The sequence below is a fragment of the Mus musculus genome, chromosome 10 (assembly GCF_000001635.26).
Source record: "Mus musculus strain C57BL/6J chromosome 10, GRCm38.p6 C57BL/6J".
Lineage (NCBI taxonomy): Eukaryota > Metazoa > Chordata > Mammalia > Rodentia > Muridae > Mus > Mus musculus.
This window is the reverse complement of record NC_000076.6, coordinates 113,819,229-113,891,317: the sequence shown is the minus strand read 5'-3', so window position 1 is coordinate 113,891,317 and position 72,089 is coordinate 113,819,229.

The window sequence follows — 72,089 nt, the reverse complement described above, 5'->3', positions numbered from 1 at the left end:
AGCAAAACTACTCTGTACAAATACGTGTTTAAAATTTTCATGACTTCTGCACTAAATTGTCCTTTGAGAAGACAGTATCAATTTACATCAACTATTAATGAACTATCTGTTTCTGACATTTTAAAATTATTGGCTTATTTTCTATCTCTTGCATGAAAATTTTATCTCCTGTCTAGTTAATTTTTCTTGTTACCCTATAAAGCGGAACTCTTTTATAGTAAAATATAACTAATAATTATAAAATTATTTGTTTTAGTGTTTGGTTTTAAAATGATGAACTTCGTGGATGTTGATGATGCCTATCTGAAAGCAGAATTAGTTATTTGAACCTCTATATGAATGTTCATGCTTGCTTGGAATATTTTCTTTCAGTATCTAAATCCTGGAGATAATCTTATAATTGTAAGAAAATAATCCTGTGTCAAAAAATATTTTTTGTTGTTAGCCCAACAATCTCTCCTACAAACAGGTCCCGAGCTGATACAGACCCTGCTAATACAGACCCTGCCTTTTATTATGGTAAGAGGACACTTTCCAACTTGACAGTTACATGATTGGTTGACATTTGCTTGGCACACTCGTATTGACTAGTAATGGTTCCAGCTTGGTATGTGCAATGGTTGCATAATCAATCTACTTTAGACATTAGGTACTTTCTCTTTAAAGATTGATAGTTGTTACTAGGACGGAAGTGGCTATTTGCCCTGGGAATTGTGATTGTTACCAGGATAACATGGCTTCTGGAACAAGTTGTTGGTTTTTTGTTTGTTTGTTTGTTTGTTTGTTTTTCCAGTAGCTGAATTCATGCATAGGGCAAGTTAATTGTAAAATGTCACCTAAAAGCAAAATGGAGTTTGTAATGCTAAGCTGGGCCCTACAAGGGGTAAGAATAAAAGTATGATATCAGGGGTTGAAAATGGTAAAGGGCATGAAAACAAACCAAAAACTTGATAGTCTTGAAAGAAATCATCACTGTGAAACAAACAAAAAAATATCAGAAAATTTATAAATTATTATTTAGATGATAGCACCAAATCAAAATACTCACTTTGAAAGTCGTAAAATATTAACAGGTTGGAAGACTGTAAACATTTGAGGATCAGGGATTTTGCTGTGAGATTATGTCTCCTAGTAACATCAGAAGTTACACTTGTAAAGTCTCACCAACATGTTAACACAAGCATGAACTCAGTACAGATAACACCCATGAATACACATCAAATTTAAAAAATCACATCAGATCTCAACCCTAGGCAAACAAACATACCAAAAAACCAAACCAAACCAACAACGACAAACAGTAGGCGCCAAGACTTGGGAGTTGGATCAGTGACCAGCTTCAGGTAAAACCACAGCCATTTGTTGTATGGTGCTAGATGGTCAGCCCTGAAAATATGTATACAAGTTAAAAATATGGTTCAGCAAGTTACATTTAGGACTATATATATAAATATAAATATGTATCTGCATTCAATGACAATAAAGGAAGAGATCATGAATTTGGAGGACAGCTGGAGGGATATATGGGAGCTATAGATATAGATATAAAGAGGTAGAAAGACAGACAGATAGACAGACAGACAGGGTCCCTGTGCTTAATATATTAGTGTCTGCAAGCTTATAATTCTCTTGCTTAGCTTATTTAGAATACCTCTTTCTTATGGTGTCCTCTATCCCCTCTGGCTTTTACAGTCTATCTGTGTCCTCTTCTTCCTTGACATCTGAGGCAGAGAGATATGATTGAGAAAGCCACTTAGAATCTCTCCTTCTACTTAATGGCTGGAAGTAGGTCTACTTCTTCCCATCCACTGTTAGAGCAAGCCTCTGTGGGGGTGATTGGCTAAGGCTATATCTATGAGTATAGGAGAAAGTGTTAGGAATCATTATATTGACATTTCTTTCCATAAACACTCGTGGGTCACACTTTCCTTCAGTTGTCTTTGGCTACCAGTCACCTCCCTTCCGTGCCTTGTTCTGGTAAGAAAGTGGCATATCTTTTATCTGACTCATTTTGTGAAATCTTTCTCTGATTCATCAGTTTGTCTGCTTCTCAATTACACTTCACTTTCAAACATGGCTTCATCCTTTTATAAACTAACCTAACCTCCATTGTTAGGTCATATCTGAATTCCAGCCAGAGGAATTAAAGGTGGGCCATTCCATTTGAATCACACAGGCTTAGACGTTGTTTGGATGTGATCCCTTGCCAGGACCACAATATTGCTGGATTAAAATTTCTCTATTCAAATTCCTTAGCATATTTTTCCAGGCAGAGCCAATTGTAAGTCAAAGGTTCTGTGGCTGGCTTGGTGTCCACATTTCTCTTTTGGTATTCTGCAGAGTACCTTCTGACATGAAAGAGACTAGAATGTTCGAGTGAAGCCTTCATGTAGGCACCAGACCAACTTTTGTGTATTCAGTGAGTTCTATGAACATTGTCTGACCACTATTGGTACAAGGTAAGCAACTGTCTTAGCAGTGTCCTGGGGGGTTTGGGAACTTCCAAGGAACCCACTTGGCTAACAACTCAACTGAATGCATCCTATGCCCACCTCCTTCATCTCATTTCACCAATCAAATCTACTCTATTTCCCTTTCCCAGGGAAACCCATGTCTTCTTCCTAGAGGAGCTAGAATACTTCTCTTTACCTAACCATTCTGGGTTTTTGATTGTAGCTTAAGTACCATTTACTTAATGGCTAATATACACTTATAAGTGAGTAAATATCATATTTATCTTTCTGGGTCTGTGCTACCTTACTCAGGATGATGTTTTTCTAGTTCCATCCATTTGCTTGCAAATTTCATGATGACATTCTTTTTAATAGCTCTGTAATACTCCATTGTGTACCATATTTTCTTTATTTATTCTTTAGTTGAAGAAATCAAGGTTTATCTAGTTTCTGGTTATTATGAATAAATTCACAATGAACATGGTTGAGCAAGGATCCTTGTTGTAAAGTATAACATCCTTTATATATATGCCCAAGAGTAGTATAGCTAGGACTTGAGGTAAATTGATTTCAAAATTTCCGAGGAACTACCATATTTATTTCCATAACCACTGAACAACTATGCATCCCATCAGAAGTGCAGGGGTGTTTCCCTTGCTCCACACCCCTTCAAGCATGTCATTTCACTGCTATTATTGATCTTAGCCACTATGAAAAGTATAAGATGGAATTTTAAAGTTGTTTTGATTTGCATTTTCCAAATGGCTAAGAGTGTCAAGCATCTCTTTAAGTGTTTCTAAGCCATTTGAGTTTCATCTATTGAGAATTCTGTTTAGGCCTGTACCCCGTATTTTAAATGGATTATTTTCTTTTTGATACCTAGTTATATATATATATATATGTATATATATATATATATATACATACATACATACATACATGTATCAGTTTAGATACATGTAATTGGTAAAAAATATTTTCCCATTTGACAGGCTGCTGTTTTGTCCAAATGACAGTATTCATTAATTACAAAAGCTTTGAGATTTCATGAGGTCCTATTTATTAATTGCTGATTTTAGTGCCTATGCTATTGATGTTCTGGTCTAGAAGTTTTCTTCTCTTCTAAGGCAGTCAAGGCTCTTCTTCAATTTCTCTTTTATTATGTTCCGCATATCTGAGTTAATATTGAGGTAGCACAATTTATTGAAGATGTTGTCTTTTTTCCAAGTATTTATGTCTTCTTTATTAGTTGTCAATAGGTGTGTGGATTTGTGTCTGAATAGTGAACTCAAGTCCATTGATCAAAATCTGTTGTTGTGCCAATACCATGTCGTTTCGATTACTGTAACACTATATTACAACTTGAAATCAGGAATGATGACATCGCCAGCAGGTCTTTTATTGGTCAGAATTGTTTTCAGCTATCCTGTTTTGTTTTTGTTTGTTTGTTTGTTTTTCCTTATGAAGTTGAGAATGTTTGAAGGAGATTGCATTGAATCTGTCGATTGTTTTTGGTAAATGATTATTTTTAATATGTTAATCCTTGAGCATGGGGGAAACTTTCCATCTTTTGATATGTTATTCAAAAACTTGAAATTTATGCCATATAAAACTTTCACTTGCTTGATTAGAGTTACTCTAAGATATTTCATATTATATAAGGGTACGGTAAAGGATGTCATTTCCTACATTCTTTACTTAGTCCTTGTGTATTTGTTTCTAGGGAATCTACAGAATTTTAATAATTAATCTTGTATCCAGAATTTTTTATGAAAGTGTTGGTCATCTGTAGGAGTTTCCTGGTTCAAGTTTTAGGGTTACTTAGGTATACTATCATATCACCTGCAAATAATTATACTTTGACTTCTTCCTTTCCAAATGGTATCCCCTTCATTTCCTTTGATTATTATTTCTTTTGCTACTTCAACTACTATACTGAAAGGATATGGAAAGAGTGGGCAGCCCTGTCTTGTTCCTGATATTAGTGGCTTTGCTTTGCATTCTTCTTCATTTAATAAGGTGTTGGCTAGAGCTCTTCTGTCTTTTGTATCCCTAATAACTCCCCAAATTCTATCATGTCAAAGTTCTTTACAACACCTAATCAGAAAATTTCATGGTTTTTGTTTTTGTTTATTTTTTTGGGGGGGTGGTTTTGGTAGATTACATTTACTGATTTTCATATATTGATCAATTCCTGGTGATATAAAATGAAGCCTAGTTGATTATGGTGAATAGTCTTTTTTATATGTTCTTGGATTTTATTTGCAAGTATTCTATTGAGTATTTTTACATCCACATTTATAAGGGAAATCGGTCAGTTTGTGTATCAGAGCAACTGTTCTTCATATAATATTTGGATAACATTCCTTCTGTTTCTCTTTAGTAGAACAATTTAGGGGTAATGGTGTTAACACTTCTTTGATAGTCTAGCAAAATTCTATGCTAAAATCATTTGGATATGGACACTTTTTGTGGGGAGACTTTTACTTATTGTTTCTATTCACTAGGTTTTATAAGTCTATGCTAGTTTTTTATCTGAACTTGGTTTAGGTTTGTTAAGAGGAACTTATTTGGAAAATTATCCAGTTCTATTAGATTTTCCAATTTGCTGGAGTACAAGTTTTTACAACTATGACTTTATAATTTTTGGGAATTTCTCAGTGTCTTTTGTTATTTGCTGTTTTTCATTTCTGATTTTGTTCACTTGAATAGTCTTTCTACAGCTAAGGTGCTCTCTCTCTCTCTCTCTCTCTCTCTCTCTCTCTCTCTCCCTTGAAAGATCCAAGTGCATATTCATCTATTCTTTGTGTATTTCTGTTTGTATTTTATTTATTTCACTATCTCTTTCATCATTTCTTTCTCTTTGCTCTTCTCACGTGAGGTTACCTCTTTTGGTTCTAGAGCTTTTAGGTATTAGCTATTAGCTATTAAGTTGCCAGTGCAAAATCGCTCCAATTATTTTAAGTAGGCATTCAGTGCAGTAAAGTTACCTCTTTGCACTGCTTTCATTATGTCCCATAAGTTTGGGTAGGCTTTGTACTTATTCTCATTGAATTCTGGAATGTAAACTTACAAAGTCATGGAAAGTGAACAGCTCTCTACTTAAAAAGTATGGGTCAAAGGACCAGCAGTCTCAATTAACCTGGACTCCTGAGATTACTCAGACACTGGACCACCATCCAGGGAGATGATATGAGGCCCCCAATACATATACAGCAGAGGACTGCCAGGTTTGAGTTCAGTCAGAAGAGATGTACCTAACTCTCAAAAAACTGGAAGCCTAATAATGGAGAACTTATGAAGACTGATAGTTACAGAGACACAAGTTACCATGGTGTCTCTATTGCTTACCTGGTGAGGTGGGGGTAGGGGATGGGGACATCTTTGTGGAGACATGGGGTGAGGAGGAGGTATGGGATAGGGAGCAGTCAGAGGGTGAACCAGGAGGGGGATAAATTCCGGAGTGAAAAAAAAAACAGTTTTCAAAACAATGTATCTTATTATACAAGTGTAGTTTTAAAAACAGACTTGGGAAACCTACAGTGTTATTAGAACTGCATCTAAACTTAGGTAACAGTGCAATTATTGAGGCATACACTTTCCTTCACACTACCCTATGAATATCCTTTACCTAAGATATTTCAGTGTACCCGTATGAATTTGCAAACGATTCAACCATTATGTGAAGATCTCAGGACACGATTGGTTTCAATGTCTGGAAAATTGGGCTGAAGTTGAATTCTCAAAGTAAAGAGCCAATCACCTACTATTAAGACCTCGTTCTTGAATTCAGTGCTGTAAACAGTTTTCTCAGGTCAGTGGAGAGGATAACTGCTTTCTGAATGACCATTTCTCAACGGGTAAGCAATAGAGACACCATGGTAACTTGTGTCTCTGTAACTATCAGTCCTCATAAGTTCCAAGAAACTTATCATAGTGTCTAAAAGTGTGTGTTGCAAACATGCTAAATAACTTTAAAGATCTAGAAGAAAGCAAAACCTACAAAATTACCTCTCACTTTAAACATTACTGAGCTATTGGAAACCAAAGTGTAAGTGTGGTGTGGGGTAAGTGTGCGTGCATGTTTGCTTTTGTGTTTGTTCATGTGTATGTGTGTATAAATTTTATGTTTGTAATCAGAATTTCTCCATACAATTGTCATAAGATAAAAGACAAATTTTTATGATTGCAAGTACCAAATACCACGTTTTAAGAAGTTTTGTCATAACTTCCCACTGCATTTGTTGCTTACTTAAAGAACAAATAAGAGAGTGTAAGTTATATTTAGAAAAAGATGAATTCAATATAGTGTCTTATATTTGCTCTAAAAGACTGCTAATCTGTCTCAAAATTGTTAATCTTCTTTGATGTGTAATATAGGAAGTTTTCCTCAAATATCTCAAGAGTATTTTGGGGGGGGGGTGGCAAAATGAAATGGAATGTCTATCATTAATGAAACTGCATAAAATATTATTATTGTTGTTGTTGCTGTTATTGCTGTTATTATCATCCTCATCACATTCTTCATTGTGTGAAAGAGGCAAGGCTTCCATTGCCTCTGCCATGCTGCATACTCCAAGTGCCCTGGCCTGGGGATTTCACGGTGATTCTTCAGTTCCTTCCTCTCATCATACTGTTGGACTGCTGGGTGCTAGGATTACACACACAAACCATTGCATCTGCATTTTGTTGTTTTTAATTTGTCCCCTAGCCCCTGGACAAACTTCGGTCTTATGGTTTCTCTGTAAGCACATTTAGATACTGAGCTACCTCCCAGGTGTGGGAAAAACATTGGAAGAGCTGAGCTTATGTGCAGTTTTGTCATTGGATTGCTAATTCTATTTCTTAAGTTAATCAAAACACCAATCTCTTCCCTCCTCCTAAGGATACCCTTACTCCATTGCAGAATTTTGTAATATGTAACAATTAGCTATGTTTCAGTCCAAGGAAAACCAGACTTTCTAGAGAAGTTCTATGCTCACATGTCAGAACCAATATATTTTGTAAATCTCATTGCTTGTTGCATTGGATACTTATAGACAGAAAATTCCAGGGCAGTGGTACAACTGCTCACTTATAGAAAGAAAATTTCAGGGTATGACTGCAGCTCCATATACCTAGAAAGAAAGAACCACTGACTGCATCCAGTTCCCCCTGCGCTACACATAAAAACAAGATAAATGGAAAGAAAGAGACAGTTTATTTCCAAGATGACTTACAAAAGAAATCCTTTGAGGACGTTATTGAAAATACTGAAATGTGGAGTGACACAGTAATAAGTATTGGTTTCCTGATATGTGTACATAGTGAAAATCAAAGTGTGCTTTGATTCTGTGAATCAGCAGGATGATATATTACTTAAATCTTATATCTCTAAGACATGATCTTTAGTAGATCTAGTCCATGTACCACTAAATGGAGGCAGGGTTAAGTAAAGAAGAGTTAATATCTTATGTCTGTGTTTGGCAGCGTCTGTGTTTTATGCTTCCTAAATGAACATAAAACCAATAATTTGATAATTTATATTTTTTATGCAGCCTGAAGAGAGCAGGTTTTTTTTCATATCCAATTGAAAAGAAAAAAAAGATATCTTACACATTTTTTTTCTTTTTCAACAAAACAACAGTTAAAATTTGAATGTTAAGTTTTCATACCTTTAATGGCATGTATTCTTGCTATTTCAGATACATGTCCAGAAGGAGTAATCAAATGATGAACTACAGAGAATGTAAGCAGGGACTGCCTGGCATTCATGAAATACTGAATTCCAATTATAATTACATAATTCAATTACTTTAATCCCAGAACTGGGGGTAGAGGACAGAGCAAGCCAATCTCAGTGTATCTGATTGCAAAGCAGCCAGAGCTACACAGTCTGTTTTGGATAACAATATCATATAATAATGCACAAGGAAAAGCATATTCCTATGAAGTTCATAAAAATACATAATCATTCAAACCATTAAACAAAGAAAATAAATCAATCCTAACGAACAGTATTAAACCTAACCTAGGAATAATTTTCAGTGAACCAGAATGATTTTCATTCTCTTTATATTGATTGCATTGCTGTAGTGTATCTAATATAAAAAGAACTATTGGAGTCTAACCCATGTGTGTTTCTTAAACAGTTTTTGTTTGTTCGTTTTGTTTTGCTTTTATTATTTTTTTCTTTGAGAACATGTTCACTATATAGACCTTTTTGTCTAGAAACTGGAGAAATGGACAAGCTAACCCCTGAACTTGCTAAGATCCTCCTTTCTCTGCCTCCAGAGCACTGCAGTTACAGGGATCTGCTGTGGTCTGTCTAATAGTTTTAAATATGTGTTTATTGTTTTGTATATAGTGAACAAACTCCCAACTCCCTTATACATAACTGATCAAGATTCTGTTGCTTTTAGATGTTGCTCTTCAGTACTAGAAAATGAGCCCAAATGACAAAGATATATTTTATTATTATAGCTTTCAGTCCAGTTAAAATAAATCTTTCAGCAACTGAAGGGCTACCTACATGTTATAAGTGATGGCTAGTGATTCTCGTTAGTGATTGGCTCTCTTGTGGAACAATGAATTTGATCACTATGTAAGCAGTAGTGGCCCACATCAGGAAAATAAGAGGAGATACTTCATCCTCGGCAAACTTGTTCCCTCCCTTCTGTGGCAAAGGTTAGGTTTAGAATAATTGACCAACAGAAGCCAGACTGAACTGCAGAACAAGGATAAAAGAGGAAACAGACCATGTGAACACTCAAATAGCCAATGAATATGGTATTTGTACATTGTTTGTTTTTAACTCTGATAGGTTCATAATGGCATCTGTCAACACAAAAATATTCTACTTGCCTGTGTGTTTATGTGTGTAATTATGCAGATATATAAATATGAGTGTGTATACATGTGTGTGTTTGGGGGGCAGTGTTGTTTCCAGCACAAACTTCATGAAAACAGGTGTCTTGCTATGGCAATCCGGGTCAATTATAAATGATAGAGATAGAGACAGTGAACATCTTGAGCCAAACATGGAGGGTCAAGGGAAACATCTTTGTTGTTGAAGTTGTGATTCTTTCTTTCTCAATTCTATCCTATTTCCTTTGGCTTAAGTTAAAGTCATCTAATGGGATATTGCCATTAATGTAAAGCCTAATGGCTGTGGGTCTCCATGCTCTGATTGGCAAAATGGTTAATATGTTAATTTATTTGACACATTTTTGAGATAAAGTAAGATCAAAATATGATAGCATAAAATATCACCAACAAATAGATTTTTTTAAGCTATTGATGGCTCTGCTGATATAATTGTTTTTCTACTCTCCTAATTTGAAGAAAGGTTTTTTTGGGACACTGCCTCTATTCCAAAGCTTAGTATAAGCTTTCAAATGTATTTCAAACTGTAAAGGAAGTACCCTTGAACTTGCTTCTGTGAGAGGAATTGAGGAAGCCAGGCTGCAGAGACGGAGAAGTACAGTGGAGATGTGGTTTACAAAACCTGAGTTCAGCACTTGAGGAAATCTGAAGGTCTCAGCTTTTCACAATTTCTTTTCATGGCAGATAAATAGCTTTTTGTTGTTCTTGTTGTTGACATTTTCAAGTCTTCTGAATATTACATTCCCTCACAAGAGAAGAAAGAGGGAACACTTTTCAGCTGAAGTGATTCTTGAAGGCAATGACAGCTGAGGCAAAGGATCCTTGGGAGAAGGAGGGTGCACATCACTGAACCCTACATGGCTGTTTTATACAATTTTGACTCTTCTTGGATATTAAGAACAAAACAAGATGTTTGACAGTAGCTGAAAGACAAATAATTCTAACGCTAAGTTTTCTACCCATAGGCCTTTTGCCAAGTGTTCTGTCCTACTCTCATTAATATTTTTTTTCAAGAAACAAGCTTTTTTTTTTCTGAAATAAGATTTCTCTGTGTCACTCTGGCAGCCGTGGAATTAGCTCTTTAGACCAGGCTGGCCTCAAACTCAGAGATCTACCTGCCTTTGCCTCCTAGTTTCTGAGAGTAGTGGTGTGTGCCACCACCACCCAGAAACGTTTTCTCAATATAAAGTCTAGTATGAAAATCCTTCTAATTACATATCATTTCAGAAAATTTTATGAGTACATATAAATAAAACGGTAATTCAAAGAAGTAAAATGGTGCCTTTTTATCCAAGGGTCCAGACTCAAAGACATAAAAGCAATTCACATTTTTTTTGTACCAGTTAATCTGTAAGGGTGATTTCATTTCAATAACTCCAAGTCAACTCATGCACAGAAAAATAAACTAATATAATAATAATTATACTTTATTTTTAAATGAATTTCTTATAAAGTCAGTTGGTTAGTGATACATTGATTAAGCACAGGCCCATACACTGATATGCTATGCAGTATCGAAGTAGTCAGCAAATCTATTGGAAGTTCATAGCTCTCTTAAGCAATATTGTTGAAAATATAAAACACAAATTACTAATGAGGTTGTATCATATGTAAACTTTCATAGAAGAAAAAAGACCAGTACAGAATCCAATATTTCTACTCTTTAATTTCCATTTGGCTCATGTCGTGTCTAAAACAAACTTCAATTTAGTTCAAGAATTGTGGTGAATTTTTATATTTTATACTCTGAAACATCCATAACATTTTAACATAAAAGAAGGTCTAAAAATAATTTCAAGACTGAGTTAGCATGGAGAATGCTCAGTCCTGCCTCTCCTGACGTACTCCAGGCCTCTGAAGCACAATCCTCACCTCACCAGAGCATGATTCAGTCTCCAGTATTACCATCACTTATGAGCTTGGAACTACAGATTCCTAGGCATGAACTCAAACAAATTGAATTGGAAAGTTTGAGTGAGAAGTTAAATTGCCCTCAGACAAACTGCCATACTAATACATCTTAAAATATAACATCTGAGAATCACCTTATCTAGAGAATGTAGATTGGTCGATTCAAATATAAATACATGGAGTCAATACCATCCAAATTATAAGGCACTGAGGAATTTTATGAGATGCACTTATATAGAGTTTGTCAGTATCTTCCACTCAAATTCACTTTTAAAGGGTTCAGTTATCTTTGTAAACCTCCCAGGTAGACAGGTTCTAAGTTGAACCCAGCAATAAATATGCATGTCCACAAGATGGCAAAAGTGGAGCAACAGCTCCAAGTGTCAGTGTGGCAGGACAGTACATTTGTTTTAGTGGGTGTGGGTGTAACTTAGGCATCTATTCTGGCTGAGGGATTGCTGTTTATTCCAAGATTTTTGTCATATATTGATTTAGTTGATAAAAATGAGGAATTTTGGCAGTCTTCTTGTTTATTTGTAATCTGTGTTGTTATTGATACAGCTCTGATTATGTAACTAAAATAAATCATAACTGAAAATTAGTAAAATTACACAAACCATACAAATGCCAACACAATTCATCTTTGTTTTCCCCCAGAAAATATTTAATAGCCCTTTCCCTATTTTAAATGCTACAATCTAAATTTTATGGTTTAAGTATGCAAGTTAAATAATCTCCAAATTTCTATATTTTGACTTAAATAGATTAGACACTCTTTTATTTGAAAAGTAAGATATAAATTTCTGAAGTTTCTACCATCTCCTTCAGGTTGAATACATTTTTGGTGTAAGCACATGGAAGTGTACTAAATATTAATTGAGGCATAAATGTTTTCAGTAGAAAAAGTCACATGACCTTTGGAGACTGAAAGTAAGAGGCATCATTTTTTGGGGGTGTATTTATTTAATCAATTGCATCATTAGTGATTACATGTAAACATTATTTCTCAGTCACTATAGTCATACAGAGGAGAAAACAGTAGAGGAAAATCTAAATATATAAATATATATATATATGTATATATATATATATATATCAATATTTATCTATCTCTATCTATCTATCTATCTATCTATCTATCTATCTATCTATCTATCTATCTATCTGTCTGTCTGTCTGTCTGTCGAGAACTTCTCATGGTCGTTAGCTGGCCCTAAAACATCTCACTGTTTTGTAAAATACCTTGTCACTAAAACAAGACATTCACACTAATCTGATCCCTATGTGTTCCAGAGAAAATGTAGATCAATGTTTTACAATGTGTCATTATCAGGTAACACATTCTTCACAGTAGGTAATTAGCAGGTGATAATGAGAATCAAGTCCAATATTTCACATATGCCCTGAAAGCTACACTTCCAGCAGGTGGAAAGAGCTGAGAAAAGGAGTTACAAAATAGTTTCCCAAATATAACTTCACTAAATGCAAAGCCAAGATCTTTTTAAAAAGATATCACAAAGGTGGAAAAACATTCAAAAATACAAATCTACCCACAGATAGGTAGGAATAAGATTATTAATATTACATAATCTATACCATGAAATATGTTTTAGACAGAGTCACTCTAACAGTAACAAAAACTATTTTCATGTTAACTGATCACAAACAAATTACATGGCTCATTCATCATTCCTTTCTTATGCTTCTAATTTTTCTTCCCTTTTTACATGGCAAATGTTCACAAATTGTAACTGTTGAACATGGGGCCCAAATGATGCTATTATATATGAATGTTACATATAAGGATTGAACAATACTAACATATCCTTCATCCCCAATAAGACCTTGAAAGGTAATTGAAACTAGAAATTGATTAAGAGTCAAACCTCCTGAGACATACTGGCTAGAATCTATTCCTTGATGCTGCTAACAATAAGTTTGCCTCTGAGTCTCCATCATTAGATTACCAAAGCCTTCTAAAGACTTATTGAAACTTGGGGACTTATAGAAGAGACCAGGAGCAAAAGACTTCCTTTCAATCAGAATGACTTGAGATTTTAAGTTTCAGACTTTCATGCTGAGTCAGATATTTCATGCTGTGCAATCAGAGTAGGTAATCCCCTCCCCCCCCCCTTTTTTTAGATTTTACACTTTTCTTATTTTGAAGTTTATTTTTATTAGGTATTTATTTCATTTACATTTCCAATGCTATCTCAAAAGTCTCCCACCTGCTCCCCCACCCGCTCCCACTTCTTGGCCCTGGTGTTCCCCTGTACTGAGGCAGATAAAGTTTGCACGACCAATGGGCCCCTCTTTCCACTGATGGCCGACTAGGCCATCGTCTGATGAATATGCAGCTAGAGACACTAGCTCTGAGGAGTACTGGGTAGTTCATATTGTTGTTCCACCTATAGGGTTGCAGATCCCTTTAGCTCCTTAGTTACTTTCTCTAGCTCCTCCATTGGGGGCCCTGTGAACCATCCAATAGCTGACTGTGAGCATCCACTTCTGTGTTTGCTAGACCCCAGCATAGTCTCACAAGAGACAGCTATATCTGGGTCCTTTCAGAAAATCTTGCTAGTGTATGCAATGGTGTCAGCTAGCGTTTGGAGGCTGATTATGGGATGGATCCCTGGTCAAATCTAAGTGGATTAAGGAACTCCACATAAAACCAGAGACACTGAAACTTATAGAAGAGAAAGTAGGGAAAAGCCTCGGAGATATGGGTACAGGGGAAAAATTCCTGAATAAAAGAGCAATGGCTTGTGCTGTAAGATCAGAATCAACAAATGGGACCTCATAAAATTGCAAAGCTTCTGTAAGGCAAAAGACACCATCAATAAAACAAAAAGGCCACCAACAGATTGGGAAAGTATCTTTACCTATCCTAAATCAGATAGGGGACTAATATCCAATATATATAAAGAACTCAAGAAGGTGGACTCCAGAAAATTAAATAACCCCATTAAATATGGGGCTCAGAGCTAAACAAAGAATTCTCACCTGAGGAATACTGAATGGCTGAGAAGCACCTGAAAAAATGTTCAACATCCTCAATCATCAGGGAAATGCAAATCAAAACAACCCTGAGATTCCACCTCACAACAGTCAGAATGGCTAAGATCAAAAATTCAGGTGACAGCAGATGCTGTTGAGGATATAGAGAAAGAGGAACACATTCCTCCATTGTTGGTGGGATTTCAAGCTTGTACAACCACTCTGGAAATCAGTCTGGTGGTTCCTCAGAAAATTGGACATAGTACTACCACAGGATCCCACAATACCTCTCCTGGGCATATATCCAGAAGATGTTCCAACTGCTAAGAAGGACACATGCTCCACTATGTTCATAGCAGCCTTATTTATAATAGCCAGAAGCTGGAAAGAACCCAGATGCCCATCAACAGAGGAATGGATACAGAAAATGTGGTACATTTACACAATGGAGTACTACTTAGCTATTAAAAAGAATGAATTTATGAAATTCCTAGGCAAATGGTTGGACCTGGAGGGCATCATCCTGAGTGAGGTAACCCAATCACAAAAGAACTCACACAATATGTACTCACTGATAAGTGGATATTAGCCCAGAAACTTAGAATACCCAAGATATAAGATACAATATGCTCAACACATGAAACTCAAGAATGAAGACCAAAGTGTGGACACTTTGCCCCTTCTTAGAATTGGGAACAAAACACCTATGGAAGGAGTTACAGATACACAGTTTGGAGCTGAGACCAAAGGATGGACCATCTAGAGACTGCCCCTTTTTAAAAAAATATATATATTTTACAGTACAGACTTTATCCCCCTCCCGGTCCACTTTCCAGCTGTTCTACATCCCATACCTCCTCACCCCCTTCTCCCGTCTCCAAGAGGATTCTCCTCACCTCAATTCCACTAGACTTTTCTACTCCCTGGGTCCCCAAGTCTCTCAAGGGTAACTTGTATCTTCTCTGACTGAGATCAGACCCAGAAGTCCTAGGCTGGATATGTGTTTGGGGCCTCATATCAGCTGGTACATGCTTTTGCCTGTTTGGTGGTCTAGTGACAATGAGATACTGGGGACCAGGTTAATTGAAAACCATTGTCTTTCATTTGAGACTGTTGAAGTGAACAAGAGTGAATGTCTTATGAGGAGAGACAAAAACACACTAGGAGCATGGGTGAACTTATTACAGTTCGGGATAATGAGGACACAAACATTTGTTATTACTGTTATGTCTATCATTATGCTTTCCTGAGAGCCTGGTGTGATTTACATATGTATCACCCTGAAATGGCAGAATATTAACCTACTGTAATCCCAAAATGAATGTAGAAGAGAATATTGAATTACATAGAGGTTACCTCACATATAGGAAGGTATTAAACTATGAAACATGGAACAAGTGCAAGAGTGAAGAAAATCTCACTGTACATATAAACTCTCCCAGGGCAGGGAGTTCTAGGCTAGGTATTAAGCACCTCCTGTCTCATAAATGTTTTGCACTATCAATGGAAGACTGTATGAATACAAGATTGTATTATGTTCAACAAAGAGTGAAAAATCTAGAGAACAAACATGAAATTATCTATAGAAAAATATTGATCATTGACTAATATTTCTTGCATGAACAGAAAGTGCCATATATATGGCTCTCTCTCTGTCTCTGTCTCTCTCTCTCTCTCTCTCTGTCTCTCTCTCTCTGTCTCTCTCTCTGTCTCTCTCTCTCTACACACACACACACATATATATACATATACATATATATATATATATATATATATATATACATATGTATATATATATATATTTACTTTTGTTCATGATTTTAAGCATTCACTAGAGGTTTGGGCATACACCTTTGGATAAAGGAGGCACCCCCTTTCTTCCTCCATATATATGTTGGTTAAAAAGCTCTGAGTTATGTATGTTACAATAGTCATAGGTCATATTTATTCTGTTTTTAGAGAGTTAGGCAGATTATTTTTACCACATAACAATGAACCATATATTTTTTTAGCATTTTAAAAGTCCACAAATGAAACTATTTCCTTCTGACAGCTCTTATTACTTTTACTGTAATAGAGTATGACATGCCCAATGAAGTGCAGATAAGACACGGCAATGTGACCTTCTATTGGTTTCTATACTATACCTGTGAAAGCTACAGTTCTACATCTCCCTTAATTGACCCACTATAATAATAATAAAAGGAAATAATTACCTTTTTTAGCCACTCAGATTGTTCAGTATGAATGTGCAATTGTTATAGAAGCTGCCTATATTGAGAAAATGCCAAAGGCATTAACAGAAATCTGGAGTTCATGAAAAGGTTGTGCTTTATTAGTCTTTGCTGTTGAGTAAAATTATGCTTAATGAGAGGGGAAACAAAGGTGGAGAGACAGTACAGTTTTTTTTTTTTTTTTGCATAACTATGGAAACAGTTGCTAGGAGGCACACACAGCTACAAATTCATTGCTGGGACTCACTTCTGCAACCCCCAACCATGGCCCCATTTGGACGGTTTATATGGATATTCATTGCTGCAGCTGGTCGGTGAGAATTTTCAATGATGGCTATTCCCTCTCTTATCATGTGCGAGTTTGGAAGCACATATCATTGTGTCAAGACAGGCTGCTAATGAGAGAAGAGGTAGATGTTAATATCCAGTGAGATTGCTTTCTTGTGTTCAATTAAATATTCTTATTTCTTAGTGCATTCCTCGCACCTTTGACAGGACATGAAATGAAAGATTTCAAAAATAACGCAGCATATCTTCACCTATCATTCCAAGTTTATCTTTTTTAAAGGAGATTATAAGAAAAAAATTAATTTTTAGGACTAGTGAGAATCTTCTTTCCACAAATCATTAGACTATATGATGCTGGATGACACACTTTGTAATAGATTGTTTCATGCTTATTCTTTTAGAAGATGCCTTTGAAATAGGACACAAACAGGCTGATAATTTATCAAGCCAGCAAACAAATCTGTATTATTAATTACCACTGCCAGAAAATGGCATTGTACCTGATTACTAGCAATGGCTTCTGCAGAATGAATTCATGGTAATAAGATCCTCGAATCTCTGGAAACATTGCCTGACAGGTTAACCAATTTGTGATTTATCCAATCAAGAGTACTCACAGGAAGATGTGTGTGTGTGTGTGTGTGTGTGTGTGTGTGTGTGTGTGTGTGTGTGTCCTTCCATTTCAATTGTAATAAAAAAAAGCTTGCTGCCTGCAAACATATATATAAACTACTACTGGAAGAAACAAGTTCTGCTCACTAGGACTTACCACACCAAGCCACTCTCTTCAACAACAATTTGTGAAACCAACCAACCAACCAACCAACCAACCAACCAACCAACTAACCAACAAACTAAGATAGCAGATGTCTACTGTTCTTTCTGTTTTTTTCTCTTACTTAAAAAGACACTTGCTGCTATATTATGCTAACTCATAATATTCTTGACCATCTCCTTATCTCATGCTTAGCTAGTTAGTAACCATATTTTATCAGCAAACCCAATTCCATCTTATTACACATGACAACACAGTCAGAGGTCCTTTGGATCTGGTGGAGGCCATATCTTGAGAACATCATGCCACATAACTCACAATACAAATTAAAATTTCAGATTCAATAATGAAATTGGCATAATCATTTCACTAAGGTAGCCAAATGTTTTTGAAGTAAGGCATCAAAATCTGATTTTACTATCTCACTCTAGTAAAGGTTGTAAGTACAAAATACTTGCTGATGTAAACAGTCTCTACTAAATTACAACTATCTGATCTCTGAAAATAGATATGAGAAGCCACATGAAAGAATAAATGTAGTGGAGCAAATAGGCAATTTACATATACTCTGCATAAATTTATTTATACGTTATATCATGATATATATTCATGTTAGAGGATAATGCATAGAAAACCCTCACATACACAAGCATACATACCTATATGTACAAACTTTAAGTTGAAAAGTTTTAGGCTAGAGATTGACTATAAAATTTTCAATGGGATTTTAACAGCTATAGCTCGCATATGCTTTTTAAGCAAACAATATCTATAAAATCTCTCCCAATGCACACTCTCCAAAGTGCAAGTATAAGCAGGAAGTGGAAATAACTTTCAGTAGTATCATCTCTTCTCCCTTAGTGCTACCAATATAATGGTTCTTCATATTTACAATATATTAGCCCCAGTGAAATAGCTATGGCCTTTTGCCAATTTAGCAATCTTTCCACTCTTACAATACCCAGGAACATTACTAGTACATGGTAATTTTTATTCACCATAATGCTGACTTGTGACCTAAACAATAAGAATAGCTATAAGAATAATACCAGCTTCTCATCTTAGAGAATATGCTTATGACATAAATATTTATTTTGATGTACAAAGATAAACAGTGTCACAAATAATTTACTTAGATTATCCAATCCCACTACAAATATGTTATAATAGTCATCAAAATTCTAATGTCAAACAGTATTATATTTTAATAATATCTACAAATTCACAAGTTCATTAAGAACCAAGAAGACCACAAATAGTCAAATCATTCCAGAGAAGAAAGAACACCCCCAAAGATATGCTAACATCTGACCTTATTACGTTATAGAGCTATAGGGATGAAGACAACCATGAACAGCACAAGCACACACAGTTACTAGTGGGGCAAGTTAAAGAACTTGGAAGTAAATGGAAAAAGCAATAGACAACTACACTTTAACAAAGATGACAGAAATACATGGAGGGAAAAGATAGCCTTTTCTATAAATGGTACTTGTGTAGCTGCATATCTATGCAGAGGAATAAAAGAGATACCACCTTTCCTTTTCACTGTTTATAAAAAAAAATCAAATTGAAGACAGTAAAAAATTTTTGTAACATGAAATGTCAATGCCTTAGAGGAAAACATAGGCGATGTCTGAAAGATACTGAAATATGCAGGGATTTCTAAGCCAAACTTCATTAGCCCAGGAACCAGCCCCAAGAATCAACAGATGAGACTCCATGAAATTGAAATATTTCTGCACAGAAAAAGAAACTGTCAGCAGAACTCATGGGATTGAAGGAAATCTTTATGAGTTGAACTTCAGACAGGGGACTAAGATCTAGAATTTACAATTTTACATACACACACACAGACACACACATACACACACACACACACACACACACACACACACACACACACACACACAACACACACAGCCAATATGTAGGTAATGAAATGGGCAGTTTGAAAGAAGAAACACCACAATTGGTAAATAACTATTTTTAAAAGTTTTGACATCACTGGACTTCAGAAAAATGAATATTAAAACTTTGAAGAGGTTCCATTTAATCCAATCAGAATGACTACCATCAAGAATTCTGATAACAACTGTTAGAATGATATCAGAGTAGAGAACTTCCTATTCCCTGCTGATGGGAGTGTGGACAGCCATTGAAATTGTTCTGCAGACTACTCACAAAAGGCATTGATTGTGAAAGCCAGGCTTGCTTTTTCTTTGCACTGGTCACTAGCACATTAAACAAGTCACTGAATGTATTTGCCACTTTGTACAATTTAGAAAATGCAAGCTTTTTTTTCAAATATGGGATTTGTTAACCTAATATTCTCTCTTTTTTTTGAATTAAAATATGTCAAGCAATCCTACTATAGTTTTAATTAGCATGTAAATTATCTTGCTCTCCATGAATTATATCTTTAAAAGCAAAAATAAACCCACTAGCATGATTTATTTATGGAAGGAATAGGAATTTTTTGGGATCAACAGCATCTTTCTTGAGACACAATACATTGATCTTAAAATAGTTTATGTTACTAAAACCAAGAGCAATTTAATGATTTTTTTCTTGATATAATTGAGTTCATCTTCTTTGAATATGTGAATCCTAATAATGAGACAATTTAGATGTCTATATGTCTACAAAAACAGCAACAAGATATGGAAAAATGTAATAGACCAAAAGATGTGAGATCCAGTTTTGTTTTGTTTTTTTTAATCTAGGGAAGCTACTGAAGACATGATATTGAATTTTGTATTTCTTCAAAAAGACAATGACTATTTTTCTTCACTATACAAAGCAGAGAAACATAACAACTATGCTAACTCACAACAAATGATTATTTAACTCATTTCAGCACAGTGTCCAAAATAATGAAGACAAACAGTTAAAGCAAAGCCAAAAGTGCCTAAAGAAAATAACAAGACAACTGAAAGAGTAAAAACATGACTAAACCTTAATTTCCTTCATATTTACAAATCTACAGGCTCAATAATATTTCTAGATTAAATCAAAATTTTCAGTCGAGTACTTATAGCTATAGCATTCTCATATCTTCAACTTATATATTATGACCTACCTTAAAGGCCTTGATGCAAGAGAAAATGAAGTTAATTCCTCAGATGAAAGCCTTTGGTTGCTGAGGTAGATGCGGACTCTCACCTTACAAGACATGTTTGCTGAATGAGTATTTTGTAAATTAAGTATAAACAGCAATAAGAAGCCCTCCAGCAGTATTAAAGAGCAGGTGAGTATATTTGTATGTATGCTTTTAGGATTTTAAATTTAAGCATATTTGAGGAAAATATTAGAAGTCATGGTGGATGACATAATTTGTTCCTCTTTGTAGTGATAAAATATGCCAACAACTGCAAGCAAAAAAAAAAAAAAAGAAAGAATAATTTGTATCATAATTCCTGGGTGCAATCTATCATTGCTGAAGAAGTAAATATGACAAGAACTTAAAGCTGCTAGTCATTTTACATCCACCAAAAAGAGCACACAACAGTGAATCAATGCATGCATGATAATAGTCCTAGAATGCTGTCTTCTTTCAGTCTAGAACTAAGCCCATGAAATGTTGAATGTAAAAACAAACAAAACCTCAACGTCCCACAGTGTTCATGAATGATTGTGGTGGTCTTGCTTCTCAGTTCTCACGACAAGATGATTGAAGGACTGCATGAGATTATGCTGGAATCAAAGAAGGGTTGCCTATTTATTAATATACAAATGCAATTGGTGCCTATGTTTTTGGCAGTTGTTACTGTTTTTGCTTCTTAATACAACAAAAGCAGTTGCAATGGAAAAGTGGTATTCAGTTTTGTCATGGTGATAAATGAAATCTGGAAAAATAATGGATTATTTTTTCAGTTAATGTAATAAAAGCTCAGATACTTAATTGATTAGAAAAATGTCTCAGTTTAAGAAAAGATAATAATAAATCATGCTTTTGATAAGACTCTACAAAAATGAAATTATTTACCAATCCATCACTGTTCATAAAATATTTTTCAGTCCTAAAATGGTTAAGCAGTGTTTTTTCATCATTATAGTGTCCTACCTTCTATGCCTTTATTTCTGCACCAGTATGCACTAATATGACCTAAGGTTTGCTTACCACCTGCTCAATGTTATAACAATATTTGAGAACATAATATTCTTTTCTTTTCTGGAATGAACCTTTGGAATAAATACTGGTTATATATTATATTTAAATGGACTGTAAAGCAAAGTTAATGATGAAGGCAATTTTTTTCCATGCAGTCACATTTTTCCTTATAATTTATTAAGTATCCCTTCATCTAGAAATATATTGCAACCCCAGTATTATGAATTGAGTTTCCAGTATGTCTGAGATTAATTAATTGAGAACTGTTATTCTATTTGATCTATCTTTCCAGTTTTTCTTCACATTTGAAGATTTTAAATAGTGGGGCCTAATCTAGTTTGTGTATTAATATCTGATGTCTAGTTAATTTATTCAGCTAGACTATATCATATACACACATATGTGGAATAAAGGAATAGATAGTGAGTATATATTTACACACACATACATACACATATACATTCATTACATAATAAAAAATTGTATTGTTCTGTTGTCTATAGTGTTAACAGACATGATAGATATGTATCTGCAGGAAGTGGATGCGGCCGCATGGGCAAAGATGGCGCCCTGGTCCATTGCCAGGCCCCGCGAACCCCACATGTTTACTGCCTTGCCCAAACATGCGCAGTAAAGCTGAATGCGTAAGCTGCCTGCCAAGCTAGACTATTCCTCGTGATTGGAATCTGTCAGCCTATCTGTTACCGACCTGAGCTCATGCCTGGAGTGTGTGATTCTGATTGGATGAGGTGGTGTGGAGCGAGATGAGGTCAGTTGCGTCTAGGATAGGAATATAGTGCTTGCTGCAAGAAGGACTGGGAAGAAGAAGCTGCTGGGAAGAGAGCTGGAAGTGAAAAAGCACCAAATAAAGAAGCTGCTGCATGAATCCACCTTGGTGTCCCTGTTGTTCTTGTCTCTGTGAGTCAGAGACTGCGGCATGTATCCCTTTGGTAGTTCTTAGTAGTGACATATTCATTAACTGCACCCAACCCTTCATTGTTGCTATTTGAATATTTCTTCATATCACTGTAGCCAGAGACTTTTCAACAGTCATCAGCAGTCCAGAAAATGTGTTTGACAGTGAGGTTCCATTGAATTATCATGTTCCTTTATTTGAGTGTTTCAAATTCTTTTTTCTCAGTTTCAAATTCCGGAAATATTATTAGATCATGATGACATTTATTAATTCTAATAAAATATGATGTTTGAAGGTGTATTTGCATCACAAAGTGCTGATACTAGATAATTAACAAATGGCTAATATGAATGTACATATTAAAGTTATTTTGTAAGAAAAATATTTTATGAACAGAATGGGGCATGTGCCTTTTGTAATATGTTGGAGCATCTTTTGGGTATATGCCGAGGAGTGGTATAGATGGATCCTCAGATATTACTATGTCCAATTTTCAGAGGAACAACCAGAATGATTTCCAGAGAACTTGTACCAGCTTGCAATCCCACTAGCAATGGAAGAGTGTTCCTCTTCCTCACATCCTTGCTAGCATCTGCTGTCACCTGAGTTTTTGATTTTAGCCATTCTGACTGGTGTGCGGTGGAGTATCAGGGATGTTTTATTTTCTATTTCCCTGACAACTAAGGATGTTGCACATTTCTTTAGGTGCTTCTCATATATTTGATATTCCTCAGTTGAGAAGTCTTTGTACCCCCATTTTTAATAGGGTTATTTGGTTCTCTGGAGTCTAACATCTTGATTTCTTTGTATATAGTGGATATTAGCTCTCTATTGGATGAAGGGTTGGTAAAGATCTTTTCAAAGCTGTTGGTTGCCATTGTGTCCTATTGACAGTGTCCTTTGCCTTACAGAAGCTTTCTATTTTATGTGATCCCATTTTTTTTTCAATAATTGACCTTAGAGCCTGCGACATGGGTGTTCTGTTGAGGAAGTTTTTCCATGTGCAGTGTGTTCAAGGCTCTTCCCAACTTCTGTTCTAATAGATTCAGTGTATCTGGTTAAATGTGGAATTTTTTTTTTTTTAATTTTGATTAGATAATAAAAATTCCTCACCTGAGGAATACCAAATGGCTAAGCAGCACTTAAAAAAATGTTCAGCATCCTTAATCATCAGGGAAATGCAAATCAAAACAACCCTGAGATTCCACCTCACACCAGTCAGAATGGCTAAGATCAAAAACTCAGGTGACAGCAGATGCTGGGAGGATGTGGAGAAAGAGGAACACTCCTCCATTGCTGGTGGGATTGCAACCTGGTACAACCACTCTGGACATCAGTTTGGCAGTTCCTCAGAAAATTGAACATAGTACTACCCGAGGGCCCAGCTATACCACTCCTGGGCATCCAGAAGATGCTCTAACATGTAATAATGACACATGCTCCATTATGTTTATAGCAGCTTTATTTATAATAGCCAGAAGCTGTAAAAAACACATATGTCCTTCCAAAGAGAAACTGATACAGATAATATGGTACATTTACACAATGGAGTGCTACTCGGGCATGTGCAAGTTTTTGATCTAGTTAGACATCAGCTTTATACAAGGAGATAAGAATGGGCCAATTTGCATTCTGCTATATGTAGACATCCACTTAAGCCAGCACCATTTGTTAAATATGCTGTCTTTTGTCCACTGGAAGATTTTTAGATTCTTTGTCAAAATCAAGTGACCATATTTGTGTGGGTTCGTTTCTTAGTCTTCAATTCTATTTCATTAATCCACAAGCTTGTCTCTGGGCCTATACCATGTAGTTTTTTAAGACTATTGCTCCGTAGTACACTTGAGGTCAGGGATGGTGATTCCTCCAGAAGTTCTTTTATTATTTAGAATAGTTTTCACTCTCCTGGGTTTTTTCTTGTTCCAAATGATTTTAAGAATTGCTCTGTGAAATTGAGTGGGAATTTTGACAGTGATTGCATTGAATTTGTAAATTGCTTTTGGCAAGATGGCCATTTTTACTATATTAATCCATGCCTATCAATGAGCATGGGAGATCTTTCCATCTTCTGAGGTCTTCTTTAAATTCTTTCTTCAGAAACCTGAAGTTATTGTCATACAGATCTTTCACTTGCTTGGTTAGAGTCACACCAAGATATTTTATATTATTTGTGACTATTGTGAAAGGTGTGGTTTCCTAATATCTTTCTCAGCCTGTTTATTCTTTGAGTATAGGAAGGCTACTGATTTCTTTGCATTAATTCTATATCCAGCCACTATGTTGATGTAGTTTATCAGCTGAAGAAATTTTGGGGTGGAATTTTGGGGTTACTTAAGTATACTATCATACTATCTGCAAATACTGGTATTTTGAATTCTTCCTTTCCAATTTATATCCCGTTGACCTCCTTTTTTGTTTAATTATTCTGTTTAGAACTTTGACTACTATATTGAATAGCTAGAGAGAGAGTGGACACCATTGTTTAGTCCCTGGTTTTAGTGGGATTGCTTCTCTTCATTTAGTTTGATGTTGGTTTCTGCTTTGCTATATATTGCTTTTACTATTTTTAGGAATGGGATTATTTCTGATACTTTTAACTTTTAGGAAGGGGTGTTTAATTTTTTCAAATTCTTTTTCAGCATCTAATGATATGATCATGTGGGTTTTTTCCTTTGAGTTTGTTTATATACTGGATTATGTTGATGGATTTCCATATATTGAACCATTGCTACAGCCCTGGGATGAAGCCTACTTGATCATGGTGGATGGTCATTTTGATGTGCTCTTGGATTCAATTTGTGAGAATCATATTGAGTACTTTTACACCAATATTCATAAGTGGAATTGGTCTAAAGTTATAGTTATTTGTTGGGTCTATATGTGGTTTTGTTATCAGCATAACTGTGGCTTCATAGAACAAATTAGGCAGTGTTCCTTCTGTCTCTATTTTCTGGAATAATTTGAAGAGTATTGGTATTAGGTCTTCTTTAAAGATCTGATAGAATTCTACACTAAAACCATCTGGTCCTGGGCTTTTTTGGGGGTGGGGGACATTTAGTGACTTCTTCTATTTAATTGAGCCATATGGGACTGTTTAGATGGTTTATAGGATCCTTATTTAATTTTGGTACCAATAGCCAGAAGATGGAAACAACCCAGATGCCCCTCAAAAGAGAAATGGTTACAGACAATATGATAAATTTACATATTGGAGTACTAGTCAGCCATTAAAAACAATGAATTTATGAAGTTCTCAGGGAAATGGGTGGAAGTAGAAAATATTATCCTAGTGAGGTAACACAGTTATAAAAGAACACATGTAGTATGTACTGAATGGTAAGTGGATATTAGGAAAAAAATGGAATAGACATGAAACAACTTACAGACCATATGAAGCCAAAGAAGAAAGAAGACCAAAATGTGGATGCTTCAGTCCTGTTTAGAAGAGGGAACAAAATAATCATGGGAGGTAGAGAGTTTGAAGGACTTGTGAGGTAGAAAGGAGAGGGAGAGGAAAAAAGAGGGGTAGGATCAGATATGGGTGGAGATGGAGAAGATGTACAGAAGGTCAGGAAACTGAACAGAGATGTATAGCAATGGGGAATGGGGAACTGCTGGTAGCCATCAGCAGGTCCCAGATGCCAGGAAAGCAACAGGCTCCCAGGACCTAACTGGGAATGACATTAGCTGAAATACCCAACAAAGGGGGAGAGATCCTGTAGAGGCAATATCCAGAGGATAGGCACGGCCCCCAGTTGAGGAATGGGGCCACCTACCCTTCTCAAAATTTTAATGTAGAATTGCTCCCGTCTAAAGGAAATACAGGGACAAAGAGTGGAGCAGAGACTGAAGTAAAAGCTATTCAGACTGCTCCTCCTGGAGATCCATCTCATATGCAGCCACCAAATCCAGTCACTGTTGCTGATGCCAAGAAGTATTTGCTGACAGGAGCTTGTTATAGTTTTCTCCTGAGAGTCTCTGCCAGAGCCTGACAAATGCAGATGAAGATGCACATATCCAACCATAGGACTGAGCACAGAAACCCCAATGGAGGAGTTAGGGGAAGGACTAAAGGAGCTGAAGAGGTTTGCAACCCCACAAGAAGAACAACAATATCAATCAACCAGACCCCCAAGAGCTCTCAGACTAAACCACTAACAGAAGAATAGGCATGGAGGGGCCCATGGCCCCAGCTGTATAAGTAGCAGAAGATGGCCTTATCGAGCATCAATGGGAGGTGAGGACCTTAGTCCTGTGAATGCTTGATGCCCCAGCATAGTGGAATGCTAGGACGGTAAGGCGGGAGTGGGTGGGTAAGTAGGGAAGCAGGGGGTGGGTAATGGTTTAGAGGGTTTCTAGGGGAAAAACTGGGAAAAGAGATAACATTTGAAATGCAAATAAATAAAATAACCAATTTTTAAAAAGTAAAAAAAAAAGAAAGAAAATATTTTAAAATTTGCTGGAGATTTTTAAAAGTAATATATTGGCATTAGCTATATCAAAAATACAATAAAATAGATATTTAAATTATGACGGGGATTGGTTCTAATGCTTTGAATTAATAGGAAATCCGCCTGTCCAAATGCTCAAGTTCCTTGTCCCCAATTGTTTTTTGAGAGATCAATAAAGAGCCACCTTCCAATGGCTTGGTAGAGAGAGTAGGTGGAACTTGAATATTGCAAGGGCTGGGAATTGGAAGAGAGAAAGAGAGAATCACCGTGTTTCAGAGGGAGACTGATCAGATTTAGAGCTAAATGAGGAAAATAATCAGAAATGTAGAACAGGCTAATATGTGTGTGTGTGTGTGTGTGTGTGTGTGTGTGTGTGTGTGTGTGTGTGCCTGGCAGGCACGCGCATGCATGCAGGTACACATGGCATGTGCATGTGCGTTTCATTTGAAGGTCCAATGAGTTCCAGGTGCATGGAAGCATGTGATCCACAAGAAGCAAAAAATGGTTTAGCTAAACAGTCTACAACACTAGTATTTCCATGTAAAATATATTTTTGATCAATATACCTCTCTTCCAAACTTCTCAGTCCCTGGTAAAAGGCATTATTCACTCTATATCTATGAGATTTAATAATTAAGATGGCCTATGAATGAAATTATGGCACATCTATAATTCAGCTTCTTTCTTATTTCACTGAATAACTATTCCCCTTGAATCCATATTGTCATAAGGTCCATAAAGTATCTATTATTGAAATAATGAGAATACTGGGACTGTAACTTCACTTTAATTTTTTTCTCTTCCAATATAGACAATAAATTACAAACATTAAAAGTCATTCCTCCTTTCTCTGATACATCTGACTGGAAAAAACAAGGCTCACTTCACATTCCTCCAAGTTTCCCCATGCTACTACAATGCCCAGGATACCAGTGGAACTTCTCAGGGAATTTTTCTCCAGATAGAGGGCATACTGAGTGTGGTTGCTGCCCTACTTGTATCCACTTGAGATTTTGTACAGTTCTCTGAATCTACCCTAATCTTCTTTGCCTTATCTTGAAAGTGTTCTGATTTATTTTCTGCCTCGTTCTCAGGAACAACAGATATTTCTTTGGAAAGAGACACGACTTTAAGGCCCCAGTTGAAACACCCAGTTTTCAAACCCAAGGCCCAAAGAAGGCACTTCCCTAGCTTTTATTTTGTTCATTTGTTTTTTGAGCCTTGATGGTTGAATGTTTGCTCTGTTCCACAAACAACCTGTGCCTATGATTGCTTATCTTGTAGTTGACACAAAACTAGAAAAGATATAGTGTAAGCTAAATGACAGGGAAACAAGAGTCTCACAGACTAAATTCCCTATAGCAATACACAGAAAATGTTCTTTTCTTTTCTTTTGCCTGTTCCTGGTGCTCTTGCCTTAGAAACACTGATAGGTCAGAAAATTACCCGTGAAGAGTTCAGGAGAAATGAAGGGCTCAGGAGGTGATCTCATTGAGGCAGCTCATGATGATTCTGTGCAGGAGTTGATCAATTCCATGGAGTGCAGAGCTTAGACACTAAGGCACACTTCATTCACCAAAGTTGCATATGGGGATCATCATCCTTGGCTTCTGTCCTGTGCTCCCATTAACTAACCAATCACTGAAAGCATTCCTTAAGAAGTCACTTGCTTTAGTGGGATTGCTTCAATTTTCTCTCCATTTAGTTTGATGTTGGCTTTTGGTTTGCTGTATAATGCTATTACTATGTTTAGGTGTGAGTCTTGAATTCCTGATTTTTCCAAGACTTTTAAAATGAAGGGCTGTTGAATTTTGTCAAATGCTTTCTCAGCATCTAATGAGACGATCATGTGAATGAACCCACACACCTATGGTCAATTGATCTTTGACAAAGGAGCTAAAATCATCCAGTAGAAAAAAGACAGAATTTTCCAAAGATGGTGCTGGTTCAACAGGTCAGCATGTAGAAAATTGCACATCGATCCATTCTAATCTCCTTCTACAAAACTCAAGTCCAAGTAGATTAAGGACCTCCACATAAAACCAGATGCACTGAAACTAATAAAAAAGAAATTGGGGACAGCATTGAACACATGGGCAAAGGGGGAGATTTCATGAACAGAACACCAATGGCTTATGCTTTAAGATCAAACACAGACAAATGGGACCTCATAAGATTGCCATGATTCTTCAAGGCAAAGGACACTCTCAATAGGACAAAAAGGCAACCAACAGACTGGGAAAAGATCTTTACTAACCCTACATCCAATATAGGGTTAATATTCAATATATGCAAAGAAATCAAGAAGTTAGAGTTCAGAGAACAAATAACCCTATTAAAAATGGGGTACAGAGCTAAACAAAGAATTCTCAACTGAGGAATCTCTAATGGAAGAGAAGCACCTAAAGAAATGTTCCTTAGTCATCAAGGAAATGCAAATCAAAACAACTCTGAGATTCCACCTCACACCAGTCAGAATGGCTAAAATAAAAATCTCAGGTGATAGTAGATGCTGTCAAAGATGTGGAGAAAGAGGCACACTCCTCCATTGTTGGTGGGACTGCAAGCTGATACAACCACTCTGGAAATCAGTATAGTGGTCCCTCAGAAAATTGGCATAGTATTACCTAAAGACCCAGCTATACCACTGCTGGGCATATAACAAAAAGATGCTCAAACATATTACAAGGTCACATGCTCCACTATGTTCATAAAAGCCTTAATTATAATACCCAGAAGCTGTAAAGAACCCAGATGTCCCTCAACAGAGGAATGAATACAGAGAATGTGGTACATTTACACAATAGAGTACTACTCAGCTAGTAAAACAGTGACTTCATGAAATTCTTAGGCAAATTGATGGAACTAGAAAATATCATCCTGAGTGAGGTAACTGAGAAACAAAAGAACACACAATACACATGGTATGCACTCACTGATAAGTGGATATTAGCTCAAAATCTCAAAATACCCACAATACAATCCATAGTTCAAGCCCCCACATGAAGTTCAAGAAGAAGGAAGACCAAAGTGTGGATGCTTTGGTTCATCTTGGAAGTGGGAACAAAATTCTCATGGGAGGAAATATACAGACAAAATGTGGATTAGATAGTGAAGGAAATGCCATCCAGAGACTGTATCACCTAGGGATTCATCCCATATACAGTAACTAAACCCAGTGACTATTGTGGATTCCAAGAAGTACTTGCTAATAGGAGCCTGACATAGAGGTTTCCTGAGAGGCTCTGGTAGAGTTTTACAAGTACAAAAGTGGATGCTTGCAGCAAACTATTGTACTGCACACTGGTATTCAATGGAGGAGTTAGAGAAAGGACTGAAGGAGCTGAAGGAGTTTGCAACCCCATAGGAAGAACAATATCAACCAACCAGATCCCCCTCCCGGCTCCCAAGCTCCCAGGGACTAAACCACCAACCAAAGAGTACACATGGAGGGACCCATTGCTCCAGCTGCATATGTAGGAGAGGATTGCCTTGTCTGGTATCAATGGGAGGAGATACCCTTAGTCCTGTGAGGGATCGATGGATGCTCCAGTGTAGGAGAATGACAGTGCAGGGAGGCCAGATTGAGTGGGTGGGTGGGTAAACCCCCTCATAGTAGCAGTAGGGGATATGGTTTTGGGGGTTTCTAGGGTGAAACCCAGAACAGGGATAATAATTGAAATGTAAATAAAAAATTATCCAATAAAAAGCCACTTTAAAAAAAGTTTAAAAAAGGAAATAAAAATAAATTTGAAACCATCAAAAAAAAAAGTCACTTGCAAATTAATCTCCATCTCTCAGGTTGCTTCTTGTAATGTGATCTAATACCATCCCTTCTTGAAATTTTACTAAGATTTTAACCCCTGAAAAGAAATTTTCAGTATTTTTTTATGATTATAGTTTTCGAAAGTATTTTATGTAACTTTCATTCATTTTCATTTCTTTTATTTCTCCCTCTCACACACAAGGACACACGTTCAGAAACTACTCTGAATTTAGGAGAAAAAGTTGAAAATGTAGATATTGATTATGTCGGCCTTGACTCATATTAACAAAATTTGTTGGAATATCTTGAATATTATGCTTATTTATATAGAAAAATTAGTTTGCTCCTTTTTTAACCATAATGAAATTCAAAAAAACATGATAACAAAAATCATATTTTACTCAGGATGGTGTTAATCAGAAAATGTCATTGGGAAAATTTCGTGAACAATAGAAATCTACCATATAGTAACTTACATAATGTTATATTTGTCAACTATCATAAAATACATACTTAATTCCTTATATTTAAAAAACATATAAAAGAGATCCTAACTTGGAAAAATAGCAGAGGCTAAAGAAGTAGAAAAATTTGAAAGTATATGTGTGGAAGGCATTCCAGGTACCGTACTGATTCATACTTTCCATAGTAAAAAGAAATATATGCTCTGATTTTTAATATATAAAAATATGTAATGGATCAGAGGAGTTAAAGCATTAGAGTATTATAAAATTTTCAGAGTTAATATTTAACCTGAATTTACATTTTTAAAAAATATGCATTTATGTATTTAAAAATATATAGCTAAAGAAAACCCTTTAGATAGTTAAAAAGATGAGAGAGGACATACAAACTTGTGTTATACAAGTTAACACAGAAGCAGGATAGTCCCCAAATTGATATTGAGAAAATTGGGATTAGATAGTTAATTTATATATAAAAAAGGCTACTATAAATTGGAGAAAATTGGCAGCTTACTGTGGGAGATGAAAATATGATGAAACCAAATACAGGCTATTGAGGCAAATAAATTACATGGGAGAACATGAGAGGAAAGATGAGAAAAGACAGGAGCAATGTAGCAGACTGAGCTGAGCCAGACACTCACTTTAGCCTTGTGCCTCATCTCCTGCAATTTTTGTTAAGCCACTTGACCTGTGCCTTGTTTTTCTCACATGTAAAGTGTAGATGTTCGAATAATGACTTCCTTTACAAGTCTGTAGGGAACATTAATTAGGTAATGTTCTCTATGAGCTTTGAAGATTAAAAGGCTCAAATAAGTGCTAAGTATAAATACAAAACCAAAGAGATGCAATCAGAAAGTACACAAATCAGAGAGATGAAAGCAGAGAAAAATATAATAGAGGTGATGAAGTCTAGATAGAAAGGGAGGAACACGGGTAACAAGCTGGGGAAAACTGATCCTCCAATAAACATGAGAGTCTGTGTTGAAATCATAGCTTATATGGATTAATGTACAAAGGCTTTACCATTCTAAAAAAATATAATACACTTCTATGCATGTTTCTATGCAGTTTGTGCAAGGAGGAAGCTGCATCATTTCTTTTCAAGGACACAAAAGTCACCATGCTCATTGTGCCTGTCACTTCCTAAGCTGTACTCTTCATTGTGGTCCACTCTGGTTTTAGGTGTTACATGCCTATCAGATATGCGGCCTTTGCTTTGAGATGCCCCTTCTCTCTACCCAATACTTTCAATGTGTGAGATTCACAAAGTCAAACCAAAATAAGATGGATGGGATGCAGTGACCACAAAGGACTCCAGTGAACTGTGAAACAGGGAAATGAACCAGGCTCTATACAGAAAAGATTGGGTAGACTATGAAACTAATGCCAGTTGCCGTATCAAGCTTTACCCTCTAATCTCCTCAAGGCAATTAGAATTTTCAAGGAGAAAATGAAATCATGACTTCACCAGAAAGAGCATAGTAGTACTCTGAGTTGATTTTATTTTGCATGAAGAACTTTATTGAGGTATGGGTGTGAAATAGGAGGAAGACATTTAACCAGTGACATTTGAGTTTGAAAGGGAATCAGAATATTCAACAGCTACCACATCGACAATGGCCAATCACAGCTGGTCTATAAAACCAAGCCTGGTGCATCTCCTATGGATGCAGTCCTGAATTGCATCAGGCATAAAGAGAACTATGAGACTCCATAGCTTAAAGTTTAGAGCAATCTTCTGTTATAGTTTCTTCTAAGTTTCACAGACTAGTCTTTTGTGCACTCCCTCATCCTTCAGGCTCAGTAACTATTGTCTACACAGTTGTGAGGTAATGATCCATATTGTAACTTGACACCTTGGTGTTTTCAAAATGTTAAGTTGGTTTTTCTTCAAATTACTTGCATTGAACAAATGTGATATGACAAACCAGTAAGTGAAGGTACCGTATGTGAGAAACAAATTGGTGAGCAATTTGTTATCAATCTCAAGTGGTATCCAAGCACAAAACCCTACTGCAATAGAAACACATTAAGTTGACATAGTAGACTTCACTGCTAAAAGACAATGTAGGAATTTGCAGGGGATGTAGAAGTAACAGATTAATATAACACCTCTCAGAAATAATTTTAAATATATCCTTAAGGTAACCTATAATATAATTTTTGTAATGGCATAGCTAACTGTAGTTCAAATGCTTAGGGAAACGTCTCATGATTCTTTCACTTATACCATACCTTTTTTCTTTTATCTATTTTAGGTTTGCTCTGTAGTTACTTCTGTATTCACATATATTTATGTTTCTAAGGCATAGGTAGAAAAGCACATATAAAATTGGTATCTGATTATATATTTCCTATATATCAGTAGGCTACTGATAGGTAAACAAATATTTGGATAATACAGTAAATAAAAGAGCATAAATGAAAAGATATGGGCATTTTATGAAATTTTGTGTTTAAAAATGTCACAAATAAATAAGAATGTTGTTTGAATTATTTCATCAATGCATAGTTGGATCAAGCCACTCATGATTCCCATTAAATGCTAAAATGAAATCTCAATGAGTCATTAAAAAAATTCAAGGTCTGAGTTCAAATACAGCCATCTTTTTTTTTCCTTTTTAATTTAGTAATTGATAGCTTCCTAAGAGAAGGTATTGAGTGAAACCAGAACTCAACTTTTTGATAGCATTTCTTTGAATGTCTTACGTTTACTGCAGCTTGATCATACCACACTCTCTCCACATTTTTTTTGCACAAAATTACAGTGCTGGAAATACATTTGCAGAATATTTTTTTCTCTTTTACTGTACTGCTAACAAAAATTCTTATGGCACTTTTGACATGGTTCTTTTGTGGCAAGGATTATGACATATTTGTCTGTCTTCAGTGGGAGGTCCTGGACACAGCTTTCTTTGCAAGGTAGAGTTATAAAGTCCTTCTGGTAAGGTCAGTCACCATATATCGAGCAGTGAAGACTAAACCTATGTCTTCTTGAATGACTGACCTATCATCACGTTGATTCTAAAAGACTCTGAAATTTCTTAAGTTCAAAACATAAAATGACTGAACAATGTGTAGTGAGGAGAGAAGCACAAGTGACTCTGTGAACAAGAATATTATGATCTAAACACAGGAGAGAAAAATGACTTATGCACTTAAACTTGGTGTGGGAATAAGGTGTTGGGCGCCAAGGGATTCTGAATTATATTACAATAAACAGAGTTAAACACTCAATTAATATATTTATCTAAACAGCTAATTTACTCTGTAAAGAAAATGGTACTTAATTAATTTGGCTGAATAAGACTTCTAACTGTGAATTCCCAGCAATGCTGCTAAATGGGGTCACTTGATCAACCAACTAGAAAGGAAAAGCATATTGGGATGAAGAATTGGAAAATTATGTATATTATGTACCAAACACAAGATCACTCAGGTTCCTAAAAGCAATGATGCTACTGCTAAAATCACATATTGACCCTCAAACTGTGATAGTTGGTGATTTCAATACCCCACTTGCCAATAGACAGGAAACCCAAAGAAACACAAAGCCAGTGAAATGGTGAAGATAATGATATTATAAACCAATTGGCCCTAGTGGATATTTATAAAACATTTCACACAAACATAAAAGAATATATTTCCTTCACTGCCAATCTTGGAACTCTCTCCAAAATTGTCCACATATGCGGAAACAAAGTAAGTCTCAGAAAACACAAGATGATTGAAATAACACCCTGTATCTGATCTGATATCACCAAATAAAGCTGTCTATCAACAACAACAACAACAACAACAACAATAATCCTACAAACTTATGGAAACTGAACAACTCTCTACTGAATGAATAAACATGTTAAAATAGGAATTAAGAAAGATGATAAAGACTTGAATTGAATGACATCAAAAGCACAAAGTACACAAACTTATGGGACACAGTGAATGCATTTTAAGATGAAACTTCATAGTACCAAATGCCTACAAAAAGAAAAGGAAAACAAAATGAAAAGAAGAAAGAAAGAAAGAAAGAAAGAAAGGAAGGAAGGAAGGAAGGAAGGAAGGAAGGAAGGAAGGAAGGAAGGAAGGGAGAGAGAGAGAGAGAGAGAGAGAGAGAGAAAGAAAGAAAAAAAGAAAGGAAGGAAGGAAGAAAGGAAATAAGGAAGAAAGGAAGAAAGGAAGAAAGAATTGAAGAGATATCATATTAGTAACTTCATGGCATACCTGAGAGTTGAAGAAGAAGGAGGAGGAAGATGAGGAGGCCGAGGCAGAAACTGAGAAGAAGAGAAAAGAAAAGAATGAAAACATAAGAAAAGAAAAGAAAAGAAAAGAAAAGAAAAGAAAAGAAAAGAAAAGCAAGAAAGCAAGGCCCAGTGAGGTAGATATGAAGGAATAACCAAATGAAGCCGCTGAATTCAACAATGTAGAAACAAAAAACCAAATGAAAAGCAATACAAAGAATCAATGAAAAAAAGAGTTGGTTCTTTGAGAAAATTTGCAAGATTGGCAAACCCTAAGCTAAATGAAAAAAAAAAAAAAAAAAAGAAAAAGAAAAAAAAAACAACAATGATTTAAATTAACACGTAGTTGAAAAGGGGGACATAACAGAAGTAGAGAAAACCTAAAATATCATAAGGACATATTTTAGAAACCTGTAATCCACCGATTAGAAAAGTATAACACAAATAGATAATTTTCTTGACCAGCACAACCTACTAAAATTAAATCAAAATCAGAAAAGCAATTCAAACAGACATGCAATCCTTAGTATAACAGAAGCCATCATTGAAAGTCTCCCAGCCGAAAGAAGCAGAAAGACATGTAGTTTCTTCACAGAATTCTAACTTACTTTGAAAGGAGAATCAATGCCAATTCTCCTCAAATTATTCTAAAAAGTGAAAGAGAAAAAAATGTTTCTTACTTCCTTCTAAGAGGCCACAGGTAACATGATCCTTAAGTCCAATAAAGGGAAAACATCCATTTCCCTTATGAACATAGATGCAAAAATTCTCAACAATATACTTTCAAACCAAATAAAAGAAGCCAAGAAAAAGATTTATGATCTTCAGAGCAGAGCAGGATTGGTTCAATATATTTAAATCAATACATGCATTCTACCATATAAACAGACTAAAAGACAAAAACTACAAGATCATCTCATTAGATAAATAAAAAGCCTTTGAAAAAAATCAAGTAGACTTCACGATAAAAGTCCCGCAGAGATTAAAAATATAAGAAGTATAATGACAATAATAATAATAAATAATAATAAGAATAATAGTAATAATAATAGAATTATAAAACAAGCCCACAGCCAATATCAAGCAAGAAACAAATTCAAAATGTTTCCATTAAATCAGTAGAAAGACAAGGATTTTCATTTTATTCATACCTATTCAATAAAGTACTTGGAATCTTAGAGCAACAAGAAAAAGTAAACATAAAAAGGATACAAATAAGAAGTGAAACAGTAAAAACATTGTATTTGGTTTTATTTGTAGATGATATGAATATATATACATACCTGAAGTTAAAATTTCCACCATGATACTTCTACAGCTGATAACATTTTTAACTGTTCTGCCAGTTACAAAATTAATACACACACACACACACACACACACACACACACACACACACTACCTTCCTTTATAGACAACAAATGGACTGATAAAGAAAATAATATATGTTGGGGTAATTGTAACAAAGCAAGTAAAACTTTTTTATTATTTATTAATCATTTTATTCGTTGACATTTCAAATGATATCACCTTCCCAATTACCCCTCCACAAGCACCCCTTCCATTCACCCCTCTCTGCCTTCCCCTTGCCTCTATGAAGAATGCTCCTCCTCCCACTTACACAATCCTGCCTCACTTCTCTAGCATCCCCCTATGCTGGGACATCAAGTTTCCACAAGACCAAGGGTCTCCCTTCCATTGATGTCAGATAAGGCCAAGTAAACTCCTTGGTGGGTCCTTTAGTTCCTGGGAGCTTTGGATGATCTGGTTAGTTGATATTGTTTTTCTTATGAGATTGCAATTTCCTTCAGCTCCTTGAGGCCCTCCCTTAGCTCTGCCATTGGGTCCATGGGCACAGTTCAATGGTTGGCTGTGACCATCTGAATCTGTCAGGTGGTGGTTGAACCTCTCAGGGAACAGTTATACCAGGCTCCAGGCACTTCTTGGAATCAGCAATAGTGTGGGTATTTGATATCTGCAGATGGGATGGATCCCTAGGTAGAGTGGTCTCTGGATGGCCTTTCCTTCAATCACTGTTCCATTTTTTTCCCTTGTCTTTCCTTTGGACAGGAACATTTCTGGGTTAACAATTTTGAGATTGGGTGGGTGGCCCCATTCCTCAAATGGGGCAGTGCCTATCTACTAGAGGTGGTCTCCACAGCTTCTATCTCTCCTTTTGTGGGTATTTTAGCTAAAGTCATCACCATTGTGTTCTGGGAGCTGCTCACTTAGCTTTCATCTGGTACTTTCTAGTGGTTACCCCCAGTTCCCCATCCCACACTGCTATATATTTCTATTCAATTTTCTGACCCTCTGTACTTTTCTCCTGGCTCTTCCAATACCTGATCGTGCCCCCCCCTCTGCATTTTCCCTCCCCCCCTGCATCCCAGGTCCCTTCCCCCCTCTACGTTCTGTGATTATTTTGTTCCCCTTTCCATGTAGGATTGAAGCATCTACACTTTGGTCTTCCTTTTTCTTAATAATAAAAAAATTAAGACATTGAAGAAAGAAATTGAATAAGATATCAGAAGATGGATAGGTCTCCCAAGCTCATGAATTGTGAAGACCAATATACTAAAATGATCCTACTAAAAGTAATCTATGTATTAAATGCAATGTCCATCAAAATTCTAGCACAGCTCTTCAGAGACCTTGAAAAGATGGTTTTTAGCTTCAGATGAAAACATACTTACACAGACCCACAGAGAAGAAAAGAAAAGAGAAGAAAAAAGAAAAGAAAAGGAAAAAGGAAAGAAAAAGAACCATCAGGAAAGGTAAAGCAACATTAATTAAGGAACTCACTGCTGGAAGCAGAGCTGTCACTAACCTCAAATTATACTACAGAGTTATAGCAATAAGAACAACATAGTATCGGCATAAAAACAGGAATGTTGATAAACGAAACTGAATTAAGACCCTGATGTACATCAACATAATTATGGACACCTAAATTTTTATATCAAAGCCAAAAATACACACTGGTAAAAAAGAAACACTTCAACATTGGTGGTAGTTAAAGTGGTTATACTGTAAAAGAATGCAATATAGCCATACTGATCACCTTGAACAAAACTTAACTCCAACTGAATCAGAGATCTCAGCATAAAAGCAGGCACACTAAACCTGATAGAAATGAAAGTTGGGGAATATCCCAGGAAAGTACATTTTGATTCAAACACCAAGAACACAGACACTAAGAATAACAATAACTGGGACCTAAAGAAACTGAGACACTTCTGAGCTGCAAAGGACACAATAATTTGGATTGAACAAAAGGCTACAAAGTGGAAAAATTATTCTTTACCAACTATATACTCAACAGAGGGCTATTTTAAATCCTAGAATGTACTCAATGAAACTGAAAATAATAAAAAATGCATTTCCTAACAGAGTAGTCTCTTAAGATGAGCCACAAATACCTGAGAAGCACTTAAGAAATGTCACACATCTAAGTCATCAGGAAAATGCAAATCAAAATGTTTTTGAGATTTGATCTTATTAATCAGAAAGGCCAAATCAATCAAACGAATGATAGCCCATGCTAGGAACAATATCATACCGAGAATACAACACTCATCCATTGATTTTAGAGATAAAAACTTGAATAACCGAAAAGGAAATCAGTGTGCGATAGTTTCTCAGGAATCTGGGAATATATTTGCCTCTAGATTTCACAATATTACTATTGGGCATATGCCCAAAAGAATCTACATTCAACTACAGAGACACTATCTCAAAAATATTTACAATTTCTCTAATAATTATTATCATATATTGGAAACAAACTATATGTTCATCTATCAATGAATGGATAAAGGTAATGTGGTACATTTACACAATGATATATTACTTAACTGTTAAAAATGAAATTATGCAATTAACAGGAAAGTGGACTGGGATAGAATAAAATCAAATAGAGTGATATAAAACAGACCCCATGAGACAAATATATATCTATATGTAGATGTTAGCAGTTTAGAATTTGAAAAGCAGGCTATAATCCATAGAACCCTAGTAGTTAGGTATAAAGTAAGATACTGAGGGAGAATTAAATTACCCTAGGAAAGAAATAAAGTAAATAACTGTAAATAGGAAAATATTGGAATAGAAGGATCAAATGGGCAAGGAGAGGAAAGATTAGAGTGAAGAATGGAATATAAGGAGGGACAACTAAAGCTAAGGGCTCTATGAGTGGTTGTATGTAAACCTAACAGAATAGAGGCTTCCCAAAATATTTACATATATAATATTGGCCTAAATAATTGCCAGATAACAGGGAGAGGGAACCCCAGCTGAACATCTCTTGATCTCAAGTAGAAACTTAAGTTCATAAAATGCTTTTCATTTAAATGAGTTCTTGACCAAATGAGTCCCTTGGGAAGCCCAAAACAGCGCAGGGTATTGCTAAGGCTATGGATTGTTCTCCACAACTCAATGGTAAGTTCTTATTACTGAAGATCCCTGTGAAAGTAACTTATACTCACCAGATTTAGTCCTTGTCTTAGAGGTTTACTGATGAATAAGATCACCTTTTCTAGTTCTTTCTCAACTCTGGCTGCCTGGTTCAACTCAGCTGTGTTGGTTCAAACTCCTTTCAGAGTTGACTGACTCAAACAGGCTTCTCTCAGCTTCGGACTCAATTGCACGGCTGGCTTCAAACTAACTCAGGCAATCTATTTTAATCTTCTGGCTTATTCTCATTCTCGGGATCTTTTTGTCTTTACTGGCAACCTATCTCTGTAAAACTGTCAAACTGTCCCAGTAAAATTGCTCTCTCTCTCTCTCTCTCTCTCTCTCTCTCTCTCTCTCTCTCTCTCTCTCTCTCTCTCTTTCTCTGATTTGTGTTGGCCAACTATTTCTGAGCACAGGCCATGGCTTAGAGTGTGGTTCATATACCTGGTGTTACTCCTTTGAAGAAAACTTATTTTACATGTCCCAGTATTTATCGTTCAATATCAAATAGTTTCTTAGCATGGACTATAACTTTGTGTTTAGTTCTTCTCAGTGGGATTTTGTATGCCTTCCAATGGAGTAGTTCTTACACAAGCTGTCAAATTTACTGTGAGTCTTATGGGCATTGGTATTGTAATAGAGACTTCCTTTTTAGGTCTGAATACTCCAAATTCTCTTTCTTTCTGCACATTCTCTTTTTATGAGAATCTATGGTAATTGCCATCTATAGGAACTCAGAACCTTCTCTGACAAATATTGAGCGATGCACTGATCTCTGAGCTCTTCATTAATCTTTAGAAGTTATTGTATTGTATGTCTATTTAGAAGAACAATATTAGTTGGTTTGTAACTAGGGCCTATGGTCTATCTAGTCTCAGGTTTTTGTCCCAGTTAATGTTATCTATAGATTGCTAGATTGCATCTCATATAGAATGACTTGAATCCAATAAAACAGTGGTTTGTTATTCCCACAATATTTCTGATGCTATTATTTCTGTAAGTGTCTCTTGTAGGCAGGTTGCTATTGTACTTCACTGGGTTCATATCTGGGTGAGACTGGTAATCAGTTTTCTTTCCTAGTAGTATCAGTAACAACTTCCAACACTATGAATCCTAGTTTGTAGGAGTGAAGCTCCTAATTGATAACCACCTAGATTTCTTCATGTTCTATGGCATAAATATATTATATTTTCATCAGTAGGCTCTCTCTATCAGGTTGAAGAATGGTAAAAAATAACACTGTAATTAGCCTATAATGTTGGGTGGAGCCCATTGAACTCATTTGGGCAACCACTCAACAAAATGTAGAACATCCGTAGTACAGGGTGTTTCACTTGGTAACACATGGTGATTAAGTGGAGCATTGCCACCCCCATTATATTATATATTACCTTTACAAACTTTTATATATTTTAAGAAGCCTCTAAATTGGTAGGTTTAAAAGAAATTAGAATAGCAATGAAGTTGGGAATGGGAAGATATTGTAGAATAAGGATGATGGGGAAAGGATAAGTGACAAATGGCCTTGTCTTATGGCTTTATCTTAAGACGTTTTTTTTCTTTCTATTGCTATGATGAGATGCAACTACCAAGGCAATTTATAGAAGAAAGAGTAATTTTTATGTTTGCAGAATGTGAATTTCTGACCATAATGACAGTGAGAATGGCACCTGGCATGAAAGCACGGCACAATGCTCAGACTGGGAGCTCACATGTCATCTACAAACATAAAATGGAGAGGGAATGGAGAGATAGGAGGGAGGGAAGGGAGATATGTGGAGGGAGGGAGGGAGGGAGGGAGAGAGAGAGAGAGAGAGAGAGAGAGAGAGAGAGAGAGAGCACTATAGTTGGTCCAAATGGGAATGGCATGGGGTTTCAAATCTTTAAAGTCTGCCCTCCTCTAACAAGGGCATATCTCCCAACTCTTCTCAAAGAGTTCCATCAACTATGAACCCAATATTCAAACCTATGGAACTTTGGAGCCGTTCTCATTCAAACCACCACACTCCCTTTGAAAGCAATTGTCATTTTTGAAATTCCTTTTAGAATTTAGGTGTTAAGGTTTCAGGAAGCTGAAGCCAATGGTTATATACTGTCTACAACAGGAACAAATACAAAAAAAGATGATTGCATGAATTAACATTATGGTTTCTCCATTTGTAGACAGTTGAGGTCTCAAAAATTAATGCTGCCCACAGTAAGTGGGTCCTCTTCAATTAACATAAGTAAAATTATCTTTCATAATGTCATTCTACCAGGAATTTCTAGATTGTCTCAAGTTGATAATTAAAAATGACAGTAACACCTAGCAAACGGGGAATTGTTGAAAAGGAATTGGGTTAAATGTAATAAGCAATGTTGGATTATCTTGGTTTGGAAAGAACCTAATAAATCTTGGCCAACATTCACCCTACCTCACCTTCATCTTTTACTAGACATATATACAGAAAGTAATATATGGATTTGGATTCAGTGAAACACATAAGCAGAAAGAAAAATCTGCTTATGTGTTCAGGAGCTAGAGAAATTGCATGCTGATTGTGCCATTTTAAAAAGTTTCAGAGGGATACTTTCAAAAGTGACTGCAAATGATCTACTTTTAGCTTAGATTGGAGAGACTCAGCTTCACTGACCAATTTTATTGAGTGACAGAAAAAAAAGAAGGAAACAGAATCAGTGCAAACACAAAGTTGTGCTAGATTAGCATTTAGGGTTATTTCTTCCAAGAGAACATACCAGTTACCTATGTCTCTCTCTCTCTCTCTCTCTCTCTCTCTTTTTTTGCATGTGTTTAAACTGGTTTTACAAATTCATTCCTATTTATCAGTCTGACCAATTAGCAGCAGCATCATATATTTTCTTAGGGATACTGATACTGTTTTATTATTATGCCATATAACATGTTTTTAGCACATAATACGGGGCTAATAATCATCAAAAGAAGTCTGCTTTTTTACTAGTGAAAATAAGTGATGTTTCTAACATAATAGATTTGCCCAAAGGGAAGTTCTACAACTATAAAATCCAATCAACAATAAACATCTGGCATATCTTATCAATATCAAGTATGATTTGAGGCAGTAAATAACAATACCTTGTCCATCCATCATGTGTCTAAGTGTTGTTGTGTAAGCTTAAGTTTTTAATACATTACATAAAGTTTACTCTTCAATCATTCAAATGCAGATTTCTCTGCCTTCATATCTTGTTTCAATGGAAACAGCTTTGCAATGTTTATTCCAAGAATTTCTTGTTTCAAGTTGATGTAGATAACTCTTACCATTTCTTCTCTGCCTTGATGAATGTTATTCACCCAATAGCTGGGCAGAATATAGAATAGGGTGGAACATCCACCAACTCGAAGACGGAGAGATGTAGATTCAGACCAGTGAGGATGGAGCACCTGGAACCATGAGGATGGTGTCTGGAGAGAGATCATGGAAACATATCTGAAGTCTAAAGAGACAGATGAATAATAATAATATGCAGGTATCATGGAATGGGGCTGGGAGGTGGTCATATTACTGTACAAGGTACAGCTAGACTATGTAACTGTTCAGCGATCGAGGTTCAGTTAGAAACAAACGTTGGTTTTTCTGTGTGATTAAAGGTGAACAGTATACGGTAAAGAATTCCAGCCCCTGGATTAATTCACTGTTTGCATTTATATTAAGAACAATTCATTCACGTTGTCGGTCCACCACTGCTGTAGGTGAAGCAACTGGAGGAGAGGGTTAGATGAGGGGAAGAAACCATATTGGAGAACAGCAGAGAGTCCTAAACCCAAAAGTAAAAAAAATAAAAATTAAAATAAAAAAAGAGAATTTTGCTTATTTGTTTTAGCAGAGAAGCTGAGATGTTCTCAATTTCAACTGAAGAGTCTTAACTACCTGGGATCTCTTGTCAGTCACACACACATACACACACACACACACACACACACACACACACACCAGAAATAAAAAAAAAATACATGCATACAAGTGACATAGTGCTTACCTAAGGATTCTTTCTCTCCTTAAGTGCTGAACTCTAAACAATTGAGTCAGTATAATCGAAATCTGTTCTGAATTTAGAGAGTGTTCTCAACATTACTGTGCTAAGGGGGAGTGATAGGCACAGCAGTGGGCACAGAGTTCTCTAAGTGTTTCTACAATAATAATGTAAACTTACCTTCTTATGAGGTGTGAATAAACCTGTAAAAGGATGCATACTATGAAATATGATTCATGAGAGTTTAACTGCAGGGGATGTGTATTGTAGTTAATATTTATCCATTAACAGTGAAAATAACTATAGTAGCACTTGTTCTCAAATTTAAACAAATATTTGTTTAATATGCTTTCTTCCCTTCTAAGTAGGGATTAGTAGGCCAAAGTGTTCTTATGTGGAGTCCTAACTGTTTTAGGCATTGCTCTGTGATGATAATCTCTTGTGAGTGTTGCTATTATTAGAAAACACACATGGAAGGGAAATCATTGTTATTTCTTTCTTTCTTTCTTTCTTTTTTTCTTCTTGCTTCACATTTATGTGATTTTAATCTGTGGGATTTAGGAATTTTCCTGCCTAGAAGTTAGGTAGGTGATTACCAATTTTATTTTGTTCTAACAATGTCTTTTTGAGCATTCATAGGAGCAACATAATGCCATTTTTTCCTTTCTTTCTCTCTTTCTCTCTCTCTTTCTCTCTCTCTCTCTCTCTCTCTCTCTCTCTCTCTCTCTCTCTCTTTCTTCCAGGGGACATCTACATGTTGTGGATTTGTACTGTCAGAGGTCATGGGTATTCTAAAATTAATAAGAATTACAAAAATTCCCTCTAAAATCCTTTATGAAGAAATATGACTAATGAGAGTACATTTTGTCCACGTCTGTTGAACTAGCTCCCTAAAAGGAATGTAAGCATAAAGTCCCCGTTTTGTTCTCGCTTGACCTAATGGACATGTTTACTAACAACTCACTTGCTGAGTTAAGAGTTTTAAACATATCCTTTGTAACCTGGATCCTTGTGCTGTCATTCCTTTGTTGCATACTTATGCTGAATAGAACGACCCCATTCCTTATATATGCACCAGTCTTCCTCAACAAAGAATAAGTGAACGCTTTAGCTTCATGCGCATTTATCTTCCCTTCATCTCCTAGTTCAATTATTTTTTAAATAATTCTACTCACTTAGGAAATGTTTGCTGTATAAAAATTAGCCAGCGAAAATATATGCTGATACACTGATACATGTATTAATAATCATGGAGACATACACATTGATACATTATGTTATGTATTTATATATACATATATAGTTTAATACAATGGAATGTGACTTACTTCTTAAGTCCCAGCCTGAATATTAAAGCTGTGCATACTGAATATCCAAACCAGGAACCCTAAACCATCAACACCCTTCTTAGGAGTCACCTTTTCTCTAAATCAGCATAGACAACCAACTCCATCTGGCTGCTGTATCTCTCACAGGAAGCCTTCTTTAGATAGATGGAGGTGGATGAGCCAAAAAATTTAGAGTGTACCATTAAAGAAAGCAAGTGAGGTCATAACCATTCATTTTCTGCAGACCCTGATATCGCCCAGTGCAGGCTTTGCCTTCTTATAAGGTTTGCTGGTTCTCCACATCAAGACAGAAACTGATAGTACTTCCTCAGCATCATCTTTCGTCTGTTCAGAGTAGAGCTGTGATTTCTGTAGTGTTAGAATCGATGAGGGACAGCTAATCCTAATGGAAAGCCAATGCCTACTTTGTTAATCCTAACACAGGACCTGAACCACTTTCAATTTCAATCAGAAAATCCAAAATCTGATGAGCTTTTTTTTTTTTTTTTGAGAAGATGCCACTCTGAATTCTGTCCAAGCAACTTATCAGTGGCCAAAATATTTCACGCCCTGTGCTTCTGTTACTTACACATTTTGGAGAACCATTTTCACAGCTCTACTTATAGGAAGCGAAATATTTATCACAAACTAATAAAAACAGGCAACTATTTACTCACTCTAGATTGTTTCCTTTTTCTTCTTTCCTTAAGTTTTCATGTTAAATTCTGTTTAAATAAATGTAGTTCATATGTTGCTTTCAAAACTCAACAGAAGAAAGTATAAGTAAGCAAACACAAAACTATTTCCCCAAATTATCCATGAAAATAAGAAACAACTAAGATTTGAAAATTTCATTTTATAAAATAGATGACAACATATTACAGAGAGCTCTGTCAATGAGAAATTATTTTTATTGGGAAGTGAATTTTGAAATCGTATTTGAAATTGCCCTTATTATGAAAATTCTGAGCCCCACTGCTTTTGCTGGTATTAATTCATGCAACAGAGATGGCGATTGTATTCCTTTAAAATTAACAAGTTTGAGACATGTTTATGGTCTGTAGTAGAGAGGCCAAAATATTTGTGGCCTTGAAAATATAAAAGAGGAAAAACATTCTACCCAAAACTAATCGATGTGATTTTCAGCATTTCCAAGCACACCACTGAATTGCACAATTTTCTGAAATTCTTATGATATAAAAATTATGCAGTCAAATTAATTTCTACTTCTTTGTATTAAAACATGTGGTGGCTTCCAGCCTAACATTAGAGTGTTGAAAACTGTTTATATACACCTTAAGCTTTCATTTTTTTTCATTATTTTATGTTAATTTCTCATATCAAACCATGTTTATCTTATTAAAATATCTGGACATTCACAACTCTCATTCACCTTATCTGTTTTATGTAAAATTAATTTTTCGTTCTTGCTGTTACTTCCAGGATAACTGGCAATGGCCTGCTTCCACAATGACCACTTCTTCCAACCTGCACCATATTTATACTGCTTACAGAAATGCTCAATTTCAGGTCACAACAAGCCTGATTTGCTTTTTCTTTGTGCCACAGTAACTCTATATTATTATTATATATTTATTTGTATGTGGGGCAAGTAGACTGTGCTCCCAGACAGAAGAACAAGGTTTCCCCAGCCAAAATCCTGAGAAATCTCAGAATTGAGAATAATAAGGGTGAGGCCAGCTCCCAAACTACCTGATCTGGAACAGGTAACCATGACACCCCAGGAGAGGACCATGAGAATAGGTCACTTAGGATAAAAACCTGGAGTTTTCCATACTGAGAGGTACCTACATAAGCCTGAGTATTCAGTCAGTGAGCTTCTCTTCCTGAAAAGAGTATAAACAAATAAAACTGTCAGGCTACATGTCTGCCTCACTATTTAATCACCAGTTCACCCTGAGTAAGATGCATGCATTTACATCTGCCATCAAATAAAGCCGTTGGGACAAGCAAGGACTATCTGTTTCCTTTATCAAGGATCACTGAGTATGTGAATATAAGTCGCACAGAGCAGCATCTAAATCTCCCGAAGGCCTTTTCTCTTTCAGCTCCTCTGTATTGTCAGTACTCACTTGGAACCAAACCGGATTCTGCCCCACTCCTTGACTCAGCTATCCCCATCCTCTTGGCACATAGGTGAGATGCAGACACACAGACCTGGTTCCCAACTACCTGTGGTCTCCAGCAGCATCTGTGGATTCAGGAGGCTGGGAACCACAGCCTCTGTCAGAACCTGCTGTTTCTCACACAGGAAAACACGGACTGAGACCCCCATGGTAGCCTGTTCTGCCTCCCCTGAGCAGCTTTATGACAGTGATTGGATAACCCAGTAGTGAGGCAGACATGTAGCCTGACAGTTTTATTTGTTTATACGTTTTTAAATTAGTTCTTCCTTTTTCTCATGATCATCTGTCTGTTTGGTATCAAATGAGTGATGGTACATATCTTGTATTTCCATGTTTGGTATTTGCTACCTTGTTAGAGGCAAAGTCGATGGACTTGATGTTCATCACTGGATGTGCTAAGCAACCTGACCTATATCTCCTTTTTTCTCTTCTTGTATTATCGCCACAAGGGCACTGAGATTATAGATTTTTGCTACCATTGTTGGCTTCTATGCCTTCTGGGAATATGAACACAGGTCTTCACATTTGTGTAGGAAACACTTTGCCCACTGAGCCATGCTCCTTCCCAACATATTCTAAAGAAGGTGGTTTATTCACATGTGACAGTTAACCATTTTCAAATAGTGTTTCATTTGTTGTTTTAAGTTTTGGTGTTTGTAATGAAATGAATACCTCAAAAAGGCATCAAGGGGATGAAGCAATGGGTAAGTGGGTTAAAGTTACTTGCTGCTTTCACATAAGGCCTGAGTTTACCTGGCAGCATCCATACCAGGCAGCTTACAAGGGGCCATAACTCCAATTCCAGGGCATCTCAAAACACTGCCCTTGGTGCGCACCTGCATCTCTACGCACTTAATTGAGGATATGTGTGAATAAACACATTTTTAAAATCTCTTTTAAAAAGTTCAATTTGCTATTTTCAAGGAGCAAATCTCTAAATATAAATGATGGTATTTGAGATCAATATGAACATATACTCAGATTATACAACTGTCTGGGCATAAATTTTAGTTAATTCTTTTTAACACTGAAATGTATTGCCATGTTTTGTTTAGTTATGATGGGAAATGTTTAAAAGTTTTATGTCTAAAAATTATCTGTGAGATGAGCAAAGCAATTATAACAGAAGAAAGCATGCAGATTTGATGTAGTATGAGTATTCCCTTGGTAGAACTGTTAAATTTATCTTACTATCATGTCACTTGTATAAGTAAGGTTATATCATATCATATCATATCATATCATATCATATCGTATCATATTACATTAAAATAAATAATTATGATATGATATGATATGATCCTACTTATAAAGATAATATTTTTATTTTCAAGTAATGTTTGATTTAAACTATGAATGGACTGTGCTAACTGAAGCAGTTGTTGCATAGGGATATGCCAAAACATTAAAAAAATATCTCAGGCATCATTTATTATGATAGACACAGAGGCTGCTTACAGCAAATATTATTTCTGCACTTATTTTGCTTAATAGTAATTCTTCAGAGAAACATTGCATACCCATGTGCTGCTCCAGCTTAACTCTTCCTTGATATAAAGTTTGTCTTCAAAGATAAATCAACATTTAATTAAAAAAATTCTTTAGTTAATATTTACTGAGGTCATAAAAGTTAACTGCTCTTTACAGAATGCTAAAGGTATTGCTTAAATTCAGTTTTGTCATGTATTCTTTGTTTCTTAATTAATGGTGATTAAAGTGTTGCTGAATATAGTAGTCTGTACTGACATCTGTGGTGTCTCTGTGTCTGCAGGACTCTCCCCAGTGCCTTCTACCTTTTAGAGTCTCAGTAGGGGATATAGATCTGGAAGTGGCCACTTCCTTTTGCTAGGAAAGTCCATCAGTGGAAGGATAAGGACAGCAACCCACTTACAAAAGCATCAACCTAAAATATGGGGGTGGGAGTGTGTAGCAATTGTAGCAGCAAAGAGACTGGTGTTATCTCGAGGTGGGCTCTCCCTGATCAAAGGAAAAAGGGAGGGAGGAGCAGGAGTAGGTACTGAGAAGAGTCAAGGAGCTCATATTGGGATATAAAGTGAATAAATTTTTAAAAATCACAATAAATTCAAGAAAATACCTTTATAAATTAAGTAAAACAGATTAACAAAAAAAAGTTAATCCTAGTCTAAAGATTCATGTGTAGATATACCTGATCTTGCATTTAATTTAAATAAATCAATTTGTTGTCTGTCTTGCTAACTTGTTAAATTTTCAGAAATATTGATTTATTCACCCAAGTTTTATATTTGAGCAAGTAGAACAATATTTTTACTGTAATCTCTTAGAAAAATTTAAATGATTTTGATATATGAACAATTTTAAAAGTCTATTAAGTAAAATTCTTTATTATTTATTTATCTATAATTAATTAAATATATACATATATAAATCTATACACACATAGATATTATGCATAGTATATATGAGATATAGTCTATGTATATATGCTATGTGTATATATATAATATATAGTATATGTATTCATATTTAATATCCCATAGTAAAATGCATATAATATAATATATTTCATGTTAAGTTATACATGTGTATATATTATATTGTGACATATATGGGATATATATATATATATACCACCTATATATGCACAAATTTTCAATAAAGTCTGATGAGTATATTTTTATATTTTATGTGAACATTGCTTCAGGAATGACAACTTCATACAATGAGTAAAAGATATTATTAGAGTAAAAGATATTTCCAAAGTTTAATGTTCCAATAAAAATTTCCAATAGCCTACCAGTAGAAATTTAACATCTGGTTATCAGGTGGTAACTCATCCTATTTGGTTAAGCTGATTTAGACAGAAATGTTTGCTAGACTGTATTGAACCTATAAGTTCAAATAGTAAGGTATAAATTTTAAAACCAGAAGCAAACAGAAAACCTATTGGTATTAAATCTCACAAAGCTCTTTAGCTATAGGTTTTCCTCAATATTCTTCTGTCCCTGGTGTTCTGCTATACTTGGTGGAGCACATATTCAACCACCATGTTTCTGTACTTTGCTTTAAAAAAATGAGAGAAGAGAAGATTTGGATGTTCGTATTACAAAGAATTGATAATGTATCAGAAGATGGTAGATAGAGTAATTACACATGCTGAGCATTACACGTTGCTCACAAATCTCAAAAGAATACTTTTAAGCCTATAAACAACTACAGTTGTTTTGGGAAAGAAAACATTTTACAAAATCAGTTTTTAAAACAACATATAGTGCTGTCCTGTTTGTCTTGTAAAACAGAATATACTTTACCATATTTCTTCTCTCCACTCCCTATGCATTGTTTTATTATATGTTCAGAGGAAGAATTATATTATTTGAGCAACCACAATAATAGGTTTTGAGCTTTCCATCTGTGTCTGACTCAATTCAGTTGAAAAAAAAGGAACTCAGAGTCAAGTGAGAGTTGAAATCTCATTTTTGAATGAGGACTGGCTCTAGATGACTGGGAATGTTCTGAGTGACAGTCACACTTCCTGCTGTGTAGGTTACAAAAACACTGACATTTCCATCTCTTTGAGTCTCCAAGTTCTTTCAGAAGTTTAGATTGCAGGCCCCAGGCAGCAAGAACCTCACCCTTACCTCTGCAGGCATACTGGCAATTTCATGACTGGGCTTATCTTTTTCGTAAAGAATTGTGCTAGTAGTCACAAAGAAGAGAATTATTTTTGTTTTCCTAGCTTTTTCCTCTATAGCTTCATGCTCAAATGTGTTTGCTGTGACTCCCAATTACCCTTGCTCACTACATGATGTTCTCTAGGACAACAAAGCTCTTAAGTATACCAGCAAGGAATACACCATTTTTTTTTTTGTCTTCCTGATGCGCAAGTCCCAAGAAACTTTTGAACTTTGTAGAAGGTCCTACAAATGTTCCCCTTGTTCCATATCCTTGCCAGCAATACTCACAGTAATCAGAGAAATGCAAATCAAAACAACTCTGAGATTCCATCATATACCTGTCTGAATGTCTAAGATCAAAAACTCAAGCAACAGCCCTTGCTGGCAAGGATATGGTACAAGGGGAATACCCCTCTATTGCTGGTGGGAGTACAAACTTGTAATCTACTTTGGAAATCAATGGGAGTTTCTCAGAAAACTATGAATAGTACCATTTCTATGCCCAGCTATTCTACTCCTGAGCAAATACCGAAAAGAAACTCCACAGTACTATAAGAAAGCTTGTTCTATGGTCATAGCTAATTTATTTGTAGTAACCAGAAACTCTAAACAATATAGATTTCCCTTAACCAAAGAATGGATAAAGAAAATGTGGGACAGTCACATAATGGAATATTACTCAGCTATTAAAAATAATAAAAATAATGAAATTTACAGGCAAATGGATAGTATGAGAAAATATTTTGAGTGACTTAACCCAGAACTAGAAATACAAACATGATTTGTACTCACTTTCAGAAGATATTAGTCATAAAGTACAGAATAAATATGCTCCAAAATACTGAACTAAAGAATCTTAATAAGAAAAGAGGCCTGAATCTCATTGAGAAAGGGAAATAAATTATGTATATTGGGGTGGATGGAGGGAGAGGACTTTGTAGAGAACAGGCAGTGAATGGGAACAGGAAGGATGAGTTGGAGGAGGATCAATGAAGAGAGTACTGGAAGAGGCAACTGGATATGGGTGGGAGCATCTCTTGGATGAACTAGAGACCTAGGACAATGGAAACCCGGGAATCTTTGAGTATAATCCTAGCCAAAACTCCTAGCAACGGGGCACAAGGAGCCTGAACTGACTATATCCTATAACTAGGGATGACTTCCAAGGGAAGAACTAGGAAACCAACCCAGCCAAAAAAATCCTGCAATGTGTCCTGCCTACAAAATGTGCAGGGGTAAAAAATAATGGATCAGAATTTGAGAGAAGACCCAATGACTGGCCAATCTTGAGACCCATGACATGAGAGGGAGTCCACCCTTAACATTGTTTACTGTATTCTGCTTATAATTGCAGACAAAAGCATAGCATATTTTTTACTAGAGAAGGTTCACCTAGCAATTGCTAGAAACACAGCCAAACATTAAGTGGAACTTGGGGAATTCCGTTGAAGAGGGGAAGGAAACATTGAAATTTCCAGAAGGGTCAAGGACACTACAAGAAAACCTACAGAAGCAACCACTCTATGCCCATAAGGACTCATAGAGACTGAACTGCCAACCAGAAAGCATGCATGGGATGGACATAGGCCCTGTGCACATACTTAGTTATGCAGTTGTACAGCTTGGTCTTCGTGTGGGCCTCCTAAAGTGGGATCAGGGACATTCTCTGACTACATGGTCAACTTTTGAAACACATTCCCTTAACTGGGCTTTCTTGTCTAGCCTCAATAGAAGATGTGTCTAGTCTATAGGCAACTTGATGTGCCAAGGGTTATTGATATAATATGAGGTCTCTCCTTTTATGAGAAGGAGAAGAGAGATTGATGGGGGAATGAGGTGAGAAGGAGTGACTGGGAAGAGAAGAGTGAGAGGAAGCTCTTTGGGTATGTGGAGTGTAAATGTCACGTGTGTTTTATAATAAATGTACTCACATACAAGTGAGTACATATGTATGTATTTTTGGGACTGAGTTACCTCACTTAGGATGATATTTTCAAGTTCCATTATTTACCTGCAATTTCAAGATGTCTTGGTTTTGATAGCTGAATACTATTCTATTTTGTAGATGTACCACTTTTTCTTTATCCATTCTTCACTTAACGGACTTCAAAGTTGTTTGCAGTTTCTGGCTATTATGGATAAAGCTACTATGAACATAGTTGAGCAAGTGTCTTTGTGAGATGTTGAAGCACCTTTTGGGCATATGCTCAGGCGTGGTATAGCTGGGTATTGAGGTAAAACTATTCCCAGTTTTCTGAGAAAATGCCAAATTGATTTACAAAGTGATTGTATATATTTGCACTCCTACCAGCAATGGAGACTCCCCTTGCTCCCAATCCTCGTCAATATGTGCTGTCCTTTGAGGTTTTGATCTTAGCCATTCTGATGAGTGAAAGATGGATCCTCAGAGTTGTTCTGATTTGCATTCCCCTGACAACTAAGGACTTTGAATATTTCTCTAAATATTCTCAACCATTTGAGATTCCTTTGTTGAGGATTCTCTGTTTATATCTGTACCCTAGTTTTTAATTGGATGTTTTTGGGTTATTGGTGTCTAATTTCTTGAGTTCTTTTGGATGTTAGCCTTTTGTCAGATGTAGGGCTGATCTTTTCCCAATCTATAGGCTGCAGATTTGTCCTAATGACAAATGTCATTTGCCTTACAATGCTTTGCAGTTTCATGAGGTCCCATTTATCAGTTGTTGAACTTAGAGCCTGAGCCATTGTTGTTTTGTAATGGAACTTGACTGCTGTACAAATGCATTCAAGGGAATTTCCCACTTTCTCTTTTTATAATATTTAGTTTATCTGGTTTTATGTTGAGAATCTTGATCCACTTGGACTTGAGTTTTGTGCAGGGTGATAAATATGGAACTATTCTCATTCTTCTACATGTAGCCATCCATTTAGTCCAATACTATTTGCTGAAGAAGTTTTCATTTTTCCATTGAATGGCTTTGGCTTCTTTATCAAAAGTCAAGTGTCCATAGGAGTGTGGGTTAATTTCTGCGTCTTTGATTCAATTCCACTGATCAATTGATCAATGTGTCTGTTTCTGTATCAATACCATGCAGTTTTATTACTATTTCTCTGTAGTACAGTTGAGGTCAGGGTTGGTAATCCCTATCTACCAAATATCATGAGATACTTAGATATAAATCTGAGGAATTTATATTAAATATGGACTGAGCACCTGACTAAATATCCACATTCATCAAAATGAAAGTATACCCTATTCTGATATCAATGTGTGTACTGATGATAGAGATAAAATCATAATTTTCAAATGCCTTGCTTTTTACAGTCAGCAACAATAGATTCATTTCTCTTAAAGATGCTAAAGGACTCATAAATGAGGCTACCCAAGTTGATTGAAATGAAGCAGTTGATGACTAAGCACTGACACTCCTGGCCTGATATTTGTTCTACTCCGTCTCCATATCTTTGCTTTTCCTGCAGGTTCTATTTTAAATATAGTTGTCCTTCAGAACAGGAAAACATTTTTCTTTACAGCATGTATTTTTTTCTTTTTAGAAGAAAGTTTGGACAGAAATACTTTCAGTGCTTTCTGTAATTTAATTCATTTTATGATTTATCTATGATTATTGTTTTAGTGTTACTCTTCCATCATAATCATAACAGTGGTCCTTAGGGATGCATTGGAATAAGCATCTCCACCCCAAAAGGCACAACACTGACTGAGCTATAGTAGCTGACATTTCAGGAGTTTAGACGGAAGAGATGAGATGAGCAGTAGCTGTAATAGGCAATGATCTCAGTGCTCCCAAAACTGGGATGGGACACATTCTTTTTAATCAAAATACTTTACATCTTGAAATGTTTCCAGTTTCTGTCCTATTTTGATTCTAGGCAGATCTGTGATCTTATGTTTCTGACCTCTGATAACATGAACAAGAACATCTTCCTTACCAGTGTCTTTTTTCATCCTTAATGAATTGCATCAAATCAGATAGATATACCTTTATGTATATTCAAACTTCTATTTGAAAGTATCGGCTTTTAAATCCAAAGGTAAAATATTTTTTCACATCCCACCTCCAGAGACCCCTTCTTTTTTATCTAAGTGTTGAGTTGAATTCAGTCTGCAAAGTTAATTTTTTATCTTCCAAATAATTCTAAATCAAACACATTTTTATTCTACTCATGGTTTTATATGAGATGCTCCAGAGAAAAGGGAAGATAGGTTATGAGAATCGTTCAATTATATACCTTGCTGAAAATTTTTCATGTTGTAATTTTCACTGTTGCAGTGATTACTGTAATATGGCTAAATTTAGAATAGTATTCTGGTCACAATTCTTCCTGTCTATATACATATCTTAGCCTTACCACGTAGAACTATGTGCCCTTGAATAATTTAATGAATCTAGAATTAGGTTTTTCAGGCATAATACAAGGATTAATTATATCTATTTCGTTTGTGGAAATGAAGTGTTTTAGTATATACCTGAAAGTAGAAAGCCTAGAAGATTTTCTGGTATGCATTCAGAGTTTAAGAAATTTTAGCCATGATTAAAATATATATATTAGTGTTGTGCTGTTACTATTCTTGTTATACTCTAAGTACTCAGTGTTCAGGTGGCGTGAGTTGTTGTTGAGGAACCCCCACAGTAGAATCGAAACTACTCATGTTGTATAGTGAATTATTAACTATATTGGCCAATGCATGGGGCACATCCTCACAAATGTTCCCTTCCCACATAATTCACAGTTTTCAATAATACAAAGCTCTTGTTTTCTATATTTTCTATCACTCTATTTAAATATATACAAGAAAGTATTGAAGCTTCCTGTTGTGTAAGATTTTATTATGTGAATTTAAGGAAAATCAAGTACATTGTAAAAATCTTAACAATGTGCTTTAGAAAATTTCATGATGGTCAATTTAATTGACATGTGAACACCTTGTAAATGGAAGATCTTCACCTAATGTTGATTCTCCTTGAGAAGTTATAAGGGAAATAAAAGTATAAGTATGGTACTATCCACCTCAAAGCTGTCAATTTTTACATATTATAATACTTAGAACCTTGTATTTACATGGGCTGTAGCTGCCCTTTCTTTAGAGATGAATGTATGTTATTTCCACAAAGAGTCATAGTATGGTTCACCAAGTTAAGAGATTGAAGTGATGCCCAGTACAGTATGGCTCACCAAGAGAAGTGATGCATACCAAAATAGGGCTCACTAGATGAAGGGACAATCCGGTTGGTGATTACTTCAAAATTGTCTTTGTGACAATAGAATATTCTGGGAAGGCATATATTACATGTCTAACTGACCATCAGAACATTGGAATTGTACTTAAAGGTAAAGGATATGATCATTCAAGTGACTAATTTTCTTTCCATTTTAATACAAACATTTGCATTGTGTCCACCTATTTAGAGAAACAATGTCCTATGGAGACTTAGCTAAATGAAATTAAGTTTCTGCTGTTGGTTGTTGTTTGTTTGTTTGCTTGTTTGCTTGCTTGGTTAACCCTGCTTTTAAATTCCCAATTTGAGAGCATTTCTATTGTCCTATGACTTGGGTCCAAATTCTTGTTACTCTGAACAAGATATACTTTTTTGTTTTGCTATTTTCAACCCGAAAAGGGAAGATGTCTTCTTAGCTCAAGGCTTCTCCATCATTCACTGGTAAGTGGGAAGTAGACTCATGACCAAAGACAGGAGGAAAGGAAATGGCTAGGTTTTATCACATAAGTTTTTGATATCATTTTTCATCTTTAGCTGCTTATTGAAGTATGAGTTTACCCAATTTTGAAGCTGTGAGAGTAAGTCATCTATACCCACTTTAAGAAGATTCCCTCCAGAAGTGTGGAGGAAGATTGGCTTAGTGGAAAGAGGGAGGATTGGCTTCTTTGAGGCACCGAGACAAGAAATATATATATATATATATATATATATATATATATACACACACACATATATCTTAGATATTGTGAAATTAGCAAACACTTTGTATGCCCAGAATTCAAATCTACCCATAACACTAGGAAATGCTACAAAATACACATCTCAGGAATTTTCCAAGATTACGGGTGAGCATAATGTTTATTATATTCTGTCTCTCTGTCTCTCTGTCTCTCTCTGTGTCTCTGTGTCTCTGTCTCTGTCTCTCTCTGTCTCTGTCTCTCTGTCTCTCTCTCTCTCTCTCTCTCTCTCTCTCTCTCTCTCTCTCTCCTTGACACATAATTTCTCTTATGTGAGGAGGATGTCTTTGGGCAAAGAGATACAGCTATAATATGTTGTGAGTCCAGTAACAGACATCAAATAGGAAATGATAAGAGTCTTACTATGAGCATTGCAGCAAATGCATCTTTTATAAATGCCTTACCATGCATTTTGCTAAATAAAGGTTTGACTTCATGTGCTCCTTCTGTAAAGAACTGAATTTCTATTGTCTATTTTTTTTCTTATAGGAGACATACTTAATTTTGACAAAATTACAAGAAGTACTGGACCCTCTTCTTTCTAACTTGTGGCTGCTGCCTGCATGACCTAATACTCTCAGAACAAAAAAGTTACAGGTGGTTTGTAGTGGCTGAGACCAGGATTTAAAAAGAGAGAAAGTGGTGGTATCCAGCCCCAAGTTACCCATTAGATGAGGCTTTGTGATAGGAAACATGGAGGAGATTCAAGCCTGGTGTATAGATAATGTGACAGGAATAAAAAACAAAACAAAAACAACAACAAAGGAAAGCAAAAAAACAGAACCCTAGAGACATCTGCTCCTACTGTCAGAAGTTGTTTTCCTATTCTTTGGTTGCCTTGTCCAGCACAGATAGAAAGGATTTTTGCCTTGTCTCAGTAATGTTTTATTTTTGCGTGTATGGCTGGTGTCTCTTAGAAGTTGGATCATTCAGAAGGGAAATGGTAAAGGAGTGGATCTGGTGGAGAGGGGAGGAGGAAGATCTGGGAGACTTGGTGGGAGGGGGAACCTGTGTTCAGGTTGTATTGTATGGAAGAAGACCGTTTTCAATATGGAAAGAAAAGAACAGAGGATACTGAGAAGTTACATACAATAAATACTTACTGCAAAGGTCAAAAACAAACAAAGAAATAAAACAACAATCATAGTTATTTGGGCCTTGAGCACCCTGACCAGTTTTGCAGTCTTGTCTTGTCTTGTCTTGTCTTGTCTTGTCTTGTCTCGTCTCGTCTCGTCTCGTCTCGTCTCGTCTCGTCTCGTCTCGTCTCGTCTCGTCTCTTCTCTTCTCTTCTCTTCTCTTCTCTTCTCTTCTCTTCTCTTCTCTTCTCTTCTCTTCTCTTTTTTTCTTTTCTTTTCCTTTCTTCTTTTCTTTTCTCTTCTCTTTCTTTCTTTCTTTCTCTCTCTCACCCTCTTTTTCTTTCTTTCTTTCTTTCTTTCTTTCTTTCTTTCATTCTTTCATTCTTTCTTTCCTTCTTTCTTTTTTATTAGATATTTTTTTTTATTTACATTTCAAATGTTATCCTCTTTCCTGGTTTCCCCTCCAAAACCCCCTCCTCTCTCCCCCTGTTCCCCAACCCACCCACTCCTGCTTCCTGGTCCTGGCATTCCCTTATACTGGGGCATCGAGCCTTCACAGGAACAAGGGCCTCTCCTCCCATTGATGACCAACTAGGCCATCCTCAGATACATATGCAGTTAGAGCCACAAGTTCCACCATGTGTTTTCTTTGATTTGTGGTATAGTTCCAAGGAGCTCTGGGGTTACAGGTTAGTTCATATTGATGTTCCTTCTATGGGGCTCCAATCCCCTTCAGCTCCCTGGGTATTTATCTGGCTCCTTCATTAGGGACCTTCTGCTCAGTCCAATGTATGACTGTGAGCATCCACTTTTGTATTTGCCAGGCACTGGCAGAGCCTCGCAGGAGAAAGCTATGTCAGGCTCCTGTCAGCAGGTTCTTGTTGGCATCTGCCTAGTGTCTGGGTTTGGTGGTTGTTCATGGGATGGATCCCATAGTGGGGCAGTCTCTAGATGCCCATTCCTTCAGGCTGTGCTCCAAAGTTTGTCTCTGTAGCTCCTTCCACGGGTATTTTGTTCCCCATTCTAAGAAGGAACCAAGTATCCATACTTTGGTCTTCCTTCTTCTTGAGTTTCATGTGTTTTGCAAATTGCTTCTTGGGTATTCTAAGCTTCTGGGTTAATATCCACTTATCAGTGAGTACATATCATGTGTGTTCTTTTGTGAGTGGGTTACTACACTCAGGATTATATCCTCCAAATACAATCAATTGGCTAAGAATTTTATAAATCCATTGTTTTTAATAGCTGAGTAGTACTCCATTGTGTAAATGTACTACATTTTCTGTATCCATTCTTCTGTTGAGGGACATCTGGGTTCTTTCCAGCTTCTGGCTATCATAAATAGATTTTATAGATGAATAGAATGTGATTTTCCTTTCTACATGATTCTGTATTAGAGTCTATTTCATCTTTCCTCTTAAGTTTGTTGCCATCTTATTTCCATCGTTCATATTGACTTTCAGTTCACATTTTTCATTCTTCCCTCTTCTCTCTTTACCTTACAGTCCCTTTTTTCCTATCTGCTCTTGTAACTCCAGTATACAGACATAACGGCTTAGTGCATATTGGTAGAGTATATGAAACAAGACTGTTCTCAAGGGCAAGCATGTATTGTTTATCATGATGCAAGTATAGATCTGTTCTTCTTAGTGAGTGCTGGTCTAGATGGGTATTACTGATTTAAAGGTAAGATTATTTTAGTACTTTTAAACTACTGCCTGGCTACCTATATTTAAAAATACTTTTCTTGTTACCCTGTGGCCTTACTTAACTACAATCTCATTGGAAATTGAACTAGAAAAAGAAGAACTCTAGTCACATCCCTGGCTAGACCCAAAAGTTGAGGATAAGTGGACTGAGCACCAGAAGTGTGGGGATGCAATTGCATAAGTAAATGTGAATTGTCAGGTAAGTGCATTTTACAGGGATGCTATAAAATTTTCAGGAGACTGGCTCCTCAGAGAAAATGGGACAATAGGTTTTTTGGTAAGATTTTAAAGTAGCGAGAGGTATTCTGAACAATTTGAAAATGCTCACAAAACATGATTTCAGTTCTGGCCAGATGGAGTAGTTCATAAGTAACAGAAAGAAATGTTTCCATTAAATTCATGTTCTTGCTTCCAGTGCACACAGTGGACACACATTAATAAAATAATTACAGACTGAAGTTTGAATAGTGTTTTAAATAGGTTTACATTTCTGGTTTTTAAATTATTAAACATTATTCTACATATTAGTATTAAATTGCAATTTTTATAAAAAACATAAGCCATGGTTTTTACAAAAATTATTTCTGTCATCTGAATGCAAAGTGCTAAAAGATTTTAACATTTCTACTGTGAAATGTAGATGGATGATGTCCACATGTGCAGGTATGGAAGTGTACACACACACACACACACACACACACTATAAAATTTACTTAAATAAATTTATTTTTGATAATTTTATGCATGCTTTTTTATTTTATTTTATTTTAATTAGGTATTTTCTTCATTTACATTTCCAATGCTATCCCAAAAGTCTCACATACTCTCCCCCCACTCCCACTTCTTGGCCCTGGAGTTCTCCTGTACTGGGGCATATAAAGTTTGCAAGACCAAGGGGCCTCTCTTCCCAATGATGGCCGACTAGGTCATCTTCTGCTACATATGCAGCTAGAGACACGAGATCCAGGGGGTACTGATTAGTTCATATTGTCATGATTTAATGCATTACATTAACATTAACTACATCTCATCTATCTGAAAACCTGAAAACACTTAGCTAAAGGGAACACTAGGAGAGAGTGGTATGTAGCTCCTTGGTTTGGTTTTACTCTTTGTCCTCCATTAGTCATGGTTGAAAAAAAATAAAATCTGTCTTTCACATTTTTTCCTTCCTTTGATTCCTCTTTCACCATAATTATCTATTAAACCAAATAAGTCAATCTATACAGTTTTGGAGACCAATACCGTTAATTAGGGACTTTTCCTCTTTCTCAATTTCCTGTAATAATACACATTTAACATGAACTTCTAAGATTAAGATCCTATCGATCTTTTTGTTCTGTTGAGACACATTCTCACTGTTTATTTCAGCCCCATGTGGAACTCACTATGTAGACCAGTCTGGTCACCAATGTGTGATCCTACTGGTTTTGCCTCCCAAGAGAAAAGTTTATAAGAATATCCCAAGACACTCTCCTAGCAGAATCTGTATGTCTGAAAATCAAGCTTCCATCAAAGTTTCCATTTTGTGTGTAAATTTTGACTAAGATAAATCAAAATTATACCACTAAAAATATCATCAATCAACCTTAGAGTACTAGAACATTCTGAAATTGGTTGCGAAAAAGCAAATAGAGACATAATCCACATAATTCCTTAATTATAATCCCAGGGAATTAAGTTTATTTGTAAGTATTACATAACACCAACCTTCTGTCTTCACCTTCTGACACAACTGCAGATAAAAGTACATATACAAGTTTGGCAAATATATTCCATTGATAAACTCTACCATGAATCTAGCCTGTGTTACCTTTGATGATCTATCATCACCCTGCCTCTTTTATTTTTCAAAATTTTCAAGATTTATATTCATTAAAATTAGTTTTCCCATTCATTTATTACTAATAAAACTGCCATAATATATTTTAAGATAATTTAATTATTCAAACAGAATTAATGCAGGTTTCTCAAGTTAATGGATATGGAGAAGCTACTAATGAGAGATTGCATTAGCTTTCTGAGTGTGAGTCCCTTCTTACGCTTACATAGTCTTCTTTGATCTTTCCTCTCTGTATGAGACACTAAGCGACACTCCTCACCCTTCTCCTTTTTAAAATTCTCTATGCAGAATTTCTTCAGAAAAGATAGACTGATAAAGTGCAGAATCTAGCAATCTGATGTAGCAAGTTGAGGTGGAAAGACCATTTCAGAATATAAGCTTTCTAGAATGTACTTATTTAAAATTAAATCACCTATTGTCAAAACTGCTAGTTTATCTCAAACTACTTTCTTTCTTACCATTGCAGATGACTTGTTTCCCATATTTCAGCGTATCTCTAACTTCCCAAGCTTCTTGCTACAGGTAATGTAAACATTATTTTTATTTCTTCTCAAAAGATAGAATTTGCCTTAGCCATCCTTTTAAGTTTGTGTCTGCCTGCAAAATAGACTTCTGGGTGATATTCCTGTAAGTGATGACTTCAAGTCAAAGGTAATTTCTTTGGACAAATTCTGGTTCATGACTGTCAAGTTCTCTGTGACTGGCCACTCAAGGAACACAGACAGTCAGCAATGTTACCTGAATAGATTACATTCTAGAAAACAACCTTCTTAACAAAGCATTCAGACTGAATCCAAGGTCAGGGCTTTCATGGTGTCATCCCGTTTCTGTAAGGGGCTTTATTATATCAGACAGTTTTCAATGGGATCTAAAATAGTCTTTTAAGTATTTTGTGCTCTGTGCCAGTCTCCCTCTATCTGATAATCAGATATTAGAGATTTATGCAATTGTATGTCTGGGAGGGATGTGAAACTATCTTTTTACTTCTTTTCCCTGAGTGCTTGAAAACTAAGTAGTCTCTGACGTGAACATTTATTATGTTATAGGTAGTGAAATATATCGTTCTTAAAATGAGAGAAAAATTATTAATCTTCCTCTTCCATTTTTATCAGGTAAAATGCCATCTTAAATGAAAGGATTGATTTAATTTGTTCTTTGGACAAAAGTGCATGGATTGAGGGTCTCTTTCAACAGAGGAACAAGAAGGTATTTAGTAATTTCATATAAGCAAATCAGTTAGATGACTGTATTTAATTTGATAAGTAAGCAAATATTAATCTAGGAACTGTTGAAACTGAGGGAAACATTTAATAATATATTAGCAGCTGAATACTTTAAAAACAATTCATTTAGAACAGATATCAATTTGGACTAACTGTGATTGCCTAACTCATATTTTTATCAAAGATAGAAGACTGTAAACTTGGTATATACATATACACATACACATATGCATATATGGCTAAACCCAAAATTTTGCCAGAACTATCATATATTAGGTTGGAGAAATGGATAGTGTATGTAGTTTTGTGTATTATGTTAAGATAAAGTATAAAAATAGTAATGATAACTTGGAAGAATTATGTGGGGAGCGGGTGTGGCGGCAGTCCCAAAGGCGCCAGGGACTGCAGCTAAGTCATATGACTTGCACCTGACTTCCTCATATAAGACACAAACATCTTGAGTGCTGCGCAGGTGTACCAGGATACAGGTGAATCCAATTTGGTGGAGATTTGCCCCTGCTGCCCTGATTAGCTGAAGCCTCGTGAATGGCGAGGGGGCTGGCCTGCGGTGCGTGGATGAGAGAGAATATAAAAGGAGTGAGAGGCCCAGGGTTCGGGGGAGATATAAACAAGAAGAATCAGGACTGAATAAAGTGCTGTTAGAAGGACTGGTGGTCGCGTCGTTCTTGCTGGTCGAGAGCGGGCGCGACAGAATTACCTTATCTTAGAGTCATCTGGATGTCATAAAAGATGTAACATTATAGTATTCTACTCATCTTGATAGACTTTTGTGTATTTCATTTAAATAACAGTACGTAAATGCCCAAAGCATCAAATACAAGGACATTAATTTAGAAAAATTTGCTTATTTAAATTACTCAATAGTAAAATTTTAACATAAGAAAACAAATGCTTAAAACTTACAAGAATCTATGAGAATAAAACTGATAGTAAATATCTATTGTTTTGCAAGCATATTTCTTTTCTCATAAAATTTTAAGTTTGCTTTAAGTCATATTTCATGAGTCAATCACACAAATACATTTACATTCCTTATCAGGCAGACAATTTTTTCTTTCTTTTTTCTTTTCTTTCTTCTTTCTTCTACCTGTCCTTATAATCTTTTGTAAGGTTCACTGCCCCTCCTTAAACAGAAAGAAGTTTGGTTTGAGATACACATGTACAAACCTACTGGAATCATGGTATAATCATAAATTATAAACTAAACCTGCCTTTCTCCAAAAACAAATGAGAAATCAATGAAATGGGGAGAGACAAAGATAAAATAAATCAGCAAAGAAAAGGATGCAAATCAAGTCCGCTGCAGGTGTATACTATGAGGTAGATTGTTGTATCAGAATTCACACACACAGAAAAAATAATTTAAACTTTTAAATTTTAAATGGCACAATTAAAAGAGGTCACTGATTAAAGAAAGACTGTATCAAGGTATAATCAAGAACCTTTCAAGTTTTTAAACTTCTGAGAATATTTCTTGACAGCCTTAAGTCAAAACATAATTATAAGTTGGATATTGCTCAGGCTGCCCTGTAATTATGGATACACAGAAATATCCTGCCTTTGCCTCCAGAGTACTTGAGGACACAGATGCATGCTACAAATTCTGACTGTAATTGTTACGTGAAGTTCTATTGTTTCATGGTAACAGACCAATGTAAGAACAGGTACATACAAAAGATAGCATGCTTCAACTGCTGAATGACTACAAAAGAAGAGTTGCTGGACGCACATCAGAGAGGACTGTTGGAGCCTTTTCAGCTTTAATGCACATATACTTCAAAACTTGGTCGCAGAAGTACATCTGTAATGTCCTAGTTTATAGAGTAACTCTTTACAACCCAGACAGTCAAGAGGCACAGAGCAGTAGTTTGACAACAACGTTCAGAAATAATTTATTTTCTGCTCGCATAACTTGTTTACCAGAAATGTATGGTCTTCTCTATTGGTTAGCACACATACTGTCACTTATGAAAAGAAAAAATTAAAAAAAAAAACTTTCAGGATTGTATGTGTCACAGAATCTTTCTCATGTGTCTTTGTCATGTAGACACTGTACTGACATCTGAATCTATAAGGAACTTTCAGCCAAGGGATGAGTAATGCATATTCTAATCCAAATGATAGGTTTTGTTTTCTCTTGTTGTTGTTGTTGTTGTTGTTGTTGTTGTCTTGGCCTCCTACATCATGGTTCCAGTTCATGAAAACTCTTTTATTCATAAAATAGTTCACTTAAAATTTTTCTTGCTAGGCTAGGTGGCATGTGCCTTTAATCTCAGTACCCAGGAAGCAAATACCAGTGGTCTCTATTAGATTGAAGTTAGCCTCGTCTACCTAGCAAGTCCAAGGCCAGCAAGAGTTAGATAGTGAGACTTATCAAAAAAGCTATTTGTTTTTTTAAATGCTAATTCATGTATTAACTTATTGAACTTACCTAAAACTGGAAGAAATAAGACAATCCCATTACAAATGTATGATAAGATAAGAAGTGTTAATAACAATAATAAAATAAGTATTGATCATTGTTATGGTTACTAGGTATCAAAGTTAACTGAGTTGCTGAATATGGTATTTTACTTGAAAAAAAGTACAGGAAATCTACTATTTTTTACTTTCATTTTGACAGATGGAAATATATATCATATATATTCATTTTTTGAGAGCTCTGTTTTATTCTATGCCTAATTCATTAATTGCATTGTTTGTATTTGGCACATTTGGGAAACTGAAAATTTTATGAATCTAGGAATAGCTAAACTAATAAATACTTAGCTGAGAGGATTTGCAGCTCTGTGGGGGGAGCAACAGTGTCAACCAATCAGACCCCCCCCCCCAGCTCCTGGGGACTGAACCACCAATTGAAGAGTACACATGGAGGGAATCATGGTTCCAGCCGCTTCTGTGACAGACGATAGCCTTGTTAGACATCAGTGGGAGGAGGGCAATTGGTTCTGTGGAGGTTCAATGCCCCAGTGTAGGGGAATGCCAGGGCAGGAAGGCTGGAGTGGGTGGATGGGTGGGAGAGCACCCTCATAGAAGCAGGATGAGGGGAGATGGTATAGGAGGTTTCCAAAGGAGAGAACTTTGAAATGTAAATAAAATATTCAATAAAAGGAAAGGGAAAGTCAATTTTAAAGGTCTAGAAATGCTAAATGACAAATAACCTTCAGCTACCGCAAAACAAAACAAGATTTCCTCAACCTGCCAAGAGACTTCATGGAAGAAATTCAGCTCACATTGTCTTTAATGGTGATGGTCGGATGTGGTGGCATACACTTGTAATCCCTGGCTCTACAGACTGAGGAAAGCGAATTCCATGTTCCAAACAAAAGATCATATATGTCAACTTAAATTTGGAATACATATTTTGAATATGACAGATATCATAAGAAGGAAAACTATGGACAAGACAAAGTGTTGTTGAGTGAGCCACTTGAAGTCTGATGTAGGACTGGGATGGACAAGAACTGTAGCAACCACATTGTAGCAGTGACAACAGTTCTTTAAAGCATTCAGTGTATAATTCTCTTAGAAGCATTTTGTCTGTAAATAATCAAGATAAAAGAGAGCATATTCTCCCTCAGGAGCTGGCAAAAGAATGTTTGTAACAGATTTATTTGTATTAGTTGGAAACTGAAAACAGCCCAAGTGGTATGACCAACTGCCAAGTGCCAGAGTAATATTGTGCAATTCTTCCTGACAGTAAAAAGAAACAACAACCTAATTTTGATAATGTGGATGTAGTTCAGAAGGATTTTTCTAAGTGTAAGATTCTAGATGGAAGGAAGCGTACTTGACATGAGGTTCTGGATAGTGTAAACAAAATCTCCAGCAGATTAAAAAATGTGAAACAAAATCAATGGTTATCTAAGGGATGGAAGAATGGGTGCAGTGTTGCTAAAATACCTAACAGACTAATGTAATGATTGATAATATAGATCACTAACAACCAGTGAGTACTTAAATATTAAGGGCAGCCTGCAGTGTGGCTGCTGGGTTGGGGGCAGGTAATGCTAAGGAATGGAAGGAATTTTGCAACTTGTGCTATCTTCTATGACAAATCAAGACAAGATAGTGTTAGTTTAGAATTTCACTTGAGAAAATGTTTCTGGTCGTGTTTATTTTGGGTTGCTTTTGACTCGTGATTGATGTAGGAAAGCACAGACCACTGCATCATTATGCCACTGCATCACCACATCATCATAACATTGCATAGACCCACCAATGCATCTCTGAATCCCTGCATCACTGCATCACATGATCACTGCATCACTGCATAACAGCATCACAGTATCACTGAATCCCAGCATCACTGCACTGTTGTGTTAGAGTATCATTGTGTCACTGCATCACAACATCACTGCATCGTAACATCACTGCATCCCTGTGTAACTGCATAGTGATATCACTGCATCACTGCATCATTGCATCCTGGCATCACTGAATCCCTGCATCACTGCATCACCTTGACACCTCACCATCACATCAGTGCATCACGAAATCCATCCATCACAGCACCATTGAATCCCTGTGTCACCCTAGCACCTCATTCCTGCATGACTGCCTTACAGAATCACTGAATCCCTGCATCCCTACATCACTGCATTGTTGCAGCACTGCAGCACTGTGCCACTGCGCCACTGCCATCATGGCATCTCTGTACCACTGCATTGCTGAGTCATTCTGTTGCTGCATTGTAACATCACTGTATCACTGCATCGCTGCATCACTGCATTGTGACATCACTGCATCTCTGAATCACTGGATCACTGTGTCACTGCAGTTGGTACATCCTTGGGTAGGTGGTCTTGGCTGGTACAAAAAAAAAAAAAAAGCAGTTTGGACAAGCAATGATGAGAACATCTGTAAATGGCACTTCTCCTTGGCCTAAGCTTCAGCTCCTACATCCAAGTTCCTGCCTAGATCCCCTGCCCTGATTTACCTCAGTGATGGAGTGTTAGTTGAGAGCTGTTTCCTTCCAAACTTGCTTTTGTCCCTGCTATTTTATCACAGCAATTGAAATACTAATTAAGACAATATTTGTATTTTATTCTAGACAAGAATATTGCTATGTAACCCTGGCAGGCCAACCTTGGCATGAAGACCAGAATGGTCTCAAATTCATAGAAATCTGCCTGCATCTGCCTCATAGGGCCAGGATTAAAGAGTGGTACTGTGGTACTTCATTTTTAAAAGAAGACAAATATTTTATCACCACCTAAAATTTTTAGTAATCATATGTATTAAAATAGCTAATATTGATATTTGGTATAAATGGAAGTAGTTGGAGGCTATTATAAATAAGTTGAGTAGTAATTCCTAGCTTTGGTTTGTAGTTCCTTATTAAACAGTCCAGGGTTTGTTTCATTATCAATTCTTGGCTGCATTTATCAAGAAGAAATAGAGATAGTTTAGCAACGGTCAGTGGGCTCTAGGAAGGTAAGGCAGTAAAGAGCAGTGGTGATGTAATCTGTGTATAGAGAGAAAAAAGTAGAGAAGAATTGTTCATCGTCAAATACTGCTAGGATCATTACCTAGGGCTCACTTCATGCACATGAGGTGACGCTTATTTTGTTAATTAAGAACAGTAACAACCACAATCGTAGGAGAGAAAGACATATAAAATATCTCATGTGGCATATTAAGAAAACCTGACAAGTGAATGAGAAATATTTCTACTTCCAGATGTCATCTATGAATAGAAGAAACAGAAGTGAAGGCAATGAATAACTTTCAAAGACAAAAGGCTAGTGTAGCCTTGGGGTTCATACTAAATTAAAAAATTGCATATATATATATATATGTGTGTGTGTGTGTGTGTGTGTGTGTGTGTCAACTTTACATTATCTTTCTATTATCTATCTATCTATCTATTGTCTATCTATCATCTAGCTATCACTGTTATCAGACCATGTATAAATCACCCATCGTCCCATACACAATCTATTAATCATCTATAGTCTGTCTACTGTGTTAAATTTAGCATATGCTAATTCTATATAGACTAGTTCTCATTATGGGATTTTCATATTTATAATATATTTTGACCATATTCATCCTCACCAGTCTCTCTTATTCCCTATCCACTCTTACTTTCCCTTCACTTTCCACAAAGTCCCACTTTTCCTTACATGTCTCTTTTATATGAACTATGCAACTTGATAGATTTGTTCTTCTTCATAAGCTTAATAAAAATCAAACCACCGTAGCATTATCCAGACTTAGGAATTGAATTTGTGACAAACCACAATGCTTATAAAGCAACAACTTCATAAAGTACCTTAACTTAACCAAAAGGAAAATATAAGGTGTCATTAAGTTGTTTCCTGAATTAATATTTGAACTTTCATTCAATCAAAATGTGTATAATATACATTGGTCTCTCAAAAGTCCTTTCATTTACAGGTGCCTTTCAGTTGTGATTGCCATTGCTTAATTTCTCAGCCCCTATTATTATGTGGAAGTACACATCATTGCTGCTAGACTAGTTTCTAAGCAAGCTAGTGTTTTTCTCTAAAATCTCTGTAATTTAATATTGTATAAGGTGTAATAGCTAGTGATACGTGGCAGGGACCTTTAAGGTATTTTATAATTTAATTGGCCTTTTCTTGTCCTTTTTTAAGAATTCGCTGCAGATTAAAGTAGGCATTGTGGTTTCGTGGAACAAAAGAGTTATCTTAAAAACATGTCACAACTGCCTGGGAGAGCTAGTAATATGGACCTGCTAATAAGCAGCTCAAAAGTACCTCAAAATAACCCTGCCACGAGCATCCTCATCTCCTAGACCAGTCTGCACACATCAAAGAGAAAGATACAGAGGAGAATTGCATATTGATTATTACCTGCACTTCTGTTGTTGGGGTCTTTTGTTGTGCACTGTGTGAGAAGCTTAATATGTACGGAGGAAGGGGGATAGCTTAAGTGTAATGAAATGTGTAATGGCATCCTGTTATTAATAGAGTGCCTCTATCTTTATCTCATGGGCTGTGAAAGATGAGGGGGTGCTTTCATCCTATTATTCTTTGCTATTGCCAACACAAACCTAAATTTGATTAGATCTGGGTAGACTTGCAGAATCTACAATGTAAGAATGCCTTCCAATAAAATCGCATCTGTAATAGACATATGGGGACCTTAAAGTGAACAACACTAACCAAATTGAGAACAAGGTAAATGGTAGTTATGTTATGTGTCCCTGCAACAGAGATGCATCTCACCATTTTGTTTAAAAAAAAAATCCCAGTTGCATGTATTTTCAATTTTAAGGAAATAGATAAAACCTATGGTGAAAAGCATATGCTCTTTGACATGCTAAAATTAGAAAGAAACTTCTAAATTGACATTATATATAAGGTAAATAAGCTGGTTAAGATTCAAATGTGTATACCTCACCTAACTACTTTTTCCCACTTTGGGCACTAAACCACAAGCAGTCACTTGTAGTGAGGCCAACCTCAGATTACATAAATCAAAGTTTTAGCCAAGCAAAAGGGTATTGGAATTAAACATATAAGTCATAGAAAATTAGAAATTAAAGAAAATGATCCACTAAAATTAACCAATGAACGTATCAAAAGCCATGAATTACCCTAAATTGCACATTCAAGATGAAGAAGATTATAAATAAAATGTCAAATGGAAGAAATAAGGAAGGGCTGCAGGACCACATGCCTACTGTGTGCAAAATAAGGAGAGCCAAACTCTAATATATATGTATGTATATATGCACATATTAAAATTAACAAATAAATAAATATAATAATGAAAGAGATTTGGAGACTGAAAGACCAAGGAGAGATTTCAGCTTTTTTCAAAGCCAGGGTGAGGAGGGCAGCAGAGTTTACAGTTTTAGTGCCATCATGTTAGGGTAGTTTCCTGAAAACCTGGGACCATGATTTCAACCACATCAAATAAAATGCAAACTCAGGATGGAAAGACAACTAGCTGATCAGATAAAAATAAAGGAGATCTCTGAAAAAAAAAAAAAAAAAAACTCTATCAGATACTACCTGCAATGATCAGAGCACAATGAAACAATGCTAAATGTGTTAATAAATAAAACATTATTATCACTCTTTAGAAAAACAAGATCTTGGAAGAAAGCTAAGAGAAAACTTAGATGTAGAAATTATAGACCATTTTTATAGAGTAGATATTCAACTTATGTCAGTGAAAAAGAAAAACTGTTACTTTGGATGAATGTGATATAAAACATTAGCAGTATGTGTAATGAAAATTCCAAAGCGAGCAAGCAAAACAAACGAACAAACAAACAAAAACAAACCAAGAAATCAATAAATAAATGCACAGTATTTATCAGGGGAAAGAGCCATGATTGATTAGATTTAATAGCTGGTTTAATAGAAGGCAAATAAAGACTTCAACTAATCTTGAAAATATGTAGCAGAGACTATTCATTAAGAATTAGAGAAAAGTGTCATAAGAATAATTAATGGCAAAAATAAAAACCTTGGATTTCATCCGTCAACAGATAAGAGAAGGGCAAAGACCCATGACCACACATTGGGTAGAGCTCAGGAAATCCTGTAGAAGCGGGAGCAAGATTGTAGTTTAAGGACATCACAAGAAAGGTGCAGCAGAACCAACTGATCTGGGACTATAGGAGCTCACAAACACAAGCCTGTATGAGTCTGACCTAGGTCCTCTGCCTATGTGTTATGACTGTGGCATTTTGGCGGGACTCTTAATAGTAGGAGTGAGGGTTGCCTCTGACTCAGTTGCCTGCCTCCTGCTGGGTTGCCTGAATCAACCTTGTTATAAAGCATACAACTAGGCTTATTGTAATTTGTTATGCCTTGGTGGTAGATATTCATGGGAGGCATGGCCTTTTCTGAAGAGAAATGCAGGAGGAGTGGTTCTGGAGAAGAAAAAGCACTAGGGCAGGAAGTAGGAGAAGAGAATGGAGGGGAAACTAAAGTTGAGGTGTAATATGTGAGAGAAGAATAAATATGTAAATAAATAAATACCGCCACTACTAAATAGAATATGTATATTCATGCAATTATATAATTTTAAATTAGTGCCTTTCTTATGTGGAAAAAAACATGCATTTCAGAGAGAGCAAGGAGGGATATATTGAGTTGGGGGTTATTGTAGAGAAGAAAGGAAAGTAATATAATTCTATAATAATTACAAAACAATAAAAGAAATCATTGAAATAACAGAAAAAAATTGAAAAGATACTCTCAGA